General features: G+C 40.5%; 1 protein-coding gene across 4 annotated transcripts; it reads right to left on the minus strand.

The window, feature by feature from the left end:
• Positions 1 to 22,332: 22,332 nt before the first annotated feature.
• On the minus strand, positions 22,333 to 46,115 carry LOC148030396 (uncharacterized). Of its 4 annotated transcripts, none has more exons than XM_087686718.1 (3): positions 45,668 to 46,096; positions 44,173 to 45,580; positions 22,333 to 23,094 (listed from the first exon to the last, which is right to left on the minus strand). In XM_087686718.1, the coding sequence occupies exons 2-3, from the start codon at positions 45,063 to 45,065 to the stop codon at positions 22,878 to 22,880; spliced, it is 1,110 nt and encodes a 369-aa protein (XP_087542844.1). In that variant the 5' UTR covers positions 45,066 to 45,580; positions 45,668 to 46,096; the 3' UTR covers positions 22,333 to 22,877. The 4 variants fall into 4 exon arrangements, with proteins under 4 accessions (XP_087542844.1, XP_087542845.1, XP_087542847.1 ...); XM_087686719.1 differs by having other exon boundaries at positions 44,173 to 45,583; XM_087686720.1 differs by lacking the exon at positions 22,333 to 23,094 and adding exons at positions 23,635 to 23,656; positions 43,060 to 43,149 and having other exon boundaries at positions 44,173 to 46,115.
• Positions 46,116 to 72,089: the final 25,974 nt, after the last annotated feature.

Below are 72,089 nucleotides of genomic sequence, written 5' to 3' on the forward strand. Positions count from 1 at the left end.
CCTATTTTGATTACAGTATCCTTTGAAAAATGGGGTATTGATTTTGTGGGACCAATATAATTTTCATCAACTATGTGAAAGTGGTATATTATTGTAGCAACAAAGTACTTTATAAAGTGGTCTAAAGCTCAAGCCATGGTGAAGGATAATGCTAAGGAAACGATGAGTTACATTATGGAGCAAATTTTTTACCGTTTTAGTCCACCGAAGGAGATTGTGCCTGATTGAGGGACACACTTCTTGAACCAAGTTATAGTGGCTTTGACTAAAGCTTTGAAGATTAAGCATAACAAGACTACCCCATATAATCCTCAAGTGAACGGTCAGGTTGAGAGTACAAATAAACAGTCGAATGGTCACGGGAATCTTATCCAAGATAGTATCGAAAAGTGAGTGCAATTGGGATAAGAAATTATATATGACAATGTGGGCTTACAACATGACATTTAAGAGATCTACAGTCCACACCCCATTCAAGCTAGTGTATGGGGAGGAGTGTGTTTTGCCATTGGAAATAGAGCTTCCCACTATGTGTTTTGCTCTCAATCATTGGGAGAGTCAGAAGCCTTATAGGAACAATATAATTCTCTTGCACATCTCGATGAGATTCGATTGTAGGCTTTACTACATCAAGAAGTAGGGAAGTAGAGAATGAAATCCCTTCATGATCTCTGGGCTAAGAAGTACAAATTCGCAAAAGGTCAGTTGTGGTGGTGTATTATGATGCTCATCGTGAGCTATTTCCAGGTAAATTGGAACCTAAGTGGGTGTAATATCTCCCCTCGTAACTTCCCCATAAGAACCCCCTTAAAACTTTTTAATTTTAATTCAAATTTCTTTACCTCTCCCTCTCTCTCCCCGCCAACAGCATATTGGGCAGAGAGAGAGAGGGAGAGGGAGTTAAGAGAGTGAGAGGGGGGCATGCAGCCCCCTAGGTGGAGGGTGGCGGCCATTAACGGCCATCTCCCCCCCTTGTGAAGCCCTCCCTCCTCCCCCTCTTTAAAAGGGGAGCCCTCCCCTCCCTCCTAGACAGCAGCCCCCCTCCCTTGTTGCCTACATCACTCCCCCCTTCGTCTTCGATAGCAGCTCCCCACCCTGTGATCAAAAAACCCCCCCTCCTCATCATCATCACGAAAGAGAGAGAGAGAGAGAGGGAAGTTTCTGGAAGATTCTTCTTCCCTCCTCCTTAAAGAGAGGTCACACACCCCTCCATTATTTCCAAAAATACACCCCTCTCCTTCATTATCTTTTCTCCATTTAAGGAGAGGCGGCAAGAATTTTGCATAGGAGAGTGCGAGAATCCTATCTCTTGTACACGCGTCTTTGAGTATGGCCTCGAAGTGTAGTTCCACAAGGATGGCCGGAAACCCTACAAGTGTGGATGGAGGTTCGAATCAAGACGGCACTGCAACCGCGAACGGTTTACCAGGCATGAATACCATTGGAATCAAGACATCACTCCAAATCCAGGTTGCTCTATTGTTAAATCATAGGTTATAATTTTCATGGTGAAAATCATATTCACATGCATCACATTAATTGCGCGATTGATAATTGCCTAGGTATGAATTTAGTTGTGATGTTTGTAACAAACAAGATAAATTTTGTTGTAAGATGACATCATAATAAGTGAAATTGATTAGATAATTGCATCGTAAATTACCCCAAAAAAATCTTGCATAAAGTGCATTGTTCCTTGCACAAGATATGGGCACTTTGAGTTCCTAGTTATGTCATTCGGGCTTACGAATGAACCTGCCACCTTCAACAGGTTAATGCAGGATATTTTTAGGCCATATCTTGATGACTTCGTGCTCGTCTTCTTTGACAACACTTTAGTCTATTCTAAACAGGAAGAAGATCATGAACCCCAACTTCGGATTGTCCTTGAGACGATGAGGTCACATAAGATGTATGCTAAGATGAAGAAGTGTGCATTCTTCAAATATCAAATTGAATATCTGGGATTCATAGTATCAGCGGAAGGAATCTCAGCGGACCCAGCCAAGGTTAGAGATGTGCTAGAATGGCCAATACCAACATTTTCCAAAGAAATACGCAGCTTTCTTGGATTGACAGGATGGTATAGGGTCTTCATCAAAAACTATGCTTTGATTGCAGCACCTCTGACAGATTTACTGAAGAAGCAAACATCCATTGCACGGTCAACTGCCGAACAAACCAGCTTTGATAGATTGAAGCAAAGTTTGGTATCAGCACCTATCCTAAGACTTCCAGACCTCAATAAGGAGTTTGAGGTAGTAACTGATACTAGCACACTTGCCTTAGGATGTGTGCTCATGCACAAAAGCCATCCTGTAGCATACTCTTCAAGGAAACTGAAGAGTCATGAGAAGAAATATGCTATGCATGATCTGGAATTATTAGATGTCATCCATGCTCTAAAGCTTTGGAGACACTACCTATTGGGTAACAAGTTTACTCTAGTGATTGATCATAAGAGTCTTAAATGGACCTTTACCCAGAATGAGCTCAACATGAGGCAACATCGATGGATTGAAGTACTAGAGGAGTATGACTTTGAAATCAAGTACCGACCTGGAAAAGAGAATGTAGTTGCCGATGCACTCAGTCGCAAAGCATTCCTTAATTCTCTAATCTTGCAAAATCCATCAACAGCTAGATCTCTAGCCACAAAGGTATCCATGCCAAACAACCTAATACTTGAGTTAGCTAGAGAGGAAGCATGCCATGATCCAGCCTACCAAACGATGCTAAGGGAGATCTCTATCAAGGATCAGAACCAAAATCTACAGGCTAAGTATCATGAATTCTCTGTCAACAGTGGACTTGTCTACTATAGAACGAGAGTATGTATACCGGCGAGCCAGTCACTTAAGCAAAAGATATTGTGGGAAGCTCATGATTCCCCTTTCTCAGGACATCCTAGATATGCCAAGACTCTTAATGTAGTTAGGAAGAGCTACCATTGGAAAAGGCTTAAAGGTGACGTTCTCAAATATGTCACCGAGTGTTTGTATTGTCAACGTATCAAAGCCGAACATGTCATGATGCCAGGGAAGCTGCAACTGCTTGACATTTCCCAAATGAAATGGAAATTCATCAGTATGGACTTTGTTGTTGGCCTACCCCAAGTTCAGGGAGGATACAACTCCATCTTGGTCGTAGTTGACATGCTTACTAAGGTTGCACACCTTATTCCAGTAAAGACAAACTATAAAGCCTCAGAAATTGCAAGGTTGTTTATCAAGGAGATATTCAAGCTACATGGGCTACCCAGAAGAATCATTAGTGATCGTGATTCTCTCTTCACATCACACTTCTGGAGAGCTATCTTTGAAGCCATTGGGACTCAACTCTGTTTTAGCACAGCTTACCATCCCCAAACGGATGGCCAAACTCAGCAAGTCAATCAAGTCATCGAGGATATGCTTAGGCCATATTGCTGTCGTGAATCAAAAAGGTGGATTCAATACTTACCTTTGGTTGAATTTGCCTATAATGCTTCCTACCGACAAAGCATTCAGATGACCCCTTTCCAAGCATTGTATGGTCATGACTGTCGAAGTCCCCTAAACTTCTCAGATCCAACCTTGAGGGTTGAAGCTTCAAGGCAGATGTTGGAAGAGATGGATGACCAAATAAAGTCAATAAGACAGGACATCCAAGCCGCCAAGGATAAACAAAAGGCATACGCGGACTTGAAGCGTCAGGATAGAATCTTCGAGGAAGGAGATATGGTCTTCATTCGCGTACATCCAAAAAAGAGTTCTCTATCCCTAGGAGATTGCAAAAAGCTAAGTCCAAGGTATTGTGGGCCATACAAGATCTTCAAGTGCCTAGTACCTAATGCTTATAAACTCCAACTCCCAGAGAACCTAAAGGTTCATAATGTATTCCATACAGCCTATTGAAGAAGTATGTACCTAATCCTAACCATGTACTTGATGATCAACAAGTTGTAATGCCTAGTCAAGGAGTCCTTGAACTAAGGCCTGATAGGATCTTAGATGTTAGGGAGAGACAACTGAGATCCAGAACCTTGAGAGAATGCCTCGTCCAGTGGAAAGATTGTCCTGAGGAGGATGCCACTTGGATTAATGAAAGCACTCTCAACCATCAATATCCCCAGTTTATCTCGAGATGAGGACATCTCGAATCCTCCAAGAAGGAGATGATGTAATATTTCTACCAAAAATATATATTGAGGCCATGTGAATTCTCGGCATTGGATCCCAGACGATACGAACTTAGATGCGATGTAGCACTATCTCCTTTGGCAAAAAAAAAAAAACCGGGACTACGAAACTGCATATATCGCATGAATCTCCTCTTGGGAAGGGGTCATGGGGATAATAATATTTGATTTGGATAATTATTAGGATAATGGCAAATTTTTTTCCCTTCCTCCTCCAGCCCACTATCGTGCTGGAGGAGAAGGGTTTAGTAAGGATACTAAGCTTCTTGCTAGAGCTTGAAGGGGGGAGGCTCATGCACATTGACGCATAGCCAGGAGAAGGAGGCTGTCGTGTAGTAAGTGAAGATGCTATATAACTGCCGTGAGGAGGAAAGAGTAGGCTGACGGCGTTGCAAAATTCATCGAGAGGAGGAGAGGACCATTACCATGCCGCTCCGCTGGCCGAGAGGGAGGAAGAAAGTCGTCGTTGCGCCATCCTCTACTGCCAGCTCGCTGCCAAAAGACGCCTCCTTTTCCCTTCACGTGGGCTCCTCAGAACTCCCAGAGGCTTTGGAAGCTTCTTAGGAAGCTTCTATAGCTCCTAAGAAGCCCCCCTCATATGGACTATTAAAGCCCCTTTCCCCCCCATGCAAAAATCCCTTATTTAGCCCCTTTCATACCTTTGTCCCCCCCCCCCCCCCCCCACACAAAAAGAATAGACTCCTCTTTAAGCCCCCTCTTTCCCCCAACATTTGCCTTAAAGGGCCCTCATATGGACTCCTTAAAGCCCCTATCTTTTCCCCCATACAAAAATTCCCTCCTAAGGGCTCTTTAAGCCCCTTTTCCCCCACAAAAGGATTCCCTAGATCCTAAAGGGTCTTCTACACCCTTTTTCCCCCCTTTTCCTGTGGGCCTTCAAAAGGCCTTCCAAAGAGGTTTGATAAATCCCCCTCCCTGGGTTTTAAAACCCTTCTCGTGGGTTTTCCCCACCCCCACACTCCAAAGCCCTTAAATCCTTTCTTGTGGCTCTTTCCCAAAGCCCCTATCATCGTTCTTATACCCCCTGCCCTCCGGGATTTTTCTACCCAATTCCGTGCGAATTCCACCTAATACCCTTGCCAAGACGAACAAGATCATAACTCTACGCCCAAGGAGAGAAAGCTGAATTTGAAATGGCTCCTAAGAAAGCCCAAGGCACAACTGTAGGAGGATCGTCTCCTAGCATCCACATGGACATCTCACCACAAGTCCATGTTTTCCTTCCTAATTCTTATTTTACGTTGTTATAATTCAATCGTACGTGGATAATTTTTTTGAGATAGGATGCATTTTTTGTCTTAAATACTTTGGTTAATTTTGAAAGAATTAGCTCACAAGACAGAAGAGTTCGGCCATTAGCATTTTTAAAAAAAATAAAACGAACAAAATAAAGTGAGCAGAAGATTGATATGCGTTTCTAGAAAGTAGTTTTTGTGCATTTCAATGAATTGAACTTAGATTAATGTCCATATTTACAAAACGGAATTAAGATAGTACACTCCGTTTAGGCATGGGAGTATAAATTGCATGTCACATTATGAGGACATATCTTCTTCGCGATGAGTCATTAAGGAAAGTGCTAATAATCCATACGAAATAGCAAGTCGTGAAATGATTCTTAAGTTGCATAACTCTAGTCAATTATCATTTTTCAACTATATGATTATTAGTAAAAGGCTGCTTCTTTTAGCATGAATCTTGTTCGCTAGTTATAGAATGATTAATTGGAATTAGGCTATAACCTAACCTATGCTTGATCTTAAACCGAAAAGTTAGGGTTTGAAAATCAACTTACACGTAGACAATGAGTCATGTGGTTATGGAAATTATAACGTAATTATCTTCAACAATAGACTGGTTAAATTGGCATAAACCTAAATACCTAAAAACCGCAGAGTACTCGTTTAGAAAAGGGTTAATTCAATGCAACGTATCCTAAGGAACTAACTAGGGTTAGCATGGTAAAGACATTTACCTAGTCGCACGTATTGCTAAAATTGAAACTCCGATACCTTAAAGACTTGCCCACATTCACGTGATGTAGGGACAATAGGACTTAGTTGTGAGAAAAGATCTAGGGTTTTCCTAAGAATCTCTCGCTAAAAAGATGAAACTTGAAACCCTAGGACTGACAAGTCGGCCTAATGCCATCAAGAACATATTATTTCGTGACTCCATTCGATGGGTAAATAGTCCCATAATTGATGTGATACTTGTGCAACAAGTTGTATAGTCGCATGATTTTGTGATTTGATCACAAGGGAATGGCCAATTCCTCGGAATAAGATTGGCAGATTCTTACGCAAGTTATCTTGCAAGAGGATGAATAATCGTCCTAATATAGTATCTTTCTAGGGTAAAGATAATTGCTTGGAAGCAAAGGACAAGCCAATAAATTGGAATAACATATGAACTTAAGGTAGTGATCAAGTCGGGTTAATAGAGTACGCCCTAACCCAGGACATAGGGGATCTTGCCAAGTCGGAAGTAATCCCGGATCGAGTGCTGGATGCATTCGGACAGAAGGATTCGCTCCTTAGCAGTTGGCCAACAATAACGACCAATGGGAAATGATTGTGCTTGTTACAGATTTAAGAGCACTGTTTTGTTTTATTTGATCAAAGAATTAAAGGATAAATGGATATCTAATGCTTCAGGTTGAAGGCCTGAAGGGAGAGGCAGCTTCAGTTACCCCCGACTGCCTGCTTGACCCTAACCAAGGGGGTTGTTAACCTCGCCGCGAAGGTGGACCGAACCCACCGCGAGAGGTCTCTCCATTAAGCGCTACTTGGAGCAGGAGGATGCTTGGGTGCCAGGGGGGGGACTCTGGCTATAAATCCCTCACCTTCCAGGCCCTACACAAGAGGCTAACGTGACTCGGGATTGGATCTCGAGGCCCGCATACTAGTCTACGGGCGAAATCTTGGATTAATAATCCCTGTGGATTGTTGGATATCCTTCGGGCGGATTGTGAATAAGCCTATGGGATGGACTTTATGTATTTCAAAGATAAATATGATAACCTGTTAAAAAGAAACTTGTTTGACATTGCTTTTCTATGTCAAGTGATATGATTACGTGAAGGAACCAGTGCCTAACGGGCTAATTAAGGAAGCTGATTGATACATGTTCAACTAAATGTGTTAGGTAATTAAATAACTAAAACAACCTGAGGAAAGTGCGGTGCATGTGGCCATAGGTCTGTCCTACGGATGGGTGGTCACAGTTGGCCGGGAACTTTTCTCAATCAAGATGGACAGCAAAAAGATCGTTCAAGGAACATGAACAACAAGAGTGTTGACCTAGAGTTATAATTGATCCTGATTTACGCTGTTTTAGGGGACCGGAATGGGACTATGCCTTATGGCAAAGAGGTTGAGCTTCGCATCCCTCTCGTTTCCCATTCTCCTTGAACCAAGTGCAGCATGAATCTGCTTCGGACCTGGCGTTTCTGTGTAAAGTAGTTCACTCGGGTTTGACGCTAGTTGCTGTTAGAAAATGGCCAATAGGGAAAACCCTAATTCAGGTCGGTCCTAAGTGGGAACGGCCGGAATACTTCCGCTACGTGGCAGACGTGGAAAGTCCTAGATCGCATACCCCATAACATTCCATGGGAGTGCCGAGCAGAGCTTCTAGACATCCTTTCCGATGGACTGCTAAGAAATGTCCTGAAGATACAAGTGGACACGTTACATCAGAAAATCCCCCCCTCCTCATCATCATCACGAGAGAGAGAGAGAGAGAGAGAGAGAGAGAGAGAGAGAGAGAGAGAGAGAGAGAGGGAAGTTTTTGGAAGATTCTTCTTCCCTCCTCCTTAAAGAGAGGTCACACACCCCTCCATTATTTTCGGAAATACACCCCTCCCCTTCATTATATTTTCTCCACTCAAGGAGAGGCGGCAAGAATTTTGCATAGGAGAGTGCGAGAATCCTATCTCTCACACACGCGTCTTTGAGTATGGCCTCGAAGCGTAGTTCCTCAAGGATGGCCAAAAGCCCTGCAAGTGTGGATAGAGGTTCGAATCAAGACAGCACCACAACCGCGAACATTTTATCAGGCGTGAATACCGTTGGAATCAAGACATCACTCCAAACCCAAGTTGCTCTATTGTTAAATCATAGGTTATAATTTTCATGGTGAAAATCATATTCGCATGCATCACATTAATTGCATGATTGATAATTGCCTAGGTATGAATTTAGTTGTGATGTTTGTAACAAACAAGATAAATTTTGTTTTCAGATGACATCATAATAAGTGAAATTGATTAGGTAATTACATCGTAAATTACCCCAAAAAAATCTTACATAAATTCTTGCATAAACTGCATTGTTCCTTGCACAAGTTCTTGCAAAATACATTTCAGAGGACATCGAAAGAAGCAAAGTGCATCTCCATATTGCAAGATGGATTCTAAGGTACATGTAATAAACAGCAGAAAAGATTAAAGCACAGCCAGACTCATACAATAATCACATAAAGTTATAAAGATCAGATCATTCAAGAAGGTTATGGATCGTGTAAATAATTATATAGAGGATAATGTTAAGATTGCATGCATAGAAAATACCTTCGCATGTGTGGCATAAAATATTGTATGGTTTATATCAAAATTATAAGCATTGAAATGAAGGCATGACATTACGTTGCATGCATTAAAGTTGTTGGAAAAATTCAATCTTTTTTGTAATTTACCAAATGGGACTGCGATCCATGAGTCCCATGTCAAAGCCCTTGGTGACTTCAAGAGGGATGGGTAACGGTTTAGTGCATGTGAGCATCATTAAGAGGGCTTAAGAAGATTATACTTAAGACGGAGTAGAAACCGTTCTAAACATAACCATCTTGACCAACCATAATCATTAAGAGGGCTTAAGAAGATTATACTTAAGACGGAATAGGAACTGTTCTAAACATAACCATCTTGACCAACCATGGTCAAGGGGATAGACAATCTTGATCAATTAAGATCAAAGATAAAGGTACATAGGTACTTCAAGGGATATAGGAGATAACTAGCAAGTTGACCAACCGTGGATGACGGGGTTGTCCATGATCTATTTTACAAGGAGACCTAAGGTAAGGATAATTAGGGTCGGTAGGGTACAAACCCTAACCCAAAGAAAAAGGGGAAACAAGCAACCTAGCTTACCAAGCCCCTGGAATCTTGCCAAGTCACAAATGATCCAGGATTGAATGCTGGGAGCATTCGGGAAGAAGGAATCACACCTTAGCAGTTGGTCATACGAATGACCTCAGAAATGACCGTGATTGTGCACTTAGGTACATTGTTTGAACTTCTTTTCTCAAGGAACTAATTCAAGGCAAAACACTTAATGCTTCAGGTTAAAATCATGGAGGGAGAGACAGGTTCAGTTACCTCTGACTACCTGTCTGGCCCTATTCAAGGGGGTTGTTAGCCGCGTCGGGTATATGGACCGAACCCATCGCGAGAGGTCTCTTCATCGATGCTGCTTGGAGCAGGAGGACGCTTGGGTGCCAGGGGAGGCCCTGGTTGTAAAATCCTTGCCTCCGAATCCTGCATAAGAGGCCGACGTGACTCGAGATGGGATCTCAAGGCTTGTGTACTAGTCTACGAGTGAAACTTGGAGCAGCAATCCTGTTGATTTTGCTGGGATAGCCTTCGGGCATGATACTTGATGTATTCCAAGACTATGATAAATAAAGATCAGATATTTGAAAAAGGAATTGGCTTGATATTTTTTTTTGTGTCAGTGCCTAAGTTACATGAAGGAACCTGTGTCTAACTTGATTAATTAAGAAATCTGCCTTTGCATGTCAAACATAATGTGGTAGGTAATTAGATAACTAAACAACCCGAGAAAAGTGCGGTGGACACGACTTGGATCCATCCTACAGAAGGGTGGTCTCGATTAGCTGGGAAATTTTCTCAAAAGACGTGATAATGAAACTGTGAAGACCTAGCATCAGTAGAGTTAGAATCCCGATTTATGCTGTTTTAGGGGAGCGAAATGGGACTATGCCTTACGGGCAGAGAGGTTGAGCTTCGCATCCCTCTCATTTCCCATTCTCCATGAACCAAGTGCAGCATAAATCCACTTCGACTCTTATGTTCCGACTCAAAGTGGGTCATCTAGAGCTCGACGCTAGCTACTTCCTAGAGACTTTGCTGATAGGAAAGAAACCTTGACTTCAGGTCAGTCCTAAGTGGGAACGGCCGGATACTTCTGCTCGGGGCAGACTCGGGAAGATCTAGATTGCAAACCCTGTGACATTCCTTGCGAGTGCTAGGCGGTGCTTTCTAGACTCTCTTCCCGATGGGCTGCTAAGACATGTCCCACAAGTGAAGGAGCGGACATGTTACAGTGGGATGGACCAAACAAGATTGTATAGTTACGAAAGAATGGCTCTATAGTCCTTCTAGCAAATTTGCATGGGGTAGAGTTGAAAACTAAGGTTAATTTTAATAAGCTAAAGCCTTACTATGTGTCACGGGGGATTCACTAGTAGTAATAAGGAGACATCACTTATGTGCAAGAAATATATGAAAATACCCCTTATATACCCCCTATTTATGGGACCTTACCTTATAAAATATACCTTCCTTCCCTTAAATAACCCCCTCCCTTACACTTACGTGGTACCATATGGTAAACCCTAGTAGCCCCCCCAGGCTATGTGTAAGGGTTGACGTTGGGCTTGGTGCTTGAAATCTCAAGTGTATCTCTCCATCTCAACAACTGTTCCTCTAGCATAGAAGCTAGTAACACAATCATCATTGGAATATCCATTTTCACAACCTTTGGATCTCGACATTTTCCAATCCAAATGAAAGGATGATAACCTCAACGTATTGCAATGGTTATATTCATGTTATCAACCAAAAGAGAGAGATAGAGAGAGAGAGAAATAAAAATAAAAATAAAATAAAATAAAAAAATGCACCCACTATCACAACACAACATCTAGGGGTCCTCAAATTAGGTACATCCAGTGACCTTGGTCGAATGGCTCTGTCCCTAGTCCCCTAGCCCCTTACACATCCCCCACAATTGTTCAAGGCACATCAAGGGCAAGATATACCTAGGGAGCTTGTCTCGCCTATGGTTAGACCTGTCACCCCAAACTATTTGCACAATTCTTTTTTGCATTCCATCTCAGTAGTACCATTGCAATCAATAGTGGTAAGCAAGGCACGAAGGACCATGGAAAATACATTGTACTCTTTGAACAATGCAAGTAGCCACCAACTACCAAAAGCTAAGGTGTCAATGAGCTCAATTATGCTACATCGTGTTGTCCAAATCGCAAATGATGTCTCAAGAAGCCTTCCTGTGTACTTCTCCTCAACATTGACAACTTTTTCCACCATATTGAACCCTTGCTTCATCCACACATTGCTACGAGGAACCAAACCAACAGTCTTCGAACTATGCAATATCTAAGTATGCACGAGCACTCGCATACTATGTGAACCACAATCTATACAAAATTTAGGTCCTCAAGTGCAGGACATTACTCTCAGCTTTGCTTAGAGTTCGACCTATCTCCCAAACTAATCAAACTACATCTTGTGCACACAATAAGAAGACTAGCACTAACCCCTAGGGAGAGACCATATGAGAGGTTTTCAATTGCAGGCATTGACGACTCCAACAAAAGTACCGTCAGTTCTTCATCAACACTTAACTTTGAACTCTTGTATTTTCTCATCATGCAAGCCTACCAAAGAATCGTCATGTGTAGAATCCCCACAAACCAACACCTGTGCTAGCCATTAGTACAATTCCCAACAACGAACAGCCCTATCATACCAACTCTAACAACCCTACCACCAACCACCCTAACCACCAACGTGCCCCCAAAGGCCTTCATCCGCACTACTACCCAAACTCCTTCAAGGCAACCACAGATGTCCCTTCCACCCATGTCTTTAGTGCATGTCAAAGCCTACTATCTATGACGGTGAGTGCCATGGGACTCGCACTCATCTAGTGGGGGGATAATGTTAACCCTCAAACGAACAAGGTGGAAAATATAGATTTATCTAAAGAGGAAGATAGGGCCAAGGCAAAGTGAAACAGAAGACGAAGGCGCAACAAGAAGAATTTGGAAATACAAGAAGTGCAGAAAAGTCCTAAATCAAGGAGAAAGGTGCACAAGAAAAAGTCCATGTCAACACTTTTGTAAAAGAGTGCAAGGCACACCATGATTTATTTTAAGAGCGACGGGTTCTCACTCGTGCAATTTGTAAAGGTAAACGAGTGGTAGAAAGGAAGCTAGGAAGATAGGAGGACAATGGGAAAAAGATGTATATAAAGTTGAAAGTGAATGAGAAGTTCATTCTTGTGTGTGGCCAAAAGTGGCTCTCTTCTTCTTCTTCTTCTTCTTGCTTGCTTGAGCTTGTGCTTGAGAGAGGGAGTGTGAGGGAGTGAGTATGTGAGGGTGAGGGACTGTGGTGGAGAAGCTCTATATCTTCTCCTCTCTTCTTCTCTTCTCTTGTCTTTCTTGCGGCAATGGATCTTGGAGCGTGGAGCTTGAGGATGGAGCTTGCTTGAAGCTTGCACTTGGATCATGGAGCTACCGGAGTGCTCAGGAGAGGAGGCAACTTGATCAAGCATGGGGGTAGGCTCACTACGCTCGAAAATAGATAGCATATCGGCTATGTGAGAGGTGGCCATTAGTGCTCGGCTCGGAACGCTTGAAATAATAAGCAATTCGTGGGTCTTAGTGGTTGATGGCCTTTACAATATCGTTTTTAGCTTATCTTCCTCTGCTATAGCCATTTGGTTATATCCAACAAAGCAGTCCATAAATGAATAGATGTCCCTACCCGCTTAACTGATCTAGAACCTTATCAATGAATGGTAGTGGATAGTAATCTTTAACCGTCTGTTTATTGAGCTCCCTAAAATCTACGCAAAGAAGAATTTGATTATTCTTCTTTTTTTTTATAACCATTGGCAAACACCACTCCATGTGTTGTACAGGAAATATCAATCCAACCTTACACAATTTTTATAACTCCTCAAATAGTCTGTTCCTTAGCTCAAAAGGCATATGCCTCACTTTATGTCACACCTGACAGCTACCTTCCTTCAAAGGAATAGTATGCCCATAACCAAACTGGGAGAAATACCATCTCATCATAACCCCAAGCAAAGATATTGTGGAATTCTTGGATCAAGGACACATAGTCCCTCCTCTCTTCTAGACTAAGCATAGCCCCTAATTTAATGAGTCATGGATCATTCAACGTTCCAAGATCTAGCTCAATCACATCTGTGTCTCTTATTCTATCTTGAGCTTCAATTGGCTCATTTAGAGTCACCTGGTATATATTCCCTGCAGTGGACCCCTCTTTTGATTCATCGCTTGATGAAGTCTCACCACTAGATGGTTTCTCTAATGCCTCTAATTCTAACTAGGGTAAAGGAGCTCTCTCACTTTGAGGAGACTCATGATATGCATCTACTACCACACGACTGGCACCTCTGCCAAAAATCAAACAACCAGTAGGTATATCCACTTGACAGTCAGATCGCAAGATCCATGGCCTTCCTAAGAATACTTCATAGATTGGTCGTCCTACAAACTGAATAATCCTAAAGTCTACAATGCACCCCATACTCGCAACAGTCACATGGACTTTGGTAATGCAACCTTCAGGTTATCTTAAACTATCATCAGCCATTTGAAGAATTGTGGAGGCATCCTTTCATATTTCTAATCCCAGCCTTTCCATCAATTCTGAACTCATGATTTTGATAGAGGATCCCGTGTCTACAATAGCATGATCCACTAATACTCCATCAACATACACTGCTACCCTTGGGCAATGCTTTTCAACATGCTCAAACCAATCCTCTCCCACACGAGCTATTGCCAAAAGGACTCAAGGATATACCCAGTGCAAAGAATATTTTTAAATTATTTACGCACTCCTGGAGATAACTTGATCAATTGCACAAGATTCACATCAAGCTTTACGTCACAAAGAGAACTCGCTAAATTAAACTCATGATAATTAGCAATGGTTCTCTTCTCCCGCCAAACCACCCATTCTCTCCTTTGGCCTTTGAACTGGCTTTGGCGCCTCCTTCTTGGCTTTTACCTTCTTCTTTGGCAATTCATTTTGAGGATCATCTTTGCCAACAGCTTTTAGAGGACCGAATTTTACATTAGGGTTAAGAACTACGTCCCTTTATCATCCTGTTTAGGGTTTACCTCAGCAAGTTTTACATTATCCCAAGTGCCTTCTTTAGCATTTTGCCCTCTTGTAATGGCTTGCAAATTAGAAGCTGCAATGTTGTTGACACTCACAGCTTCAATAAGGCTGACATCACTACCACTAGGCAGCTCTTCTGCAATAGCTTTCCCTCTTTGCAATATTTTCTTTGGTCCATCATCCTGTTGGAGATTATTCTCTTGTACTTGATTATTGACTAGACTGGTTGCCTACTCCCTTGCTGGAGAGAACTAATCTTACTCCAACATGTACTAGCTTGATGGCCGGACTTCCCACATATGTCACATTTAACATTAGGGCAATTCCTAGGGAAATGTTGGCCACCACACCACTTATAACTAAATCTTGAGGGGGCACCCTCTTCAGGGCATTGACTCCCTATCAAATTCTGTTGTTTTTAAGAAAATTGACATCAACAGCTATTTGCCTATATTGTTCAATGATCATGTCGGTATAGTGCTTCATCATATCCTTAACTTTACTAAGGACATTTGATGTACTAGACTCATAGCCACGATCAAATACTCGTTGTTTCATCGGCCTAACCACCTGATTAGGGGTTGGTTGCTGCTTATTAATTGGAGCCACATTAGGGTTTATCATTTGACTTCTACTATTTAGTGGAACCATCTGACTAGCCATTAGCATGGTCACACTGGGAGGAGCTAGTAGCAAGGGCACATTTTGTCTTATGCTTTCTCTCCCATTCAGGTTAGTCATAGCTATCCCTTAACTTCCATTGGTCAATGCCAAATTATTTCCAGGAACTAGACCCACATTAAGATTGGCTCTAGAGGCGTAGGCTGCTTGTACTCGAGATTCTACTTCCTCTGCTTGTCTAATAGCAATGTCTATATTTGGCAAGGTGATACTACTCAACTGCACCTGAATATTGAAGTCCAAACCATGCAAAAAATATTGTAGTTGGGCAACTACTGGGATAGGGATAGAGGCATGCAATTTGCAAAAGACCTCTTTTAACTTCTTGGCATATGCTCGAATATCCTCATGTGGCTCTTGACGTTACACATAGCTAATATTGACCACCCTTTTAAGGTAAAATTCCCTTCAAAAGGCCGCGTAAAATAAATCAATAGTGGTTATGGTTCCGGCCTCTCAGTCGTAATACCATACTGCAGCTCTTCCCTTGAGAGTCATGTTAAAGAACACCGTTAAATGTCCTTCATCTTGAATACGACAATTGAACATCAAATTTTAAACTCCCTAATGTGAAGCTCCGCATCTTCCTCCACTAACCCATTAAAGATGGGTAGGGGGAAACCTAAGGCTGGAAAGTCCACCGTTCCAGCAAGAATTGTGATAGGTTGTGCCATAACAATGATTGGATTTGCAATAGGATTTGGGAAAGGTGGATTTACACCTGCACTTGATTTAGGCTGACTTAGTGGGGGAAGGGAAGCACTAGAGCTTTCTCCTCCCAATTGACAACTTGTGGCTCTAAGACCACTAGATCCATTCCCTCATAGGAATATTGGACTACTACGTTGAGGGGAATACCTCCTCAAGATCTCGGCATGTCTCCTAGCTCTTTTAGCTCTTTCTTGCTTTTGGATTTCAGCTAGACAATGTTTATCAGTAAACTATGGATCAATCTCAATGTCCTTTGGCATAAACTGGCTAAATGGCCCCTAGACAACTGAGATTCGAGGATAGCCACTTATAAGCAGCTCTTAGCAAACACACCACCTGTTGAAACCCAAAATGGGCCCGACACTGACTCTCTAGGCACTAGCCAAGCCTCTCTACACTTAAAGAACACGCCCTCTCGGCCTCACAGCCAGGAACGTCTAAGGGACACACTGCCCTAACTTCTATCGTAAATTTTGCATTTGTTTTGGATTGTTATCCAACAGTTAAGCCTTCCCCACACTCCTTAGAGGAAGTTCCTAAACATATCAGTGTAAAACAACTCATAAGCACAAATGGAGGAGGCACCCCTCGATTGAATGTCGCGGCCCCACTGTGGCTCTCCTACACCTCGAGGATTGGCCCCTTGATGCGCTGCTAACACAAATAGCATGTATGTCACAAACTCCACTCTTGTTTTCAAACGCTCCAAGAGATATAGATATTTTCCTCATAGAGATATAGATATTTTCCTCATTGAATAGTCCCCAAGGAAACCGATCATCTAAACCTCCAACTTAGGATATCTCACATACTCAACGTAGGTCATATGCATAAATACAATTGCAATGCATCCAGTAATGATACCATGAGTTGCATGCAATGAAATTGTGTATAAACTATAGTGTTCAATCATTTAATCATTTAGAAATCAGCATTATGAGGTGCAAGGACATTTCTTTCAATGATTTTAATCTACATGTAATGCTGCATTGCTGAGGGTCAACACTGAGCATTCTTGTGCTGCTAGACCCTCTTAAACTTAAACCATAAACATCCTATATGCCATGCATCAACAAAAGATCAGGATTTAGAATCTTAGTAGCAATTAGTCACCCTCAAAACCCCTCCTTCTCCCCACCACTTAGGTTATGCATGCGTTGATAGGTGTAGGAAGCATTTTTTATGTGTTTTTCTTTATAAAAGTGATAAATGCTCTACTTTAACATAAAGACAAGGCTCATCCCTCATGCTCCAACCATGTCACACATCCACACACATAAATCTTATTTTTTGAATATAATTTTTTTTTCCTATTTTTATTTATTTATGCATAAAATATGATATTTTTTATTTTTTAGTTTGGACTGATCATATATACTAATGAATAAAATATGACATTTTCTAATTTTCTAGTTTGGACTAATCACATATACTAAGAAGAAATTTTATATCTTTTTTATTCTGCACATACCTCATAAACACCACAAAAACCCCAAAATTGACCATTTTCCTTAAAACCGTGTAGTCGTGGGTTTTACAAGTTTATGTATATATTATTATGTAACTAAATTTTCTTATTTTTTTCAACATCTATGATAGATTAAAGCATTAACAACCAAAGACAACTATTTCCAAACAATTTCAACCAAAATCTATCATAAAACAAGTAGAGCAATCGCTTATGCATAAAAACACGCTTTTTGAGACTCGTATTTCAAGGTTGGGAGGTTGCTGACACTCTTTCTTGGCTACTGACGCTCTTCCACACAACCCGATCTATGATCCTTTGCGCTCTATCGCCATCACTCCATCAATATCTTTCATCAAACCCTACCCCCTTCTCTCATAGAATCAAGCATATGAATAGGCAGCAAGAGGAGAGAGGAGAGAGGAGAGAGAAAGACTAAGAAATAAGAATTGCATTTCCTTGATCATATTCCACATGCTTACAGTCAAAATCTTGCTCTTGGCATGTAGATCGAATTCCATCTATCTCTCTATTGATCGGGGTGTATTGAAGAGGCACAAATCCATCCAAAAATGGGACACAAAACAATAACCGCCCCCTCTCTGTCGAGCAAGAGATTGCATGTTTTTTCTTCATTTACATTTTATTTCATGTCATTTATTAAATGCCCACTTTGAAAAAATCACTTTCACATTGCTCCACAAGGGTTTTCAACTTGTTTGGAGGGGCAAACGAACTTGAAAATTGTGATCCGACGACTGGACAAATTACTCTGTGACATCAAAATCTATAAACCTTGACCCCATCGCGTACTTTCTAGCTCTCAAATCACATAGCTACTATAGAGCACTAACCTTACGAGGATTAAATGGGGGGTCAAACGACCTCTAATCGACGAATGGAGACTTTGGATTTCTGGTGTCAAAAACCACTCAGAAAAACTCTAGCTTGACCATTCGCCACCATTCAATTTTTCATGAAAATTTGGTCCTTGATGCCTCTCGACCACTTTTGTGCTCGAAGAATGGACTTGAACACTTCAAAACCAGGTCCCAAAATCCAACTCTCACCATGCGTGTAGTCCATGATGAACATTTTGAGGTCTTCTTCATTGGCCACGAGACCATAGAGTTGGCATTCGATGCAGTATGATTGTACCGAGTTCTTGGCGCTTATGAGTTCGCTTTCTGACCTAAATCTTGTTTGTTACAATAATGTGTTGAAGAAACCTTTAGTTTGGTGGCCTGGGTGAAAATTGATGAATCATACTAGTCTAGTATGCTGGTCCACGGTATTGCCATAAGTGTCACTCACGGAGAGTGGGTTTGAGATTAGATGCAATGATGGTTTTGGTAATGTTGTAGTTTTTGTAGTAGTAATAGAATGTTACATGCTTTAAGCTCAATGGCTAGGCACAGTAAAGGTCAATAGAATACATGATTATATTCCCCGTCCTTGTGAGCTTTCACTATCGTATTTGTGCGAGCTATCAATGTACTCGACAGACTCTCTTCGTGTGACTATTGGGATGTGCTGCAATTTAGTGCCACTTCGATATGTGACACTAGCTTGCACAATATTCCAGCAGAATTTGCTTTTTTCTTGTTTGAGTCAAAGTCTTGCAGTCCCAATCTCTTAGCATCTTCAATCTAAATATTTAACTTTTCTATTGACTCCACCTTCATTGCATACTTGAGCAGGTAGTAGGAGGTAGAAGAGTTTGTTACTCGTTGAATATTCATGTGCACTCCTCAAAGGAGCAATGGGGTTGAATGATATGGCACAACATTTTGGTGCTCATCTACAGGACAATAGTAGATGTATCGTTGAGTTTCAGGGTCTATTGTTGATTCCAGATCATCAGTGAGGCCAAATGGAAATCCATACTTGCATTTACTATGGACATTACTTTTGCTTATGTAGCAAGCATGACGACACATGAATTTTCTTTGCCATGATGAGGATGTAACCATAGGATCACATATGCATGTAAGGAGCCCCTATGTTGGATCTCATACCTAATGACATGGTGTTGGACATGCCCAACGCAAGCAACTCTGCCAAGGATGTATTGGTTGTTGAAGAAAAGGTGAAACCTAGTGTGGAAGAGGATGGTGCACTCAATGAGGTAGTCTTTCTATGAGAATTGAGGATTGAACTCCTTTCCAATGCATTCTAACTTGTTAATCTCAGCCCACCTTGTATTGATGACCTCGTCTATAGTGAATGTAAAGAAGAAATAAAGCATACCCCATACATCAACCATTGTGATAAGATCCTTCAAGTTACACTAGTGCCAAGATGGGGATCTCATATTGAAGCGTGAATACTATAGCGAAGGATGTGCATGACAAGCTTCTCATTAGAACTGTTCTTGTTCGCGCACCTATAGTTGTCGATGTCCCTTGGTAGGCAAGTTGTACTTGTGATATTCGTGATCAAGATAGCCCATTTTAGCTAGTATAGTTGTCAATGTCCCTTGGTAGGCAAGTTGGTAGGCAAGTTAGTAGGCAAGTTGTACTTGTGCTATTTGTGATCAAGATAGCCCATTTTAGCTGGTATAGAATCATGATGTAAGGCTTGTGTAAGGTGTACACAGAGAACACGGTTGATGCCCACACCTTGATGTATTCACTAAGATAGATGTTGACATCGTAGGTGCCATGGCCAAGTGGAAATAGGGACGAAAACACTACATTTTCAAAGGTGATATCTATGTAGGGCGAGCCTCTTGAAGACAAGCCATCTATCCTAAATATTGTTGTTTTTTCTATGAGACTATTATTATTCCATAATATAATATATACGAACTCGTGTTGATCGGCTCTTTGAAATGCATATCATCAGCTTGGCTTGACTATATTATCGAGCAAACTGTAACCTCTTTCATTCTCGTGTTTTGCTTGGAGCATTGGGTCGAATGGAGAGCTTTCATGATGGAGCTGTAGAATCCTTTCGAATGCAATGCCATGTTCTTAGATGTGGATTTTCTGTTGTAGCTATGTACTTCTAGATCAGTATATTATGCAGTATGTTGAAAGAGAACATTTCCACAATGTCACATGTAGTCAAGTCAATTCTAGTAAATGGTTGCAAAAGAGATGCATCATTCCAAGAGACTAGAGAGTTGTCGAGAATTAATTGATGCTCCAAGGTTCTGTTCGCAATCATTGTTGTCGTTTTGGAGACTAAGATGGATATATCAATGATGCTCAAGAGTTGAAGTTGTAATGGATTTGCATTGAGAATTCATTTTGTGTAGTCAAATAACAGGAAGATCATGTATTTGTTTCTGTCTTTATTCGCAAGACATGATCAACATTTCGTTATCATCATGTTAACTCTGTATTATTGGCATGCAAGGATGAGAATAGTGCTTGACAAAACCATTGTTACTTGTATTTTTTATGTAGATGAATTGTTCTTTTACAAAATGATAGCATGATGTTGCATTGTGACTATACCACAAGATGACATTGTTAGTGTTTCAATGATGCCTTTACATTCTGTTGTCCAAGGTAATTCGAGTTTGTCTATGCCGTACTATTTGCAACAAAGGGTCTTAATGACGTTTTTCTACAAGCCATAGTTTTCATTTTTCTAAAAGTCATGAAGAATACCCTATGACTTTGTTTTTATGTAGCATCAATTGATGCTAATGAGAACAATACATTTTTATCATTTAACTACAATACACTTGTTTATGAAAATAAGATGCTATACTTCGTAATAATTATTATTATTTAAATAAGAAGAGTAATTTATCTATTTTATATACGAAAATTGTGATTTTTTTCACTTAATAATAATTCAAATAAATAAATAAAATCAATAAACATTAAAATAAATAAACATTAACAATACTTCAAAAAATAAGTGAAATTAAAAAACATGTTTTATAGCATATCAAAGAGTTAGCACGGATCTCTTCGTAGTTAAATAATTATCGGAGAATGTGTCATTCTCCCATCCATTGAAAATATGTCGTTTGCTTTAAAAAAATACGATTTCATTTTTTTCAGTATGTTTAAAATATCATTACGCTTTCGTTTTTTCCATACATTCAAAAGATCATTTTCTTTTCCTTTCATTTCACTACTAATTAACTATTAACTACTACAAATACTATTGACACTACATAAGTCTAACCAATTAACTAATAATACTTCGACTACTAATATTGCTAATAAGTCTAGCTAACATAAGTGTAACTACTAATGCTACAACTGATAATTAACTATTAACTACTACTAATAAGTCTAACTAACATAAGTCTAACTATTAATACTATAGCTGATAATTAACTATTAACTACTACAAATACTACTAATGCTACATAAGTCTAACTAATTAACTAATAATATTACAACCATTAATACTACTAATAAGTCTAACTAACTAATACTGCTAATAAACTAATACTAATACTACTAATAATTCCAACTAATTAACTAATGCTACTCAAACATAAACTAATAAATTAATAAACATGTTACCTTTTAACTAATTGATTATCTAAAACGTAATAAATTAATAAACTTAAACTAGTAGATGCAATGATACTAATCATTGTGCCACAACAACACGATCGATGTGCCATGACAACAAAACTAATCTATGCCATGATTAATTAATCATTAATCGGGATGTATTAAGCAAAAGCACAAGAAGGATGACGTATTGAGCGTAAGCATGAGAAGGGAAAGTCACACGTACCTTTGTCTCTTCCTTGCATGTCAATGTCTCAATCGTCGGGTCTCTCTCTTGCATCTCTTGCTTGCACGTTTGATATTGAAAAAGCTAAAGCTTCGATCGATACTCGATACTGTAGATTTCTTAAAAAGCTGGTTTTTATTTCAACAAAAATTTGATCATTTGGAAGAAAAGTGAAAAAAGAAGAAAAAATACAAATCAAAACCCCTCATTAGCTGAACATGTAGAGACTGCACAGGGATGAGAATTATGGCTGGAGCTACACAGAACACTGGCATTGCTGTGGCTCATTTTAATCCCGGAAAAGAAACTACTTTATTTCTGGATATTACACACATTTTATCAATTCTATAAAGCTACAACATGCACAGATCTGGAAACACGTAAGTAGACAGCAACCAAAAAGACATTGGTAGGCCCAGTCATTTCTTTTAAGTATCTAAATTAAATGTCAGAACTGTAACTTCAGTTATAGATGAGATGGCCCAAATGATGAAAAGGTATCAACTGTTGCTTTGATTGTAGCAACTCTAGACACCAGAAAATGACTAAACTGTTCTCTCATAAGAATGAGACATTGATTTGATGATGCTGCCAGGTAACAATGAGCATTTGACAGAACTAACTGTACATCTAGCTAGAAAATGGCTTAACTTACAGCATTGATTTATCTGCACGCATGAGACATATACTATGGATATCATCTTTTTACAATCTGGCACCAAGTTCGAAAAGGAATATATAGTACATTCAGGAGGACTTCAATGCCCTGTCTCCCCAGAAAAGCCCATGCAGTTGTAGTAAACAATATAGAACAGCTAAACTCCAATATGCCTGTTGGGCCCCAATGGTCATGCACAATCAATATCCATGTTTTCACCTTCATGGTCTATAATTCATGTGAAGAAGGCAGTAACATGGAAAAGCCATGGCAAAACAAACGCAAAGACCATGCATGCTAATAGCACATTGAAAAGGCGATGGTTTTGCCAACATCGAATTTCATCTGTTGCTGGTGTAGCTCTAGCATTGCCATCATTCCAACTCTCCAAAAAATTTGGATCATCAATCCCATTTATATTGAGTACAGTTGATCCACATATTTCACAAGTCCTGTGTGACAAAAAAACAGAAGATTTGCAATAAGCAAGAGTTCCAAATCTGAAAACATTCTCTCTGTAAATATCACAAAGTTGGAACTGGTCAAACTGCCAACCAAACTTCATAGTAAAACTAGGAAAATATGTTCAACCAAAACCAAAAATCATACTCTTCTCCCACCCCACCTCCATTCCCCGACTTCTATAAAGCACAATGATCCTCATCAAACTGGCGCAACTTGATTATAATACCTTTCAGACTTCCATCAAAATTAATCTTATATATCAAACGTTAAGCTAAATTCCAATCCCAGCGTCCAAAAGTGCAATAACTTCTTGAATCAGATATTATTTATCCCTTGTAAAGAAATGCTCTGAAAATATGAAACTTTCAAGCAAGCTCTAAAAACCATTGGAAAGCAAAATGCAAGGCCATTAATCACTGTTTTAAGTGACTACTCACCCAGCCTGCAACTGTCCAGCTCACGCCTATTCACTGCACCTTGAGAAGCATGCACTCCTCAGCTACCTTTTGCTGGCTCTGATACTAGTTTGTTGTGCAAGCTATTCATGAGCTGAGAGTGAAAGTACAGAGAGTTGAGAGCAGTAGAGTGAGAGAGTGAGCACAACACTTGATGTTTGGTACAAAGACTTGTGTACCACATTTTAGGTTTTGAATATATATAAAGTACAAAAGTTAAAAGGGTGCATTCACACCCAAACACGGTAAAAGATATGGTGAGCCTTTATTCCCAACACAGTTGCATGTAAATCAGCCCTCTTGTAGACCTCTAGAATCTCATTCATTCTATTGTCCACTTACTGAATTTACATCAACCACCTTCCTCAACCACTACGACATCCATGCACACATTCCAATGCAGCCATGCAAACTCTAAATCTTGCTGGATTCAAACTTGGGATCAACGATTGCCACTCAGAAACACATGTTCAAATTTAAGGCTCAAATCTCCAATTTCCACTACCAGATTATACATACATCTTATCAAGATGAAAGAGAAGAAGCTTGATAGAGAAATCTTTGATTTTCAGCCCTAAGACAATGACTAATATCAGTCTCCAGCCTAAAATAGTGACCAATGTTATTAATCCTCAATTTGTCCCTTGATTCTAGATGCCTGGGGAGCCAAATTGAGTCTTTAACAATTGCATGCAGGTCACCTGTTAGAGATTTGGTCATTCCCAGGATGGGCACATGCTATGTCAAGACAATTTAGGGCAGATTTATCTAGTTTGGAGTAGGTCGGAAAGATTTTATGCAACCAATATTGGAAATGGATGTTGAGAGAGAGAGAGAGAGAGAGAGAGAGAGAGAGAGAGAGAGAGAGGGACTCAAACTTCTCACATGGTAAAGCCTTGGTGAAAACATCTGCAACAATTTCCTATGTGGGAACATACATCAAGCTAATATGAAAAGCATGAATGGCCCAAAAAGAAACAATATCCTAGTAGACTACCGAGTGTTTGAGTCGCTAGTCCAATTTGAATCACTCTAAGCCTATAGCAGCAAGTCTCACCCTAAGAGGAAAAAAATGCATATGTCTAAGTACCTTGTAAATAGCCGAAGATCCACTAGGCTATGCACTTGCTCACTTGAGATACTACAGACTATATGTTTTTATGACTTTTTTTCAATTCTGCAAAAAATGGGACATGTCTAGCTCTAATACCAACTATTGGTTTTTTTTAGAGAGAGAGAGAGTGTGTGTGCGCGCGCGCGCGAGAGCGCGCATGCGCGCAAGTGAGTGAGTAAACACAGGATAGTGAGCAAGAGTGGGCAGCAGTCTCACACTAGAAAGATGTAAGTACTAGAATAATAGAATGAAAGTACAATAGGTCTTAAGTAAGTTAAACCTATCCCTAACTCAATTGGAGTTAATTTTGGTGTCTGTTAGAATTTGCCAATTTTGGGCAGTTCTCAATGTGACTTGTGTGTTGTGGATACTTATTAAAGTATAAAAGTATAGCGTGTGTAGGACTTTAAAAGTAGTGATACTAGACTCCAAACTAGCATTTATTGTGCAGTTTTAGGCAAACTAAACATGGCACATAGTGTCACGGACATGCTATGATCAAGTGTATAGATTAATTTTTGCTCATGCCATATGAATCCACACCCCATGTGAACGCACCCTTAGCAAGACATCCGCGAGCCAACCATGCAAACCCATCCTTATCATGTCATATAGAACCTTCTAAAAGATATGCCATGTCATCGCCTACATCATCAATGATGTCATCATGAAACATTCTAGAAGATCTTGAGCCACCCTCCAATACCTATAAAAGGAGAGGCTTGCCATAGAGTTCCTCAATCTTGCCAATGCCAATCTTGGGAGCTCAAGGAGTCGAGACCTCCAAGTAAGTAACTTCCGAGTTCCAATTCTAGTTCTTGTCTAGTCATGGTATCTAGTCTTGTCTTGTCTTGTCTTCCATTATACGCCTATTGTCTTGTCGCCTTGTAATCTCGTAGTACAAGATCTTGTCTAGTACTCTCTTGTATCTTGTTCATCCCCGTCGAGAGAGATCTTGCAATTCTGATATCTTGTATCCATACCTACAGTCCCAAGTTGTGGGATCCTTCATATTCTATCGAGTCCTGGTGTCTATACCTACCATTCCGCAGTGTGGGATTTTTTGTATCTTGTTAAATTATCATTGTACCTTGTGCCCCTATGTAGGATTATCTTATAATCAAAATTTTTGTAACAAATATTGCATCTAGTCCAGTCTCTCAAGCACAATCTAGTACTAGTTTCTAGCCCTACTGAGCACCATGGATGCGACCCTTGAGAGAATCGTAGCCTCCCTTCAAAACATCCAACAACAAATTCAAGACTTGAATGAACGACAAGCCCAAGTTCAAATAGAACACCCTATGCATCTAGGTCCTACACTTCAAGAGATGCAGGACCAGATCTGAGACTTCCAAAACAACAGAGGAAGTGATCAGATGATTTCGTGTGTTTATCAACCCCCGACAAGAGAACCCAAGATCAACATGCCAAAGAAGTTCAATGGTGACCGTTCGAAGTTCAAGGGATTCCTACAACAAGTAAAGCTGTATATCCGCATGCAACCGGATAGATATCTAGATGATGCTTCCAAGGTGGGATTCATTGGGACTTTGCTTTGTGGTCAAGCTTTATCATGGTTTGCCCCAATCTTAGAAAATAATATACCAGTATTTTAAAACTATGAGGCATTTCTTTGCGAGCTCACTTCCACATTTAGAGATATAGAGTAGTAAAAACAAAGATGATGACTTCGAGATAACATCGAGGACCTCATGCTCACTATGCTTGAGGCAAAAACACTCAACGATTATATCATGCAAGCCATCCAATGTGATAATAGATTGTTCGAGAGGAAGCAAGAAAAGTGAGAAGAATTAAGGCCTCTCCAATAGAACCCAACCCCAATCAAAGACCAATCATAGAAGAAACAAAGCCTGAACCGATACAAATAGATAATAACAAATTCCAACCCTTGACCCCACAAGAAAAGCAAAGACGAAGAGAGAATCATCTATACCTATATTATGGAAACTGGATACATCGCCCTAAATTTCCCAAATAAGAGGGCAAGAATCCCAAGAGTTATTACAACCATCCTCGAGCAAGAAAACGAGAATGTCCGGTTGTAAATGAGACCGTACAATAGGACCTTGATATAAGAAAGGATCTCTTGATCCCAGCCACACCCATGGAAACTTTCCTTGTCACAGTCCAGATGATCCTATCGAGAAAGACCCTTTCCCTCAAAGCCCTAGTCGACTCCGGGGCCTCTGCATGTTTCATTGATGATGGCTTTATGAATAGATACCAGATTCCAATACTCCAAAAGACCAATCCTGCAACAGCTAAAGTCGTGAATGGAAGACCTCTAGTGTCTGAAGATATTACCAAGGAAACTCGACCACTCATGGTAACTCTTGGCGATTACAAATCTGGTGTATGCTTTAATGTCATATCCAATTCCACAAATCCTAGTCCACCCAGGTCCTACCAAGCCATTTTTCTTGGAGATTGATGCATCAAACTATATCTTAGGAGCCATCTTGTCCCAGTATGGAGATGATGATCATATACATCCAATGGCATTCCACTCAAGGAAGTTCTCCACTCCAAAGATAAACTATGAGATCCATGACAAAGAACTCCTTGTCATCATCTAGAGGGTGCAGTCCATAAAGTTATTTATCTATACAAATCACAAAAATCTAGAATACTTTATGACAACCTGCATCCTCAATTGAAGACAATTCCACTAGAGTAACTTCTTATCTAGATTTGACTTTGTCATCACCTATCACCCAAGATGCCAACATGGGCCTAAAGAGGAAGGACCAGCAGTGACCTCATCTCTTCTTCTCTTTTCTTCCACAAGAGCTTCTTGATTATGAACCTCAGTAGACAAATAAGCATAGTCTGAAAATGAATCCACTGGTGCACTCCATCCTGTTGTCTCTCATATAGATTCCCGTTCATGAGACATATCAGAAACAAATCTCGGTCTTTGTAGTTGATACATTCGGATGTATGGGGTCCTGCCCATAATGCATCTTTTGGTGATGCTAGGTATTATGTATCGTTCGTTGATAATTTCATCCAATACACATGGCTATACATTCTGAAGCACAAGGATAAGGTGCTCAATGTCTTTAAGGACTATAAGAAGCATGCTGAAAATGATTGGATGTTATATCTCATGTTTGAGATCTCATGGAGGTGGAGAATATGTATCCAAAGAGTTGACATGTACCTTGCTAAATATGGCATAAAAAGGTAGCTCACATGCAGTTACACACCTCAACAAAATGGTGTGGCAGAGAGAAAAAATCGGATGCTTATGAAAGTTGCCAAGGCAATGCTTAATAAAAAGAATTTTCCAAATGCTTATTGGGCTGAAGCTGTGGTTACTGCAATTTATGTTAATGGTCCACATACATGTGCATGTGTGCACGATTTTATCGTGTAGATGTATGCACATGTACATGTTTGCATGCATGTACAATGGTATATGTGCACATGTACATTTGCATAAGCTTATGGGCAAGGGTATTGTGCAATGTCCTAAGTGCTAGTACTTATGTGTGATGACATGTGTGCACATGTATAGTCCCTCCATCCTTCAAGGTTGGAATTGTGGATCAGGAGATGATGCTCTTATTGGAGGCGCACCAAGTGTAAACATGAGATGCTATAAGCAATCCACGTCACATTGGGATGTCCAATTTTGAAATTTTAACCTAACAATCAATTTGTACTCATGGATATATTCAAGAAAAGGGTATATATATTATGTTGACTTTTAGTTCTCTAAAAATAGAAGGGGTTTATAAATGTACTTAATGTAAATTCACAAAATGGGTCATTTTATTCCAAAATTCTTAGACGCACAATGGGGTGTAGGGGGGGAGGGGGCAATGGGGAGGGGGGTGTGCCCGGAATGTGCCTATTTGAGCACCTAAGAAGGGAGAAGAAGCTTTTAATCAACAATGAGCAATACTACTCAAGCTAAAGCAACTCCAACTAGCAGTCATCTCTCCAATTGTCACCAAGACGACCCTAACTTAATCCAGTTAATCCATGAAGCTCTGCTATAGAATGATTTGGCCAATAAAAATCAAGAGGGAAAAGAAAATGAAGTTTATGAGTTTCAGAAAACTAATGGATTGTTATACTATAAGGATCTACTTTACATCCCTCCATGAAAGCCAAGACTCCAGATACTCCAACAAACGCCATGACATCCCAATAGCACGACACTTTGGAGTTAATAAAACCTTAGAGCTTATTTCAAAAGATTTTTGGTGGCCCTAGATGTGGAAAGAAGTTAAGAAAATTGAAATATATAAAATCATGTGATACCTGCAACAGGGCCAAGGTACCTCGTCACAAACTGCATGGCCTCTTGCAACCCTTGCCCATTCCAGTGTGACCCTGGTCTTCTTTGTCCACGGATTTAATAACAAATCAAACAAATATGACTCTATTCTTGTTATGATAGATAGGTTCAAAAAAATGGCACATTTCATCTCTACCACCAAGACCATCAGCAGCTACCGCTAGACTCTTCCTCAGATACATTTTCAGATTACATAGACTCCCAGATGACATCATTAGTGATTGGGGTTCCCAATTCATATCTAGTTTTTGGAAAAGCCTTTTCAACCTCCTTGGAGTCCAAGTTAAGTTATCTACAGCCAATCATCTACAAACTAATGGTCAAATAGAACAGGTAAATCAAGTCTTGCAATAATATCTCCGCTACACCATCATCTACCATCAGAATGATTGGTTGGAGCTCTTGCCCTTTGCAAAGTTTGCTTATAATAATAGTATCCATGCATTTACCAAGCAAACTCCTTTCTTTGCAAACTATGGCCAGCATCCAAGGATCGATGTGCATCTCTTCAATCAAACAAAGAACCTTGCTGCCCAAGATAAAGCTCAACACCTAGTAGATATACACCACGAACTCAAGCAACAAATCCAAAAGGCTCAAAGTCAGTACAAGCACTATGCGGACCAGCATCGTCTCCAACATCCAGCATACAAAGTCGGTGATAAAGTATGGTTACTCAAGCATAACCTCTAGACAACGAGGCCCTCCACCAAGCTAGACCACTTGAGATTTGGGCCCATCACCATCGTAGCCCGGATCAACCCACTTGCTTATCGACTCCAACTCCCCAGCACCATGAAGATCCAAAGTTAAAGAATTTCACAAGAGAAATCCAATGAAACTTGGACCAAACCACCAAGCCGCTCCTCATGAAACTCGTCATAGAGGAGAGGGGTGATGCCATGGACATGACATGATCAAGTGTACAAATTAATTCTTGCTCATGCCATATGAATCCACACCCCATGTAGCCCCACCCTTAACAGACATCCTCGAGCCAACCATGAGAACCCACCCTTGCCATGTCATCATAGACCCTTCTAGAAGATATGCCATGTCGTCGTTTGCATCATTGATGATGTCATCGTGGAATATTCTAAAACATCTTGAGCCACCCTCCAACACCTATAAAAGGATAGGCTTCCCATAGAGCTCCTCAATCTTGCCAATGCCAATCTTGGGAGCTCAAGGAGTCAAGACTCCCAAGTAAGTAACTTCGAGTTCCAGTTCTAGTTCTTGTCTAGTCATGATATCTAGTCTTGTCTTGTCTTCCATTATACTCCTATTATCTTGTCGTCTTGGAATCTCATAGTACAAGATCTTGTCTAGTACTATCTTGTATCTTGTTCATCCCTGTCAAGGGGGATCTTGCAGTTGTGGGATCCTTCATATCCTATCAAGTCTTGTTGTCTATACCTACGGTCCCGAGTCGTGGGATTTTCTGTATCTTGTTATCATTGTACCTTGTGCCCCTATGTGAACAGTGAGATTATCTTATAATCAAAATTCTTGTAACAAATCTTACATCTAGTCTAGTCTCTCGAGCACAATCTAGTGCTCCCATAACACATAGGTGCCACATGGCAACTTGGCACTCGTCACTACCTTTTTCAATTTTCTATTACTATTTTATTTTATTCATTTTCTTGCAATCGGTCAGTTTTCAACCTAGCCAACCTACTGTATTTGGTTATTTTATTGTTGGCTATTTATAGCCAACCTACCCGAGGTCGCATACACATTCAAACTTTAGTTTCTTCTGCAGATGAGAGAGAGCTCCGACTAGTGATGCGTTGACAATCAATTGTACTTATCTTCCTTCAATATTTAGCATTCATACTTTGCAGTCTTCACTGTTCTACCGTCTCTTTCTCTCTCTCTCTTCTCTCCATGTTCACTACTGTGCATCGGCAAAAGGCTAAAGTGAACAAAGACACACAGAAAAGGAAGGGAGTTTGTTGTTTTTGTGCAGATCTTGCAGTCAAAGGAGAAAAGCCTACATTTTCAGCCTTTTACAATAGGTTTTGCTTTTTAATCACATCCAACAGTCAAAGCATTTGAACAAGGAGTGCAGGAAACCCTAGCAAGTTGCCTTTTCGGAGTCCAAGGGGAATACCCTTTGTTTTGTGCACGTTATTTAGGAGCTATGTTATTCAAAATTGATGTGGGGTTTCAAGAAATTGTAGATCAAAAGGTCTCTATCTTATTGGCTCTTCCACAGAATCAAAAGCTAGATGGGGAGAGAGAACTATCACATTTTGCGAGTGATGATGCTTGCATCCTGGAGTCTTATGATTTGACAAATGCCATTGCTTGTACATCAACCTAAGATATTTCCAAACTTTCTTCTTCAGACAAAGTGAAGTTGTTGAAGGTACATGCCCACTGGGACAAGTTGAATGCCTGTATTCATTCTTTCTTATTTCTTTCATGTACTCTAGCCATGATAGCCCATATTGAGGATCTTACCGATGCTCAAGAGATATGGCTCGAACTAGATCAGCTCTATAACAAAATGATTGTCATGAGGAGGGTCTCTTTGGAGATGCAAATGCGGACTTTGAATCCAAGCAAGTCTACTTCCATGTGGAAGCATGTGAACAAGCTTTGACAACTACAAATACAGGTTCAAAATGATGGCAAGATGATCTCCTTTGAGGATATGGTGATTACTTTGTTATCACAGTTGACCCCTCGATTCAATGCATTCTGCTCTACCTTGGAAAGAATGGAGACCCTTAAATGGGAGAAGTAGGTTCCTATGGTCTTGGACCAAGAGGAACAATTTAAGGGTACGGATTCCCAAAAATCTGAGGCTCTTACACATCGGACTTCCCAAAAGAAGGAAAAGCGAAAGCAGAAGAAGAAAGACAAGGATTCTACTTGCCACAACTATGGTAAGACAGATCATTGGAAAAAATAGTCTTGATAAGGATAAGAAGGACACCAAGGAAAAGAAGACTACAAAGGACTCAAAAGTAGTGGTTTCTTCTTCATCACAACGTTTCTACATTTGGAGGTTATTGAGTCTTCTTCATAGGATCCGTCTAATGCAACATCGATGATCTGTTAGACTCGAGTGGATTGTGGATAGTAGTGCTTCCCGCCACATGATTCCTTCTCTAGATGGCATTGCCCATATGCATCCGATGCATTGGCATATTCTAATTGGTGAAAGTTCTTGGGTTCCTACATAGGGTAAGGGTGATATGCAGCTGATTTTAAATGGGCAAGGTGGTGCCCACACCTCAAAGGTTCTTTATGTTCTAGGGTTGGGCTATTATCTCCTTTCGGTGAGCAACATTTGTGGACTTGGCCTCACGTTTGAGTTTGGCAAGGACTTCTTTCAAGTTCTAGATGGAAAGACGAGATAGGTGATTTGCCAGGGTACAAGGACAATGGTGTCTATAAGATGCAGAGTTCTTCAGCCCTTACTTCTCGTCTTCTTACTTCTCAATCTTAGTCTAAGCTATGGCATGTCTAGTACAACCACCTCAACTACAAACTACCTTAGGAAGGCAGCTCACGACCAACTTGTACGTGGATTGCCAGATGTTGGGGTGAGCCCTCTGCCATGTGTATCTTGCATCCGTGGTAACTAGTATATAGATGCAATTCCCAGCAATGCTTCAAAGCGGGCAAAGAAGCCCTTGGAGATTGTTTCTATAGATTTGTGTGGACTGATGAGGACAAAGTCGCTCAAGGGGAGTCTTAACTTTATGTTGATTGCGGATGATTACAGCAAGATAACATAGGCATATTTTCTAGCACTAAAATCCAAAGCTTTCTCACATTTTAAGGATTGACTCATCTTCAAGGAAAACCATTCAGGCATACAGGAAGCTTAAGGTAGTGAGATCTAAGAAAGGTGGAGGATTTATCTCCAATGAATTAGCTCAGTCTTGTGCAAATCAACGGATTCACCAAGAGTACACTAACACTAATACTCCTCAAGAGAATGGTATTTTGGAGCGCAAGAATAGAAGTGGGATTGAGATGGCTCGAACTATGACAGAGCATCAGCAAACACCTCAGTGTCTTTGGGCCGAAATAGTGGCCATCACATTTCATATTCTAAATTGGTCACGGACATCGGTTATTAAAAAGACTCCTTTTGAGATGTATTTTGGGTTCAAGTTGGATGTTTCCTATTTCAAGCTATTTGATGTAATGCCTATACTCACATTCCAAAGTAACAAGGGATAAGTTTGAGCTAGCTTCCAAGACATAGGTGTTTGTTGGCTACAACTTTGGACACATGTATACAAGATAGATCAAAGTGATAGTTGTGCACATAAGCCGATTCCGGTTGAGCTTATGCCTCTTGAGGCTCCCTCTACAAATGAAGATATTGCTTCTCCATCAACTTTCCCACTAATAGATGTTTCAAAGACTTCAGTAGAGGCTAAGTAACATGGGTGTATCAGCCTCCTTGTTGGACTCTTTAGACACTCCATGATGTAGAGATAGAGGGGCTTCCTCAGGAATGGTAAGCGTAGGAGGGCCCGCGGCAATCTCAAAGAAACCAAGCACATTCCACCAAGCTTATTTATACTATGGTTTGATAACCCATGCCATGCAAGATAGGGAGATGGCATCAGTGAAGAATGCATTACAATCTAATCATTGGCGAAAGGCATGGAGGAGAAGTTGGTGTCTATCGGACCGAATGGCACTTGGTATCTTGTGCTTGGGCCCGTTCATCACAAAGTGATTGAAGTCAAATGGGTCTTTAAGACCAAGTATCTTAGTGATAGCACACATGACAAGCGGAAGGCATGGTTGGTTGCCAAGGGTTTTGCACAACAACCACATTCGAATAGTATTAGCTCTTGCCAACCATAAAAGATGGCCAATTCACTAGTTGGATGTCAAGTCTATATTCTCCAGACTCGTCCTACTCTTCTGCAGTGCGACAATGAGAGTTGCATTGCCTTGGTGCAAAATCCTATATTCCATGCCCGGACGAAGCACGTTGAGATCCAGTATCACTTCATTCGGGAGAAGCTTCTGGATGGGACCATTGATGTGGAGTACTGCAAGCCGGAGGATAATCTTGCAGATTTGTTCACAAAGGCGCTTCCCCAGGCTTTACTTCATCAACATTCCTGATCCCTTAGTCTGATGCCTCGTCCAAGATCTGAGAGGGGGTGTTAGAGGGAGAGTCTGTTAGAATATCAAGCTCGTACATGTGTGTTTTACCGACATGAGCTGGACACAGCTAGTCTGGCTAGATCAGTTAGGTACATTGAATAAGTCGGTTCTACTTCTAGTGTGAATGGTCTTTATGACCTTAGGTTGTATATGCACTATGTGTGTGCTAAATGAATAATAAGAAGAATAGAGAGAGGAAGCATGTTGCTTCACTCTGTGTTGCTCTCCTTCCTGCATCCATGAAATAAACGTGGTATCAGAGCCATGAATGGGCTCACTAGTGGAATGCACTGAAGAAGAAGACTTGAAGTCTGACTTGAAGGGCTGAAAAAAGAAGAGGACTGACTGTCATTTTATGGCTGAGATTCAGTACATGGACTGCTCACCAAGGCTCCATTGAGCATCACCAAGCGTGTGGCTTGTCTGGAGACTCACCAAAGCTCCATTGAGCATCAACAAGTGGGCAAATCTGATCTGAATATACTCTGAACAGTCTATGTGGACTGTGCCTATGAACAGGCTGCTCTCATTGGCTGAGATTCAAGAAGTATAGCACTTGTCAGGTGGCATAGAGCTTGGATGCATACCAAGGAAGGTTCTTGAAGGGTGTACCTTGCTATTGCTCTTGTGGGAGCTGTAATAGAGGTGTATAGATCTGAATACACAGGGCTGAACTGTCATTGAAGTTACAGTGATATTATACACTTGGGATGTCTGCATTTTTGGATGCTCTTTGGCATGTACATTGAACTTGAATGTAGCACTTGATGCTTGGTAGAAGACATGTCATATTTCTTGGGTATTTTGACATAAACTTGGAGCTTGGAATGGCCTGATCTGAGAGCTTGTGACAGGCTGAAAACTGGAAAAAATTTGCAGACATAAAGCACTAATTGGTTATTTCTGAAGAACTAGTTGGTTTGGTTAGTCCCACAGGTACTTGAAGACTTGGTCTGTGACTATTGAATGCTTGAGCATTGGAAACGGAAGTGATGCAAATGGTTTATGGGTTTTTGGGACTGAAATTAATCCCTGTTGCCAGTGCATTGGCTGTTTGAAATCTGGGAATTTATTTATGACATTCATATATGCTGGTTATATACTGTTTTGTGGTTCTATGCCTATGCATGGCTTGACACATGTACTAGCAGCTATCTATGGAAGTTTGGGACATGTATGACATGTATACTACTCAGTTTTGGGCTTGAAATCACTGCTGGTCACTCACAGAATTACAGTTTTCAGACTGCATACATGTACTCTGGCATGAGGTTGCAGGAGTTCAAACCGAAGTGAATACATAGTATTTGCACTGACTGCTTAACTCACAGGTTAAGCCACTTGGTTGTGAGCTGTTTTGGACTGTTAGTGGGCTGAAATACCCTGTTTTTTTTCTGCAATTAATTGCAAAAAACTGTCATAAACAGTTCCGGGCTGAAGTCGAACTGTTAAGAAGATCTTGGTTTGCAGGTAGTCAGGCAAGGTTTACAATATGGCAAATGCTGATAGAACTGATAATGTAACCCAGATTGTGGGAGAAAAGCTTGAGAGCAACAATTATGCAATATGGAAGTTCCGCATGGAGAACTTTCTGATAGGCAAAGGATACTGGGACTTAGTGACAGGTGTTGAGGCTGAACCTGAAGTTCCAGATAGGAATCCTACAGCTGATCAAAGACGAGCGCATCGAGCTTGGACGGAAAGAGCTCGCAGGGTTTTACATTGGTTGTCATTATGTATCTCGGATGCTATGGTGATGCAGATCATGAACTGTAAATCCCCAGCAGATACATGGAATATATTGGTCAAATACTATGGCACAACTACAAGTGCAAGGAAGATACAACTGAAGCAGAAATTCAATAACATGGAGAGGAAGAACAGATCCATACAAGATTATGTCACAGAGGTTAAGACCATAGCAGATCAGCTGGCATCTGTTGGCTCACAGGTTGAAGATGAGGATATGGTTGCAGTGACCTTAAATGGCTTGGGTCCGGAGTACAAGTCTTTTGACACTTCAGTATCTGTGCGGGCTGAGATGCCTGACTTTAATGAGCTGGTTGCATTATTGATTCATGAAGAGGTGAAGCTTGGCTTAGCTACAGGGTCAAGCAGCTCAAAGAATAAGGATGCAGTTTTTTACTCGAATTAGCGTGGTCGTGGTAGCCGTGGTAGAGGCTATGGATCTGGCAGAGGAGGCCAGCAGAATGCATCCTATAGTAATAGCAATCAGTAGTCATCAAATGCAAGAGGTGGTGGAAATTTTCGAGGCAGGGGGAGATCTAACTCCCGTGGCAGAGGCTCATGGCAGCAGCAGCGTCAGTCAGACAATCCAAATAAAGATAAGGATTGTCACTACTACGGAAAGTATGGGCATATTGCAAAGGACTGCTGGAAGAAGCAAGGAAACCAGAAGGGCAAGCAGCATAGACATTATGCTACGTCCAGTCAGGCAGATGACTCTGGTAATAGACTGTTTGCCATACAGTATGTCAAAGATAAGGCTGCTGAAAAATCATCTGATAATGCAGTGTGGTACATTGACTCGGGGGCGTCGAATCACATGACCCCTCACGGTGATTGGTTCACGGATATGGTGGCTGAAAAGCATGGCTATGTATGCACAGGTGATGACACGCAGCATAGCATTGAGCATAAAGGCAAAGTGCCTCTTGTAGTCCATAATGGCAGGAAGAAAAATTTGCATGATGTATTGCATGTTCCTTCAATTACGAAGAACTTGTTATCTGTTGGTCAGATGACGGAGCAGAACTTGTAGGTTAGATTCAATAAGCATGGCTACTTTATTGAAGAGTTTGGCAATGGCTGCAAGTTGATAGCTCATGGTCACAGGAATGGCAGAATGTTTACTCTTGATGCTTCTTTGCCAGAGCTGAATTCAGCTATGTTTACCCATGGTTCTGGCACTGTTAGGGATTTGGAAATATGGCACAAGAGAGTGGGGCATGTCAATTTGCAAAGGCTGCAAATTATGCAAAAGAAACAGCTGGTTACAGGTTTACCAAAGTTCCAATATTCAGATATTGGTCATGTATGCGAGGCTTGTCAGTTCGGTAAGCAGTCACGATTGCCATTTGTCAGGCATGTACGACAGAGTACACGTCCATTGCAGTTAGTGCACTCTGATGTTTGGGGGCCAGCTCATAATGTATCTATGGGAGATTCCAGATATTATGTATCCTTCATTGACGACTACAGTCGCTATACCTGGCTTTACATATTGAAAACAAAAGATGAGATCTTTGCTGTTTTTCAGCAATTTAAAGCACAGGTTGAGGAGTGTGAATGCTACATCTCTTGCTTGAGATCTGATAGTGGTGGGGAGTATGTACCAAATGAATTTGATGATTTCTTGGCTGAAAATGGCATTCGTAGGCAGCTCACCTGCAGCTACACTCCGCAGCAAAACGGAGTAGCTGAAAGGAAGAATAGAATTCTGATGGAAGCTGCTAGGGCTATGATGAATGAAAAGCATATGCCACTTTACTATTGGGCAAAGACTGTTATGACAGCCGTATACATTTTGAACAGGACTCCCACTGCAGGTATTCATGAGATGACACCGTTTGAGAAGTTGTATGGCTATAAGCCGGATGTAAGTCACATGAAAGTCTTTGGCTGTCTTGCTTATGTGCATATTCCAGATGAGAAAAGAAAGAAGTTGGATCCCAAAGCACATAAGTATGTGTTCATTGGATATTCGCAGGAGAAGAAGGCATATAAATGTTATGATCCCTCTACCAAGAACTAAGTTCATACCTAGGAAATTATCAAGCACGCAATTAATGTAATGCATGTAAATATGATTTTTCATCGTGATAATTATAACCTATGATATAATAATAGAGCAACCTGGGTTTGGAGTGATGCCTTGATTCCACCGGTATTGATGCCTGATGAACCGTTCGCGGTTGTGGTGCCACCTTGTTTCAAACCTCCATCCACACTTGCAGGGTTTCCAGCCATCTTTGTGGAACTAGATTTGGTAAGCAGGGATATTATCTTTGATGAGATGGGTTCTTGGTATCTATCACCAGTTGCAGTGCCAGCGGATATGCCTTCCACTCATGCCTCTACAATTGATTTACAACAGAGTACTGTTATGACAGGACCTCGTAGTCAGACAGTATCCCCATGGACAGGGAGATTGAGGAGCTCGCCGTCCACTGACACCGGTATGTCAGTAAGGGGGAGACATGATGTCTTGGACAGCAAAGGAAAAGAGAAAGTTATTGAGGATGCATCTGGTATGATGACACCTGGCAGAATGACTTCTGGCTATGAGTCTAGTGATACTCTAGACAACGAACTTGGTATTCCAACTGTCTATACGCCTGGCACAAGGCAGAGCAGGTATATTCCGCCTCATGAGAGAGGGGAATTGAGTAGTGCACCACAGCTTAGACACTCGCAGAGGGTCAGATACCCTGTTGACAGGTTGACATGCAGTGGCTACTCTGCAAAGCATTATGCGTACATGACAAAAGTGATGGAGGTCAAAGAACCAAGTGCATATGGTGAAGCAGTGAAAGATGAGAATTGGTGTGTAGCCATGGATGAAGAAATGAATGCCTTGGCTGAAAATAAAACATGGGATTTAGTACCACTGCCTGAAGGGAAAAAGACCATTGGTTGCAAATGGGTCTATAAAATCAAATGCAAGTCAGATGGCAGTGTGGAGAGATACAAAGCCAGGCTGGTCGCAAAGGGGTATGCCCAACAGTATGGACTTGATTATGAGGAAACATTCAATCCTGTTGCCAAGATGGCAACTATACGCACTGTGATTGCCTTGGCTACTGCTAAAGGCTGGAAATTGCAGCAAATGGACGTTAAGAATGCATTTCTTAACGGTGACCTAGCAGAGGATGTCTATATGGTTCAGCCGGAAGGGTATGCAGGCTGAAAAAGGCATTGTACGGGCTGAAACATGCTCCGAGAGCTTGGCATGCTAGGATCAGTAACTACTTGCAGAGATTGGGTTTTGCTGTTGGCAGGGCTGATCATAGCCTATTTACAAAGAAGACTGACAGTGGTTTAGTAGTGCTGGTCATATACGTTGATGATTTGATAATCACTGGTGATGATGACTTGGGCATACAGCATGTAATGAAGATGCTGAAATCTGAATTTGACATGAAAGACCTAGGAGAACTGAAGTATTTCTTAGGCATTGAGGTAATTCCAGCTAACAATGGGTTATGGCTGATGCAGAAGCACTATGCCATAGAGATGTTGAAGAAGTATGGCATGGCTGAATGCAAACCGCTGGATACACCTCTTGATCAGAATGTCAAGCTAGACATGAACACTGGGGCTGAAGTAGAGGATGTGACTATGTACAGGCAGATGGTTGGCAGCTTGATTTACTTGACCATCACTAGGCCTGACTTGAGCTATGCTGTAGGGCTCATAAGCCAGTTTATGCAGAAGCCTAGAAAGCCGCACTTGAATGCAGTTAGACGCATTATGAGATATATTAAGTCCACTGTAGAGTATGGGCTGTTCTATGTCAGAGATAAGCCCTTAATATTGACCAGATACACGGATGCAGATTGGACAGGTTGCTCATATGATCGTAGATCTACGAGTGGATATGCATTTGGATTTGATAGCGGCATGATTAGCTGGAGCAGCAAGAAGCAGCCTACGGTTGCTTTGTCGAGTACTGAGACAGAGTACAGGGGTGCTGCATTGGCAACATGCGAGATTTCATGGCTGCTCAAGCTTATGGCTGATTTGGACATACAGGTAGATGCTCCAGTGAAGTTACTATGTGATAATCTAAGTAGTGTACTCCTGGCTATGAATCCAGTCTATCATGCCAGGACGAAACACATAGAGGTACACTACCATTTCATCACAAAGATGGTTCTTGCAGGACGAGTTGATCTTATGCATGTGAAGACTAATGAACAGGTAGCGAATATCTTTACCAAGTCCTTGGGTAAAGATAAGTTATGTGGTTTTAGACAGCTGCTTGGAGTACATATGATGTCTTGAGCTTGAGGGGGAGTGTTAGAATATCAAGCTCGTACATGTGTGTTTTACCGACATGAGCTGGACACAGCTAGTCTGGCTAGATTAGTTAGGTACATTAAATAAGTCGGTTCTACTTCTAGTGTGAATGGTCTTTATGACCTTAGGTTGTATATACACTATGTGTGTGCTAAATGAATAATAAGAAGAATAGAGAGAGGAAGCATGTTGCTTCACTCTGTGTTGCTCTCCTTCCTGCATCCATGAAATATAACAGAGTCATCCCTTGGACAGGCAGTCGGACACGTCAGCAGAGTAGGGCAATGCCACATCAGCACAGTACAACGCAAAGGACACGTCAGCAGAGTACGGACAGAGCAAGATGCCACGCCAGCATAGTACGGATGTCAGTAGCCTGCAGTCGAACAGTGCAAGCTACAGTCGGACAGTTTTTTATTGTTTTTGCTGCAATCGGCTGCACATTTAATGCAGCTGACCTAGTGCTAAGCATTCTTTATTTCTTGGCTATTTATAGTCAGATTGTGGCACACTCTTATATTCACATTCAAATTCTGATCTTGAGATCTGTTGGCTGAGACAGACTGTGCTCGGGCTGACGGAGATCGAGGTCATCAAGTCGGAGACACACGCAGATATTTCCTCTGTCCTTGTATATATTTCTGCACTCTTATACAGCATACTACACTACGGATTTTCTGCGTTTACACTATCTCCTTTTCTCTCTCTCTCTCTCTCTCTCTCTCTCTCTCTGTGTTCACTCTCTCTCAGTCTATGTCCTACGCTTCCACATCGCTGCACTCTGACATAAGTGCGGGAGATCTTAACCACTTTTGAGATGCAAAGGTATCGAACTATTTCTACTCCCATGGATTCAAATTGGAAGGCTGCGGCTCATACAGATTCACCGTTGACAGATGCTTCCCACTACACACAGTTGATTGGCTAGGGTCACTAATATGGCTTCTAAATACTACAATTGATTTATGCTTCCCAGTTCATTTGCTTGCTGGTTTTATGAGTGAACCTAAGAAGTTTCATTGCAAGCTGCATTGAGGATATTGCAGAGTGTTGTAGGAAGATCTACTTACCTATGCACCTAAAGGGGGCTCCCAACTTAGGCCTTCTATCCAACATGTACAAGAGATCCAACCTTGGTTCTTTGAGATTGGAAAAATTTAGACTAGGCTAGAGATGTTGACCATAGTGGGTCAACGACAATTTATTGATTCATTTAGGGTACAAGTGCTATCTCGTGGAGTAGCAAGAAGCAACCCACAGTTGCCCTATCATCTACAAAGGCTGAGTATCGAGCAGCTTGTATTAACACTTGTGAGACCATTAGGCTTCGGAGGTGGTTGGAGAAGCTTGGTTGTTCACAACTAGGAGTTACTAGACTTCTATGCAACAATGAGAATCACATAACCTTGGCACAGAATCCTGTTTTCCATGCTAGGACAAAGCACATAGAGATACAATATCACTCTCTCTCTCCGCCTGCATGTTCACTTCTTTCAGTCCACTCATACACTTCCACATTCGTTGCACTCACACATCCATGCTGTAGATGAGCAAAACTCTTCAAATCTATTGTTAATCTTAGCAGATTTGCAGCAAGAACTCTTATAATATGGCTAAGATTTGTTGGTCATGCATCCCAAGACAACTAGTAATACCTAATATCTGCTGAAATTGGATCTGCAACAATAGATTAGGGTTCAAAATTTTCAGACTTGTTGAGGTAAGAAGAGATGAGCAGCAGATTACAGAAAATTATTTAACTTTCCCCCAAGAGAAACACTCATACAGCAATCACTCTCTGTTTCTAGCCCAAAAACATGTAGTAGATCAGCTCACCCTATTGCTCCAGCCCTAGAAATGGAGCAAAGAAGTGGAGGATTGAGTCCTCTCTCTCTAGGATCGAATATGTTCATCAAATTTGGGGAAAACCTAGAAGAGTAGAACTAATGGATTGACATACCCACATTCCATCCATGGGAGTCATAGGCATTGAAGAAGACATGCGCACAATCTCTATAAAAGATTCGAAGTCCAGCTCCACTGGATCAAGAAGCCCTTCAAGATTCTTGAATAAGAGGTAGATCATTAGTCAAGCCCTCAAATCACTTCATCTTTGAGCAATCTTCTTTAATGAGATTGACTAATTTTCGAGCACTTTATAACAGTCTCTTTCTTAATTTCAATCATTCCTACCGAGATTGTAAACTAGAACTCCCTTGTCTCAAGAACCTTGTTTTTCCTTTCTCTGTTGTTAAAATGCCCATGTACTAAGCATTATATAGCCCAAAATATTGCTAGAATATTTCCTAACAGTTGATTCCTAGAATATATTAGAGAAAACACTGTAGAACATTCCTAGCATTCTAGAACAATTCTTGAGCAAACATTCTAGAACATTCCTGAAGAAGGTTCTAGGCCATTCCTAGAGGCAATAATCTAGATCACCTTAAGAGGAAATATTCTGAAGCGTTCTTAGAATATTCCTAGGATACTCTCTATCCTTATCTTTGGCACCTATAAAAGGTGATCCATTCACCAAATCAAAAATCATCCAACAAGCTTTATGCTCTTCACCTAGAATCTGTCTAGATTATCACCTATGCTTCATTTTGGAAGTGCACAGCGGCACAAAGCCATCATTGTATAACTTTATTTGCAAATAAAAACATCTTAGTTCTTCTCTAATTTGCTGTGTACTCTCATCCTTTCCTTAGTTTCTATACACTATGTCATGTAATTTGACGCCTTCAATTTCCAAACTCTACTTTTGATTTTTTAGATTGATTCAGCTTTTTCCCGTAAAATAAAAGCAATGCCCAAATCACCACAAATTTGAAAAACAATGAGTTACTTGGTCCAAGCCACTTCTGTCAGCCCAAAATGGGCATATTCTGAAAATATCCCCAATAAAACTTTTTTACTTCTGGACCTGCCAACTGACCTTTTTGAACAGATCAAATATAAATTAATTAGTGGATCACAATGAATCCCAAACTTGCATAAACAGAAAAAGTCCACACAATGTCCAAGCCTTACACCAACACAAAAAAGAAAAGACCAAGCACAACCATATGAGGTGTTATGTAAGGAAGGTCCAGAGATGTCACAGCTAAAGAAGAGAGAAAAGCATGAGAGAGAATTACAACACCACATGCACACACTTGCAAGAGTACTAAACACAAGGCAACTCATGCAATCGATCTCAGAGAGAGCAAACACCAAGCTCTGATACCAAATGAAACAGAGACAAAAATACAAGTGGAAAGCTGAACACATCAGCTGCTGATACAGGTGCCTCTAGAGAGAGACAAAAAATGCTCTACATATGGTCTCTCAGGACCAACTGTAGAACAACACTGCTAAACTACAAACACCGAGACTAAGATGCTACCCTTCTGTGACACCAAGTTCAGTAAATGATTAGTTGGATCAGCTGATTATCCTGGGCAAAACCATCGAGACTATTACACTGGCTGCTTTTGAGATCAGGAATTTCTACTGCTAACTGAAACAGGATCTGTCTGATTACAACACACTGCTGAGACAATCCACACATGCTGTCAGTTCCACCACTCATGTACTCGTCAAAAGCTCACAAGCTTGCAGATCCTACACTTAGCCTCGATTAGTCAAAATCTGTCCCAATTTTAACATCTTCAGTAAGTGATGTTTGTAATCTCACAGGGTTTGCTATATGTAAACCCTTACAATCACATGCATTCAAATAAGAACCCCTTATCTGTAAACCTATTACGAATATAAAACACATCCACTGAGGCTAAAGGAAACAATCATCTATCCTTTGAACGCCTCCTTAAAACCCAAAATATGTCACCACTTACATGTAGTTAATATCTGCCTCATTACCACAACTAGAACAATTCATATCTTACTCCCAAGGCTCTTGCTAAGATACATGGAAACAACCAGAAACTTGAGTGCAGGTATTAGCTCACATGATTACCTGTTTCCCTTGATCTTGAACCATGTTTCTGCACATTGACGATGCGCAAAAGCAAGATCATGTTTGCATTCACAACCAAGCTCAATTGGAGGCCCATTCTCACATTGAGCAGCAAGTCCCAAGTAGCATACTCTGCATACATGTTCTCCAGTACTTTCATTGCGATCCAGTTTACTCACCCTCCCCTGTTCTGTCCCATCATGGCTGGCCTGTTCACTTTGTTGGAGTAACTGAAAAAGGCCCTTCTCAAGGTCCAAATCCTCCCCTGCAGAGGTGGTTTGGAACAAGGTGCCATCTTTAGTAGTCATAGGTAACCCTGCAGAAGCTGGGTGCACCATTTGAGAACTATTTGTTCCTCTCCCTATATCTGAAGGTGAGATATGAGAGATGTTGGTAGCTACTGATGAAGGCTCTGCACATGTATCCATGCTTCCGGCAACAAGTATTGGATGTGATGATTCTGCTTGGCATGCTGAGTTATGAGGAATGATAGTGGCCACAGACAATGGTTTTGTACATATGACCATATTTCCAACAACAGATGTTGAATATGACAATTCTGTTTGGCATACTGAGGTACAAAACGCCGGCTGTGATGTTTCTGCTTGGCATGCTGAGGTACCGGAGACAATGGATGTGACCATAGATGAAGGTTCGGTACATGTGTCCATGTTGCCTGCTACCAGTGTCAGATGTGATGATTCTGCTTGGCATGCTGAAGGTTCCAACACCTGTGAGGATCGTGCGTCCTCTTCCGATGCACTTTTCTTTTCATAACTGTATTCCGAAACCTCCTTGCCTGTCAACTGAGAAAGCATCGCTGCAGGGACATTGTCTGACTCTGGTGGCTCATCCCCCTCCGTTTCAGATATTGCAGGTGAAAGAGGCCCCATCGAGCGATGTCAAATGATTGTGCAGAAATCGCCCTTGTGTTGCTGAGAGTCAAAGAGACTGAAGGTAGAAGGTGAGCAGATTCACGATATACTGTGCAAGAGCGTATCAGGCCCTACTCAGAAATTCCTCCTGCAGTGAGCGTCCCCTTTAAATGTGTGTTTCTGTTAAGATGGAGGCAAGACCTTGTGCCGCCATGCTCAGATATCTATTCTGCATTTGCGTTTCTCATTATCATCTTGTGCATTTCTATCTACATGGAAGCATGATCATAACACGCCTTACTCAGATATTTCTCCTGCAATTAAGCCTCCTGGTAGCTTAATGCATTTCTGCAATAACGGGGCATACAAATCCCTATTCAGAAATTTGTCCTGCAACTATGTCGTGGAAGAGCATGTCACCCCCTGTAACTCAAGAATTCCCCTAGAACTTCTGCTGCAATTGGAGGAGGACCATGAGAGCGGATGAGAGTAAGAAAATCCCCCCTGCTACTGAAGGTGCGATGGAGCTTGATCTGCTGCATCAGAAATGGGGGTGAAGTTGGGAACTGTGATGAAGACGACGATAAGGGAGGCCAAAAAAAAACAGGAAAAACAGCTACCTCGAGCGAATTGAAGGGCGGAGAAGGATGTTTGGGAAATCTGAATCTTGTTCTGCGGCAAGAGGGGATCGATGTGCGTCCACTGTATTAACAGCAATCAATCTCTCTCTCTCTCTCTCTCTCTCTCTCTCTCTCTCTCTCTCTCTCTCTGTGTGTCTGTGTCTGTGTGGTGGCGGTCGTGTGATCCCTTATTTTAAGCCTTTAGAATTTGAATGGAGGAGGTGGCAAGAGGGGCAGGCGCGCGCGCACAGAGAGAGAGAGAGAGAGAGAGAGAGAGTCAAAGGCCTGTCCGCCCGTCCATGCATGGAAGCTGGATTAAACGTGCAGCCAGCTTGACGTCAAACAGAATAAAGTCTCTCGCTTCTCCTCTCATCTTCATCCTCTCGGCTCTCGCTCGCTCGCTCGCTCTCCTCTCTCTCTCTCACAAATATCTAATGTCTCTTCTTATCATCATCAGCACGAATCATCGTCAGCGTCTGCGTATGATTGAAGCCTCCCCCCCCTCGCCCCCACCCCACGCAGCGGCGATGCTGTAGGCCAAGACTTTGAAGTGTACACAACAACACACAAACGCTCGTCGACCACAATTCTATCATATCTAACAATAACAAAACCGAACCTATTAACGTCATCCTATATTATCTACACACAACTCCCATATTATTACAATCGTTATTTTTAATTCTTATTATTATATTTCATAATACGTTTTTTCACCTCATGGCTATTTATTTTACTAGGATTTTGGCCGAACACCATCTCGAATGTTGGCATGTGCTTCTCAGACCATGCACACCAGCTCTAGCAGGAATTGATCTTGCAAACTCACACACCACTTTTACGAACTGGGCAATGGCTCATTGGCAATTCTTATTACTATCTACCAATAACACAATACCAACAATTCAAGTTATTACTAGGTCGCATAAAGCATAACGTTAGGCCAGTGCTTTGCACTAGGGTCCAAACAGCCAAGGGGTCAAGAAAGGAGTTTTCATTGGACTTGATGGATCTTGGATCAAGGATGCAACCAATGCAATTGGCCAAGAAAACTCCAAAACATTGATTTAACACTTATTTAATGACTTTGATATAGAGTGTAGATATACAAAAGCGCATGCTCAAGGTTGGGAGATATTAAGAGACAACAAAAAATTGCACTTGTAGAATGGACATGGTGATTATGTCCATTGTGCTAGCTGCTTAACTTGCAAAGATCATTATAACATGGCCAAGAGGGATCTTCTAATGTAATAAAAATAACATCAGACAGTGAAGTAGAAACAACTTACATGAGACATTAAAGCCTAAACAACATACATGACAAACTAATCATAAATTCTTCTTCTTCTTTGGATATTGTATGGTGATAAAAATTTTTGAAACAACTTCCAACAAAGGGATGCCAAGACTCTAAGAAGTCAAACTAGTACCAAATCCTAGCAAGGATGAGTAAGAGGTCAACATTGACACCAAGAGGGGAGCCCCCAAGCTTTTGGATTCCTCCTCCTCATCCTCCTCCTCCTTTTCTTCTCCATTACTCTCTCAAATACCTCATCAAATACCCCAAATGCCACCAGCTTCCCCATGGCTTCAAATGTTTTCACCACGACCATGGGACTTCTAAGAGGCCATCATGAATGGTAAGAAAAGAGATCTATTGTAGACAACGTATATATCGATGCTCCTTATGATTTGAGAGGGGTGATACTTGTTGGTGGAAGGAGATCTTGATGCCATAGCTAATCGAGAGGGAGCTGAAGGGAGTAGGCTAGTTGGATCATGGGGTTTAATGTGTCCAATCATAGGGAAGAAGGAGTTCTTATGTGGTGCAATTGGTGAGAAAGGAGGTTGGCAAGCAATGTCAATGCTTTAGAGGGGGGGAAAGGAAAGGAGGGATGAAGCATGCAAAGAAAGTGTAGGGTTGAGGTGGACAAGGTAAGGGGAAATCCCACTAGAGGAAAGACACTATGGAGGACAACTTATGAAGGGATGTCCAAGCCATGAATCATGGTTGCCCCTTACCCTCCAACCTTTCTTTGATGCAATTGGCAATGAAATCATGTGCTCTATCAAATTCTCTTCGTTCCAAAAACCCTGTTGTGTTTGCAAGGAGATTGAACGCTTGCCAAGAATTATTCATAGAAAGTAGGGAAGTTGTTAGAGAGAACATAAAAAGAGGGATCCGGGAGGTTCAGCCTATGAGAAAATCCAAATTGTGCAAGTGGTTGGTGGGGTTGTAAATACTCCTATGGTGGAAAGCTTGAACAAACAAGCTATCCCAATGCCTCAAGGTAAATCAGAAGAGATGGTCTCAAAGTTTGGTATTGATTTGACTTCTCTAGACCAAAGAATGGTCAAGATAACAAGAAATATGATCCCTCCCAAATCTTCTGATGTTAAGGCGGCTAATTCCCCTAGACATGTAACCTCTAAATGAGTTAGTAATAGTGGAGGTTCTCTTAAAAATCGGTGCAACGACACAAGACTTTGTCAATATGTATGCACCATTGGACAAGGTAGAAACTAATATGGAGCTTGCAAATGAGAAGTGTAAGTGTGTTGTCTTGGAATATCCATGTGATGGAAGTCCTTACTAAAGAAGCATGTTATTATGGAAATGATGAAGTTTAAGAAACTTGATGTGTTGGCATTATAGGAAATTAAATGTGTTGAAGATTTCCCAATGTATCTCAAGGATTTTTAGAAATGGCTTGATGCACTAGATAGAGATGTGGGAGGGAGAATATTGCTATGCATTCAATGAACCCCTCCTTGATCTTCCAAAGTGGTTATGGTAATGTTGTGGTAGTTCAAGTTTCTCTTGATGGTTACAAGGTTATGCTCATTTTTGTTTATGCACCCAATTGGTCTAATGTTAGGTCTTGATTGTGGGAGATGCTTTGTTAGTTAGATTTGGTCCATGTGCATTCTTCATGGTGATTTGAATATGGCTGCGTCTCCATTTGATAGATTACATAAATCTAAAACAAGGTTGTTTGAGGAAATACAAGTGTGGGAGAGGTTTCTACTCAAGCGTGACATTTATTGATTTAGTGGAAATGCATTGGAGTGTAGAGCTTAAAGCCTTGTCATGGAGAAATAAGCACACTACCTAGACTGGGTAGGCAACTAGGTTGGATAGGTTTTATGCCTAATGATGTGTGGTGGATTTTTTGGCTTTGGCATGATCAATGAGTCATTTGCTTTTTACTATTCCCTATTTGGTGTGCATTAGAATCTTGAAGCAATCATCCTACAAGGTTGGTTCCCCTCCTTTTAAGCTTAATGTTTCATACAAAAAAATGAAAACTCTAAAGAGGAGAGCTTTGCAATTTGGTAAAAAGACTATAGGTTGTTGAACCTAGTGAATAGATGGGATGTGAGAATTAAGGAATCCATTGAGGTAGCCAAGGTATTTGGCAAGGAGAATCAAGTTTTTGGATGTAGTGGCCATAATCATGAGGAATAGTATGCTATCTATTTATTGTCAATACCCTAATGATGAGATTGCTCGAGATGTGCTTGCTACAATTGAAAATTTCCTACCAGTTCTCAATTACAATGTGTTCGAATTGAATTTCATATTCATTTATTCCAAGTTCTTCGACCTCCTTCTTCTTCAAATCTTTGAAGCATAAGAAACTTCAAGAATAGATTGTGGAAATTACTGATAGCAATGGGGTAAAGCATATCCCCAAGAAAGGTATTGCAAAAGCTTTTTATAAATTCTGTTCTAGTGAAGGGGATGCAATGGTGGTGGAAGAGGAGAAGAGGAAGATGCGGGAGAGAAGAGCATACACAATGTAGGTGTTGTCCAACTGAACTGACAGCCTTATTGCACTATCATATTATATATGAATAAAGAATGGGCCGTCACAGTGTACACGGGCAAGCCCAGAGGCCTTTTACCCCAACAACCTCCCACTAAAAGGCCAATGTGGCTGGGAGTGAAAACAAAGAAAAGAAAAAAAAAAGACAAGGTGAGGAATCATGACATCTCACCCAACACCCAATCGGAATGTGAGCTGTGCAAGAGGTGTCGGGAACCTTTGCAGAAGTAGAGTCAAGCATCCCTAAGTCCATGACATCCAGGAGATAAGTGATCATGTAGCTCCATACAATGGAGCAATCCAAGAATGCTTCTTATAAAGCAAGCTCAACTCATAAGAGTGCACGGTTGTAAAGCATCGGAGTTGTGCATAGCATCAGCGTGGCGCATACAAGACAGTGGAGAGCAGTCAAACTCTCCAGAGTCAATCACTGAAAGAGGGCCAACATCTTGGACACTCGTCCAACGGGGTCTCAAGACTGCATGTGGCCTCAATGAAGCGAAATACTGACATATTGTTGGTTGTCTAGCCTGCAAAACTACAAGAAAACGGCTCTCGTGAGCCTGCAAGGGGTCTAGCAACTGACCACCAACATCCTGACCCTAACTGCTATGCATAGCGACGTCATCCAGGCCAATTAGTGCCTCATTTTCAACATAAACAACTTATTGTAATGGCACTATAGCTGCTGTAAAATCAGCCATAAAGTGTACTGAATGCTCATCAAGAGGCCTGAGAGGTGTCTGTGTCTCATAGAAGACAGGATGACAGTTTCGTATGACCTGATGGGCATCCAAATCCCATAATCTGTAGGTCTTAAAGTCACCATCTCCATAACCAAGGAGAATACATCTACGTGACATAGGCTCATGTGGCATACGTACAGATGCCTGGCAGCTAAACATCCTCAAGTAATCATAGGAGGGTCTCATGCCACTCCATGCCTCATGTGGTATAATACTATCCAAAGTCAGACACGATGTCCTATTAAGCAAGTAGACTGCCGTCATAAGGGCCTCAGTAGCCCAAAAGCCATAAGATAACCCAGCAGTGGTAAGCATAGAAGCAACCTTTTCTTGTAGAGATCAGGCACATGCCATGAGCAATCACGTAATACCGTGGGCATAGGAAATCAATGCCATACTGCCGACAAGAGGTCCGAAAGCTGGGAGAGAGAGCATGACACTCATAATCCATCTGCAAGCACCTAGGCTTGTTACCAGCAGAATCCATAAACCTATCAAGCATAATTGTAGCACCCTCAATCTGCACCAAGGGAAAAGTCCAAACACGGTGAGTAGCATGATCAACAAAGGTCACAAAGTATGACGCTCCACCAAGTGACTGGGAAGGCATAGGTCCATATACTACACAATGGACAAGATCTAGAGGAGCATGCCTTGTACGATCACCATAAGCCAAGGGGGCTCTGCAAGGACCAAGAGTACAATCAGGGAAAGCATCAAGATCTATAAGTGACATAGGAGGCAATAATGAGTCTGAGTGAGATAAGATCTCCATCTCTCTGTGGTGCATATGGCCTAGGCGATAATGCCATAACAATGCATGTGGTATCCGGATAACTGCAACCATAGAATCTCCCACATGAGAGACATGCATTGGGTAATGAGAACCAACTCTAGAACCTCTGGCCAAAACCAAGCAACCACGATAGATCTTCCATGACCTATCCTGAAGAGAAACAGAGTAACCTACATCATGCAACTGACTGACAGAAATCAAGCTCTTGCTGAGCATGGGAATATGTAAAACATCCCTAAGCATAAGAGAAGTCCTATTAGGCAAAGCTAGGTGTATGTCCCCTATACCAAGAATAGCATAAGTCTGTTGCTCAAGGCCCAAAGAAATGCATCCATCAAACTCCCTGTAAGTAGAGAACCATGCTCTATGTGGAGTAACATGACAAGATGCCATAGAATCCAATAGCCAATTTGAGGTGTAGGCCGTATCATTGAGCAAGAAAGTTGTAGGGAAACTAGATGACAGGAGTACATGCTCAACTACATCATCATGGGTAACAACATGTACCTCACCACTAGTAACATTGGTACCCTGCATCTCCTGTACCTTTGACTCTTTGCTCATGTCGAGTCTATCTCTGTCTCTACTGCTCTCTAATCCATCTGAAACATTTTCTTTTAACATGCCCAAGCTTCCTACAATGGAAGCATACATCTGTAGAAGAAGAAGAAGAAGACGAGGCATCTAAAGCCTCATCAATGGGGCTATCCAAGACATCTGAAGATCTCAAGGAGTGTAGGGCTATCCCAATAGAGGGAACCTGAGCATCAAGAACCGTATGCAAGTACATTAGTGGTAGAAGCATGCTGCTGCAAGGACTCATCCATCCGTAACGGAAAAGGGAACATAAAGGTATCAAGCAAAGATGAAGAATCTCCCACATGAATAAACCTCATAGGTAACTGCATGACATAGCCAACCACAATACGGTAAAGCATAAGAAAACTGTCATAAGAGCATACGATATTCAGCCATGAAATCAGCCCATAACCATACTCATAAGCATAGCTCTGAAGTACATAATGCCATTTGGGAAAAGCCAACTCAAGCCAAGACCAGCAAGAGGCAAAAAATCCTGCAAGAGTCAAGCTCTAGGAAAAGCCCAAGTATCTGTACAACAACATCCAAATAAGTGGCTCTGTAAAGTAAATGACAGTAGACAAAGTACATAGCCGGGTAAGCATCAAGAGCAACTACTCTCTGACTTGTATGGGAAAAAGCAACCCAACTAGCATAGAAGCTAGGCAACATAGAAGCAACAAAGCCATAACTACTAAACCCAAGCACTATTAAGAAGTCCACTGGTCAAGGAGTAACCCGCAAAGAACCAAGCATCAATGAGCATTGAAAGCTCAATAAACAACTGCCAAGGCAATGGAGCAAGCACTAATCAAACATATATCTACATCCAAGATCCATAATCGGGGCATTAACGCCCAAATAGCATCCAAGAAGCTGTATAAGTGATAAGTCGAACAAATACAAACTGCTCCACAAAATTCTCAAATGCAAGTTGATTCAAGCCCAAACATCTGCCATACTACACCCAAACTCAAAAGCACCCACTTAGACATCAGCCTCATAATGGGTAGCATGGGGCATAAACCTTGTCAAGTGAAATGCCAACTGCAAAGAAAATAACAGTGAACCAAGAATTGAGCTCTACTCTTTGCTCAAGAAGCATCTGGGAGCATAAACATCAAAGTGGCATCATCTAGATACATCAGCATATCATCTCGAGTAGTTGGGAGCACCCGTAGACCATAGGCATAACCAAACTAGAGGTAAAATAACCTGTCAACCAAGGTAGCATAAATCCCAACCAACAACGAAGTGTCCACCTCCAAATCAAGGCTCAATAGCTCTCAAATAGCATATCCGGGCATAAACCATGATGACCAAGCATCAATACATCCAACAAAACACTCGAATGTCAACAAAGATATGCATAAGCCATCCTTGATAAAACTCCTTGATAAAACCTTGCTACCCAAACAATGTACAACAGTAAATCCCTGCATAAATCAAGCTATGGAAGCTCAAACAAAGTCCCAAAGCATCCCAAAACTTTGGGAAAATATCCCCAAAGCATCTGGGCATCAAATACCAAGCCTTGGGAGCATCACATAAGCTAAGAGCATGACATTTTCTTGCTGTAAATCAACTCAGATCTTGCCTAAATCGGGTTTCCGATGCTCGAGATATGAGAAAGAATGGGATTTTGGAGCCAGATTTTGAAACATGCACAAAAAAACATGAGCTACTACTGTGGGGCCTGTTGGTTATGCTGAGGATAAGGGCGAAAATGGGGGCATATAAGGTGCCCAATGAAGCCAAGGAACACCTGCAAAGAGCCTATGAGGGCCGGGGAGAGGCGGGAGATGAAATCTTACCTCGGGGGGAAGAAGCCATGGCTGGCATTGAAGCTCCAAGCTCTAGGTCTTCAAATCCGGGCTGAAGTAATGCCGGGCCAAGCTCCACGATTAAGATCTGATCAAAAGCTCTGATACCAGTTGAAGGGGATGCAATGGCAATGGAAAAGGAGAAGAGGAAGATGCGGGAGAGAAGAGCACACACAATGTAAGTGCTATCCAACTGAACAGACAACCTTATTGCACTATAATATTATATATGAATAAAGGCCCAGAGGCCTTTTACCCCAACATCTAGCATTGTTGGGGATTGACCTACTGTACATGAAACTTATCATGCTAAAGTAGTAAATTTCTTGTCACTAATATTGCGTTGGCTGATAAAGCCTTGTTGTTGGATAGACCATTTTCTATGGAAAACCTTGAGGGGATGGTTTTCATGATGAAAAAGGAGAAAGCTCCAAGCAAGTTTGATTTGTGTCGTTTGTTGAATGAAGGTAGAAATGCGACAATGTTAAAAGCCAAAATGATTTTCTTGTGTATGCACCTATGAGATGGGAGAATAGTTGGGGCTTGAGATGCATTGGCAACTAAAATCATGAAGGAATTCAGTTGGAACCATTTTAGCATCCATAAGGTTCCAGTCTCCAAGGTAGATGTTGAAAAAGGATTGGGCCATCAAAACCCGTGGATGCTGATCTAAATTTGATTATACCTTGTCCTTGAGAAAGCCATGAAGTTTGGTGAGGGATTCATGGAAGGCAACATCTTTTAATAGATTTAAATTGATGCTATGGTAAGTGAAAACAACTTGATATGCATTATCCATTGTGTAAAGGTTTTTTATGAGGGCTGATAAATGTACTTGCAAGATCTAGAAGAGGACTAGGACTAGTTGTTCTTCTCTCTCTCTCTCTCTCTCTCTCTCTCTCTCTCTCTCTCTCTCTCTCTCTCTCTCTCTCTCTCTCTCTCTCTCTCTCTTTTCCTTCTCTCCTCTTTTGTCATTTTTTTCTTCTTCTCCCTTTAATTTTTTTCTTTTCTCTTTCTTTTAAATTTTATCTTTCCTTTCTCTATAATTCTCTCACTGTGTTCATATTCTCTCTCTTCTTCTTCTTCTTATTTTCTCTCTCTCCTTTTCTTCTCTATATCTCTCTCCCTCTCTCCTCTCTTTTCCTTTTTTCTTTTCCTCTCTCTCTCTCTCTTTTAAATTTTATATTTCCTCTCTCTATAATTCTTTCTCTTTGTTCCCTCCCTCCCTCTCTCTCTCCCTCCCTCCCTCTCTTCTTTCTTTTTTGCTCTTTATATATATTTCTCTCTCTCTCTCTCTCTCTCTCTCTCTCTCCCCCTCCTTATTTTAATAAAAAAGAAATTTTAAATTAAAAAGTTTAATCTAAGCGAGAGAGAGAGAGAGAGAACCTAGGCCCTACACGTGAGAGAGAGAGGGGGGAGGGGGGAGTCTTTAATGAAAAAGGAAGAGAAGATGAGAGATTACACGTGAGAAAGAGGGGGGTAATGTTGGAAAAATTAGATGGCATTGTTTCATGTGTCAAAAAATAGATGGTCATCTAAGAAAGGGAAATGTAAACCTCATCTAAACTTGGTACATGTGCTAACCTGCCGCCCCCACCTCAATGTTTTGGCGAGCTTGGTTTTTCCCACATGCAACATATGTTTTAAAAACCAAATGGCACATACTTTTGGAAAATAAGTTGTTGCTTTGATGGTGATGAATCCACCTTTCATGTTGGACTAGGAGTTGACTCTTAATAAAAGAGAACATGTGAAATTATAAGCCACCTAATACTATAGTAATACTACGTGATTGCTTGCACTCTTAATCAAGAAGGTTATTGTATATTTGCATTAGTGATGTTTAGATTGCTATTGCTTTTGTTTGTGCACTTTTTATTAAAGGAAGTGCCCATACGATTAATAAGTTCCTATTCAATGAGTGTTTTCTTGTAAATCACATATTGCTAGCTTGTTTGCCCAAAAAGATAGTTAACCTCCTAACAAGCATGTCTTTTCTTGGAGTATCAAGTTAAATTGGTTAGTCAAATGGTTTCAATGAGCCTTTACTCTAGCTTTTGATCCTTTTATCAAGCTAATGTTTTAGGTGTGAAACACATGCAAAAAAATGTGTAAAGTAGAAAATAAGAAAAACTTGCACTACTCACTTAAGCACGTTGATTGACAAGATAACATATGAAAGAGTAGAGTGATTAGAAAAACTCTAGCATGCGAACTGATAAGATAGCTAATGAAAAAGAGTAGAGAGATTGGAAAGCATGGAAGCAGGTTTCAATTAATGTGTGGAAAACTTGTTAGGTGAATTTGCAATTGTAACTATTTTCTACATGTGAAAATCACCTCTATTTTTTGGAATCCTAAAATTGGTTTACAACATAGCAATTTAATTATTTTTGATTCTTGGTCTCTTGAAATGGAAGATTTTATCCTATCATAATGTTAAATTGAATTTAATTGCATGTCAAAAGTGACATAATGTCATGAACATCCTTTGGTAAAGCATGCAACCGGGTCTAGATGAGCATTGATCTCATAAAGTTGTGCCATAAGTCCACAATATTCAATGTGATTTAAAAGAAAACATGATACACCTTCCCTTGTGCATCCCTACTCTAGTATAACCTTGATCTCTTTCTTGGTGCCCAAGCCTACAATCCATTTAAATAAAAAGTAAACACCTTCCTTATGTTTCCCTTCTCCAAGTTTAACCTACTCTCTCACATCGATTTTTGTCCATCGGGGGGGCCAAGTCCAAAAACTAAATGGTGTAAGCTAGGTCCTCTTTGACCTTTATACATGTGCAAAACTAAAATCTCAAGGCTGGCTTAAAGTTCAACAATCGTGAACAAATTATAGACTTGAAAAGCTTTAGAATTATTGTAACCATTTTTTCTATCCTTGTCAAGGTAATGATTTTTTTCAACGTGATTATGATGTTCGTTGAGTTTTCATTGTTGACTAAAAGCAGGAATGGTGTATAACTAATAATTTCCAAGTAGATATGGTTGACTCATAGTTCTTCAATTACTATTTAACAAATTGACTAGCTTGTTGGGACAATGATTATTCTCTTTATTATCATGCTTACTTGATTTTCTTTGTTAACTAAAAGTTAGAATGGTGTTGAATTAAGATTGATGTCTATCTACATATTTTAGTATCATTTTTAAACTAGATCGAAAAGGGCGGCCCATTCCAATAACAAACTTTAGAATATTTTAATGGTTGATTTTGGAAGCTTCTATCATGCAAGCCAATCATCTAGCTAAGCTAGAAACGATTACCTAGTTAAGACTTTCTTCACCGTACTTACTATCTACATGGATGCATTGTCATGATGGATTTCTATAATTAATTATTTTGTGATTATTTTAATTGGGAAAGATTCTATGCCTTAGGCTTTGCTTAGAAACCCTAATCATCTAGGTTATTATCGAGAGTAACATGGTTTAGGATTACTATCACTCGTTTTTGCAAAGGTCATAATAAGTGATCTTGGTGTATAAGTATAGTGCCAATTAGTGTAGCTCTTGCCACATGGAAATATAGTTGGGTGGTTTTGAATTTTACATGTGAAATGATTTATGCTTGATGTAATGTATCTATTTGTTGGTTGGTTTGGCTAGAGTGCAAATGACATGTGGTGATTGAGCACAAGATTTAAGATCCAAGTTTTGATATTTTATAAATGGTGACCACATTAAGTTGCAACACCACATATATTGTGTCACTAAATATCATTATAGAGGCCATTGTAGAAGATAATAGATGTTTTGTACACATTAGATTGATACCACATTTTGTATTGGGCTTTTATACACAAAAGTCTAAAGAATGTGGTTTACACATTGATTTTTGGCTCAGGTCTTCTAAAAGAGAAATGACCGAGGGTGGCTCAATTTTGCATAAACCAACTATTTTTAGGAATCTAATATTTGTATACAAAAGTGAGGGAATGTATGGTACTTGGGGCAAATGCTATGACATGCATTCTTTTGTCTATTCTTGGTTATTGTCTTTAATTTGGAGAGACAAAGAGGAAGAAAGACAAAGGCTACACCTAAATTTCTATTCTACACTTGCTACAATATTTCATTTCTTCAACGTGTATTTTTTGTGTCAATAGCTTGAGTGGGCTTCAATTTTCCACCTTATAGGTTTTAGTATATGAGAGATATCATGTAGCTTTCAAGAATGGTGAATCTCTGCTACTTCATAAGTATGGTCTAACTAAGAGGAAATGTGCATTGCATTTGTTATTACAGTGAATGTGCACATCTGCATGCATGCACATATATGCACATGGGATTCCTCTCATAGAATATATATGCAAGCAAATAGAGAAGAAAAGTGTTGCAATAAACTTATAATGATGGTTTGAGGGTTAGAGCATTGATGAAAAGATTATAATAATTTTATGTAAATATTAAGGATTTGGGTGTAAGAATAAATGTACGATATCTTGCATAACCCATGTTGATGGTTAGATATTGACCCTTTGGCTCATGTTCAAAAATTTTGATTACTTATGGTTGTCACAATAGAAAAACATTGCTTTCTAAGGGACCACTATGGATTGGATTAATATTATATGATTTTAGAATGCATTCGGATGTACAAAGGCAACTTGATACAAAAAAGTAGCTTATTAGATTACACAAAATAAAAATTATTCACTTAAGCTAATGAGCACGAATATTGAAAATTAATTTTATGTCTACTGACATTCTGTGAATAACTTAAAAGAAATTTGATTAGATTGCCAAATATTGATGCTTGGTGCTTGAAAAGAATGCATACTTTAGACATCAGCTAAACATAGTATGCATTTTTCATCTTTGTGAATTGCTATACCAACATGACATGTGGGCTTAACAAACATCCAATATTGTAGTTGTCTAGACTTTTGAATGGCCTTAAGGTGCATGTCAAGTCTCAAATATTTAAATTTAAAGAATATATAATTTTCCTTTGGAAGAGTCCCTATTCATGACAACTTTGTCAAACCACTTTTTAAAAATATTGATTGTTCAAAAAAGCATGAATGGTGTATATTTCAAATTCATAGGTGGTTAATCCATTATTTTAAGTGGCCCATTATATAGAAAGTTAGAAGTTCATGCCGAATAAAAATAGTTTAGTAAGGGAAGATTAGGGATTTTAAATCAACTAGGTTTAATATAATGTTAGAAGTTCATGCCGAATAAAAATAGTTTAGCAAGGGTAGATTAGGGATTTTAAATCAATTAGGTTTGCATTGAACCTTAGTCTTCTTTAGCATAGTAGAATTTTGGAGCCTAGTTAAAGATGCATGATTTGTTGAGAGAATGGCAAATGCACAAGGTTGAAACCTAGGGAGGTTAGTCACATAAATATATGTATGTATCGTGTGGGTTCAACATAAGGGATTTTTAAAATATAAAATTTACACATTTTTTACATATAGAAAGGTCCAATATAAAGGGGTCACTTATAGATTGAATAGAAAAGGGTTATGTTTTATCCATGGAAAACTCATAGATAAGGATATTTATAAACAGGCCTTGAACGCATATGATATAGAGGGCACACATACAGTGAATTACTGGGGGGTGAAATAAGGGCTTGTTTGTGTGAAAAGACTTGAGTTTAGGAGATACAAAGAGATCCCTTTTGGTTCCTTATATAGGCACCTTCAAGTTAGCATTAAGTGTTCAGAGAATGGCATGTGAACAAGGCTGTTGAGATAAGGATTTGTGAGAATTAAAAAAAATTATGAGATACCTAATGCTAGTTTGGAGGTGCCTATATAAATGACCAAAATGGAACCACCCCTTTGTACATGGGGGATGAGCACCCTAGTTGTATCCGTAAGTAACTTAATAAGAAATGGGTAATTCTTGTATATTTTACTATCTTGCATCTCATGTCTATCCACACTCGTTCTTGACGTCCATGGTGCATCCATGAGGGGGCTTTGAAAAACAATAGTAGTATAGGGATATTAAGTAAATTGGAGGCTTTAATTGAGATTTCTTCCTTAGCACACTAGTAAGGGAGAGACGGATCGAAGCTTGGACTCGAGAGCTATGGCCGAAGAGCAAGAGCAAGAAAGAGAGAGACAAGAAATGGGAACTCCAACAGTCACAATGTGTGACTGGGCCTTCCTTTATTCAAACTGTCACTAAAAGAATAAAGAATAAAGTGACAGTGACGGGCGCCCGCCACTTGCAGTGTGCAGTGGTGGTGACTGTCAGTGTAGTAATACACGGGCGGCTAGGCAGAGGCGCCTTTACCCCCAACAACCTCCCACTTAAAGGAGAATCTGCCCCAGTGAGGAGTGAAAAAAAAGAAGAAAAAAAGACAGTACAACATGTACACATGTACAACAGGATGAGGAAAGATGTCATCTCATCCCACACCTAGATCAACCTCTTGAGGAAGGCAAAGCCCTCTGTAGAGAGGCTTTTCGTGAGCAGATCTACAGGATTCTGGTCAGTCAAGATCTTAACAAGATCAACAGACTTGTCCTCAATGACCCCACGTATGAAGTGATACCTCACCCTCGCATGGAAGATCGGATTCTTGGCTAACTGAATAGCACTCATAGAATCTGAATGCAGTATAGGGATATCATCAATACCAAGGTCAGCAACTAAACGACCCAACCAAATGGCCTCCTTGCAAGCCTCAGTGGCTGCAATATACTCGGCCTCTGTAGTAGAGAGGGCCATGCATTTCTGCACCCTGGATATCCAAGAAACAACACCTCCAGCATAGGTGAATACATAGCCAGAAGTGGACTTCCTACTATCTGCATGTCCTGCATAATCAGAGTCAGTGTACCCCACGACTCCTATATCCTGGCTACCATAGCATATGCACATATCTGCAGTGCCCTTCAGGTACCTCATGATACCCTTCACGGCATCCCAATGCTTCTTGCTAGGTGTAGCCATATAGCGTGCCACAACACCAATTGCAAAGGCAATATCTGGACGAGTGGCTATCATGGCATACATAAGACTGCCCACTGCAGATGCATAGGGAATCTTGGCCATCTGCTCATCTGTCTACGGACAATCAGCCTGTGATACCTTCACATAAGCCAAGACATAATGCATCGAGGGCTGAAATCTATCAGGTGGATGCCTGTCTCTAGTAGACCGTCTCACAGCAGGCTCTGCTGCCTGCCCAGCTGCCTATCCAACACCCTGACCATGAGCATCTGTTGCAGCTATATGTTGTCCAACTGGCTGTGCGGGAGCTCTCGGCTCCTCCTGAAATATGACTCTGCGGATCTCAACAACTCTCTCAGGCTGCCTATGCATTTTGTGTTCATGGAAGACTACATCATGACTGCGGATGACTTTCCGCGCCTGCAGATTCCAGAGACGGTAACCCATCTCGCTGCATCCCCATAACCAAGGAAAATGGATTTGACACTCTTGGGATCCAGCTTACTTCTCTTGTCCCTGGGCACATGGCAAAATGCCCCACATCCAAAGACACGAAGATGCGCATAAGAGGGAGGTTTTCCAGTCCATACCTCCTCTGCAACCTGGAAATCCAAACCACTAGAGGGTGATCTGTTTATGACATGCACAGCTGTACTAACTGCCTTAGCCCAAAAGCTTTGTGGTAGGCCTACATGGCTAAGCATATTGCGTACATGCTCCTGGATGGTTCTATTCATCCACTCAGCCAAACCATTGTGGGGGGCGGGTGTAGGGGGCGGTCAACTGACGCTTAATACCCCTCTCATCACATAACTACTCAAAAGCATGTGAGAAATACTCACCCCCATTATCTGTCTTTAGGCATTTTAGCCTATACCCAGACTGGTTCTCAACCAATGCAAGCCATCTTTGAAACACAGCCAAGACATCGGATTTCAGCTTAATGGGATAAGCCCAAAATTTCTGTGAAAAATCATCTATGAACGTAACAAAATACTTTGCACCACCCATAGATTGACAAGGCATGGGCCCACAGACATCCGCATGTACCAATGCCAAGGTCTCACTCATGCGTGGCCTACCAGACTTCTTATGCATAGACCTAGTCTGCCTGCCATAAAGACAATGCTCACATGAATCAAAACATGCATAAACAAGGGGCGGTAAGTATTGCAAACCAGAAAGCATTTTCATTCCCTTCAAAGACATATGGCCCAAACGAGCATGCCAAAGACATACATGTGGGATAGAACCCACAAACAAAACATGATCAAGGGAAGAAGTTGATACAATCAGTTGGACAGCTTGATGATCCACGGCCACTACCACTGCCATGCTTTCCATATCCATCATTATTGCCTCTAACTGTCATAGCATGAGACACATGAGAGGCATCCAAATTCTTACGGTTAACCTCTTCCTGTAGAAGAGCACTCTCAACATCAGATAATTTCAAGGTAGCAGTAGAGGCACGTAATGCAGTGCGGAATACATCCCATGACTCATTAAGAGTACCAAGCAAGAAAAGAGGAGTGACATCCTTTGCAAAAGTGATGTCCTGTGAAGTCAAGTTCTTGAGTATAGCATGGAATTGGCTCAAGTGAGTAAACATAGTCACATTCTCCTTCATGCGCAGATCCATAAGCTGCTTCAGCCAATACATCTGACTCGCTGGACTTTTCTTGTTATAGAGATCTTTGATCTTTTCCCACAACTGCCATGCACTCTGTTCTTCATCAAAGACATTATAGTGAATCTGTTCTGTGAGAGACAATACAATAGTGGACTTGCATAACTCATCAAGCTCAAGCCATTCCTCATCTGGCATAGTTGCAGGCAGATGCCCGCTCAACCTCAAAGGTTTGATCTGCAATTTTTGTACTAACACCTACCAAATCTGGCTCTTCCAATAAGAGTAATTTGTACCATCAAGCTTAATGATGTTGAAAATAGCATAATCAGTGGACGAACTCGCCATAATGCAGGCTGGAAGACTGTAGACAGTTCAAAATTACTTGTTGCTTACTGTAGAAAATGATAAAAAAATCACCAAAATCGAAGGAAAATGACGAGAAAAGTGGAACCAAAGGTGCTGCCCAAAAATCCATGTCAGTCCATACATATATGCTTGCTGTAATAAATTACAGATTTCAGTAAAAGAGAGTTAACAGTGCCAAAATCGGATCCCAAGGCAATCACATACTATCAAGACCAAAGCTGGCATCATGCAGGCATAGCATAAGCATATGACGGTTGATAAGCATGAATCCAACACCCAAGTATGTCATACAAACATCTGCCAGTGAGTAGGCACACCCCCCAATCAACGAGGCAAAGTGTTCCTGCCACTACCAAAACTTGACACAAGCAGGTGTCAGTTCACAAAGATACGGATCCAAAACTGAGACTCAGCTCATAAGCATACAGTGAACCAAGACATATAATGTATCATCCCAAAGGGTAAGAAATCGCAAAGTCTCAAGTGTCTATAACTGCTCAATGCATAAAAGTACCGCCTGCTCAATGTCTGATAAGCATGCAAGAATGCTCCCATTGGCACAAAAGTCTTATGTACGAGCTCAAGAGCTCAAGCCAAGGCAAGACATAGTGCCAATGACATAAGTCCAAGACAATACATCAATAGTACATCCCAAACATGTAGGCGGTAGAGCATTCGTATGTAGCATCCATAAGCATGTAAGACATCAAATACATCCCAAGATACAACTTTGGCAAGCCAATAAATAGCTCAAGTAAGCTCCGGGAATCCAAGGTCAAGCCAAGAATGAGCTCCAGTAGCAATAGGCTGCAAACAATGTAACTAGCATGTAGTAATGGCATAGACTAAGCATGTCAAGACCGGTCAGACATAAGCAACATACATGCCATAAGTACATCCAAGACGGAGCATCCAAATGCTTTGCAAAGCGACCTCAAGCTCAACCAACGATCCCGAATCAAAACCAAGCTCTATGTCGAGCCCCAAGTGCCAATACATCACCATATATACCCGAAATATAGCCCGAAAAGCATAGGCATAAGCATACATGAGTAAAATGACTTCAGCCCAACTATGTACAGTAGTGATTTACTGTTCAAAACTGAGAATTTCAGCACCAAAATAAGCTCCAAATGGTTGCCAAACAATAGGTATACATTCCCCTAACATCTGGGCATCAAACGGGACCAATCGGGCATCAAATGACAATGCCAAACAAGCTGTAGCATCAAATGTCAGTGTAACACTATCATAAACTGCATGTGAACTGTTATAACAGTCCCAAAACAATGTTAAATCAGTCTAAATGCTATGCCAACACATCAACCATCAAAACCAAGCATCAAAGCATGTTCATATGCTCGAAATGGAGCCTTTCCAAGTGCCAATGGAGGGGGAGAGCTGCTGTTATGACTGTCAATGCTGAAGACACATATGGGAGGGCTGCGTGATTCCGCCAACTATAAATGCTGGTCTTGGGGCTGCAAAAAATGGTGGCCAAGCTTCAGAGGGGTCCGGTTAAAGCCAAGGAAGGCCTCAAACAAGCTCCAACAAGGGGAGAGCATCCCACATATGAAATGAGAGCTGGGAGTGTAATGTCTGCCTTGTTTCATGCCTTCAGGGTGCCGAAAGGGGCCGGGAAGGTGCTCGAGAAGTCGGGGAGTGATGGGAGCTCAAAGGAGTCGGATATGGCTGCCGAGAAGGAGATCCAATGCGAGTGGGGAGTCGATGGGAAGCTGAGAATGCTAGGAACCAACCTCAAGAGTCAGGAAGCCGAGCTCTGATACCAGTTGAAAGGGAGAGACGGATCGAAGCTTGGACTCGAGAGCTATGGCGGGAGAGCAAGAGCAAGAAAGAGAGAGACAAGAAATGGGAACTCCAACAGTCATAATGTGTGACCGGGCCTTCCTTTTTTCAAATTGTCACTAAAAGAATAAAGAATAAAGTGATGGTGACGGGCGCCCGCCACCTGTAGTGTGCAGTGGTGATGACTGTGAGTGTAGTAATACACAGGCGGCTAGGTAGAGGCGCCTTTACCCCCAACAATGAGCACGCTAGTTGTATCCATAAGTAACTTAATAAGAAATGGGTAATTCTTGTATATTTTACTATCTTCCATCTCTTTTATAAAAGCATGATTAAGATTTTTATTTTATGTATATCTATAGTGGAGAGGATGCATGGTCACGATCATTGGCTAGGTTGTAACATGACACATCTTAGGCCTTTTTCTCCAATGAGGTATTTTTAGGATGAAGCATACTTGAAGGACATTAGAACACTTGTGCTTCCAACTCCTATTGTTATTATGAGAAGATTGCTTAAAGACATCCAACCCCAACCAAGGTTTCTATTAGATCATGAATAAATTATAGATGGGGTTATTTCTCATTGAATTATGATGGATATATCATGAACACACATCCCACTCTAACCCTCAAATAAGGGCCATGCTAGAACAAGATTTGGACCCATTGTTCTTGGGATAGATAACATATTGATTGAGACTTATATGAACTTGTAGGGGATGCATATGGAGTTTGTTAAGAAAGGGGCTAGAGTCACACTTATCATGAACGATGTTTAGAAGGAGAATCCTTCTAATATTAAGGGGAATGTCTCCCACAACCTCTCCTTCATAACCTCAAGCCATTGCCATCTAGATGCAACTATTGCTTTCATAACGAGAACAATCTCAACCCATCTCAACAATTCAATTCCCCATAAGTATTAAAAAATTCACTTTCCATATAAGCAACTACTCCGGAGGAGTGAAACACATGGCAACCCTAACATCTTAAAACTTAAAAATATGTGAAAAATACACATGCTCATAAAACATAAAAGAAATTCCATATGTTAATAGATTAAAACAAGGTGATATAATCACAAGGACATGCCTGCATGAAGTTTTGTAAAATGAAGAATCTATGGTATGAATGCTCAATAAGAAATTAAATAATGTATTGAAGTACTTATACCCCATTTTAAGGATGATAAACATGTTAAGCTACAAAAACAATCTCAAGGTTTGGGACATATCTAACCAATGTATATTATAAGAACGTTTGAATTTGACACAAGGGCTTAATTAATTTTTGGGATATCACAAGTTATTCATCCAATTCGATGATGGTGAGTATAGAAACTTATCCTACACAAAAGGGCTCATTCATCTCATGGCTAGTTAACCACCATGATCACAACCATCTTGGAGCTTACCCCAAAATTGATAAAATGGTACTTGTCCAACAATTTGTGTGAATGTTCACTAAGTGACAAAATAATATATTGAAGTTTACTTGTACCCTATTTTAAGGATAATAAACCTATTAAGTGCTATGAATAATGATCTTAAGGTTAAAGATATATTGAACTATTGTATATTGTAGGGACCACAATGGTCATTACCATTTTGGAGTTGACACCAAATTGATGAAATGTTACTTGTCCAACAACCTATGGGCCTTAGGCATATACAAACTTCTTTCTCATTGTTGCTACCTCTTCCAAGAATCACTTTGGAGTTGCATCCACCTCTTTTGCAAGCTAATCAATTAGTTGAAGACAAGTGAAAAATATCAACAAGTGAAAAATGTGATTTGGGATGTTGGTAGCAAAAATAAAGTGAGAGACCTAAACCATTGGGACTCAAATAATATAATTTTATAGATGAGGGAAAAAAGAAACTTTACGCAAGAGAGAAATCAAGTTGTTTTCTCAATTACTTTGGTAAAGAGCCTTTGCTTTCAGACTTACAACTATGTGATTAAGATAATAACTCAACCAAATAACTTCTAAGGTGATAGTTCAAACCCAACACTTTAGTCCAAAAGCTTTTATGAATAAAATACATCAATCTCTACACAAAGAATGCAAGCAAGACCTCAAAATAGTCCTGATATAGCCCTATGTCACACTTGAACCAAAACATCCCAAAGAACAATATATTCCCTAAGCAAAAGCTTCAAAAGTTATCTATTTTCAATATAAAATCTTGCATTAGTTCACCTACAGTAGTAGGCAAAGAGAGTTCCAAATATGTCCACAAAATCCCTCTTTTTGGATACTCAACACGCAAGAGATAGCACTCAAATCAAGGTAAGATCCTCTACAAACTCTTAGTTCAGCACTAACCCTGCAAGTCTCTAACATAACATAGTCCCAAATCTCATCCAAATCTATCATAAACATGCATTTACTAGTTTACTCCTATATCTACCTTACTTTCACTTGTCTTTCTTGAGTTTGAGTTGCTACCAAAAAGCATGGTAGAGCTGGAGTTCTATTGCTTGATTTTTCCCTATCTATAGTGTCTGTATGTTGCCCAAAACTTGCACCAAAATTCAAAGGGCTGATCTCAAAGACAAATTACCACATTAAACTTCATTGAAACCTGGATCTTGGACACTAAGATGACTACTTAGGTGTTTGGCAAGGGGTATATGATCTCTTTGATCCTAACTGACATGTGAATGGACTTTAAAACTCTTGGCATACACTGGTAGATCCAGTGTAACTCTCATGAACACTATGAAACACACCCATAAACACACACATGAAATCCTAGTAGGAATAGAGATCTTGTAAGGTTTTAATCTTCACTGAAACTTGGGCCTTGGTGGACACTAAAATGACTACTTAGGTGCCCAACAAAGGGGTATATGACCTCTTTGATTCTAACAGACATGTGAATAGACTTTAAAACTCTTGGCGTACATTAATAGATCAAGTAGAACTCTCATGAAGACTATCAAACACATCCCATAGACATACACATGAAATCCTAGTACAACTCTCATGAACACTATCAAACACATCCCATATACATATACATGAAATCCTAGTAGGAATAGAGATCTTATAAGGTTTCAACTTGTAGACACAGAGTACCATAACATCCACCACTTCTATACCTGCACCTCCTTTGGCATGTGCCATCTTCTCTTTACTCGTCTATGTAGGCTCAAGGTCTTCCTCATCTTCCAAAAGATCATTATCCTCACTCTCTTCAATGTTGTCCTATGTAGACTTTTCTTTTAGCTCCTCCTCCTCATAGGTGTATGAATCTCTTCTCTTGAATAACTTGATCCTCTTCCTTACAAATAGATATCTTCAAATCTGTCCCATCCAATTCATATAAAACATATGTAGCATTACCAATATCCTCTTTCACTCTTAACATTTCCCTATGGATTATATGCTAATATCAATGCCAATTTAATTCCGAATCTAGAGAAGAAATATTTAGCTTCATCAGGATTAAGGTCTCCTCTATCTCTGCAATGACTTTCTCAACACATCCATACTTGCAAAATAGATACTCCAAAAGAAACCTACAAACTACATCAATAGCTTTTGTTCTCAAATCTTGACCTTCAACATAGTTAGTTAGGTCCTCTCATGCGAGCACTATGTATCTCAGTTCTGTACAAGCCTACAGGTATAGTCACAAGAGTCAACAACCCACTTATAATGCACATAAAGAAGATATGTAGGATGCAAACCATCTTTGTGACTCACTAAAGAGTATATATGGCACATCCTATAAGACTCCAGATGTTATAATATTTGAGATACACACTTGACTTTCTTATATACTTAATATTTATATGGTGAATATTATGCTGGCGCAGATAGAGAAAAGAAAGAAGTAGAGAGAGAGAGAGAGAGAGAGAGAGAGAGAGAGAGAGAGAGAGAGAGAGAGAGAGAGAGAGAGAGAGAGAGAGAGAGAGAGAGAGAGAGAGAGAGAGAGAGAGAGAGAGAGAGAGAGAGAGAGAGAGAGAGAGAGAGAGAGAGATTGACAATACACTAGGGATTGGAAGATGGCCAGTCCCCCCCTCTTGTGGAGTTATACTATTGACAAGGAGCAAGCTCCTCTGTTACACATAAACCAGCTCTTACTTGTAGATCTTGGAAACAAGATTACGGTTCCTTGCACGATATACAACCAACTAACACTTGCACAACTTGGAAGTTGGCACCTTTTAATCCTTCTTGAGTCTTCTTCTCTCCTACACATATTGTGTAGGGCTCTCCACTTGGAGCTTGATTTCAGCAGAGCTTTTGCAGCACTTGCACCTTCTCTTCTTCTCTTCTTGGAACTTGATTTCAGCAGAGCTTCTGTAGCACTTGCACCTTCTCTTCTCCTCTTGGATGCATGCAAAGTGATGCTTCCTTCACCTCTCTCACACCCAAGGAGAGCCTCCTATTTTATAGGCTTTCAAGAGCTTCTCTTCATGCAAGATGTGGCTATTCCAAGACCTACTCTCTGGAGCACCAATTTCGAGATATTTCTCTATGTGTTGCTCGGATGAAGAAACGTCCAACACGAAAGTTGTAGATCTTGTTGTTTCCGATAACTTTAGTAGGCCATTTTTAGAGATTGTATTTCTATCGTGAGATGTTTTAAAAATGGATTTACCATGTCTTTTAAAAAAAACAGCTTCTTAAACTGTACTCTTAACTTGTGGTCCATGCAACCACCTTAAGAAGAGTTCATTAAATTGCATTGGGCCTCAACCTTAAGATTGAATTCCACACAAAAGCTTGTGTCATTTTAGACCTTAGAAAGAGAAAAACACTTCTCTCCTCACTTCCAGAGGATCACATCTCTTGTATTTCTTAGTGAGAGAATTACCTCTCTCGTCTTTCTTAATGAAAGAAAAGACCTTAAATCTTGACTTATAAGGGAGAGGATGATCCCAAATGAATGTAATGCTCATTACATACAAGTAAATGTTTCCAGGCATTCCCGGGTGCATACATAAATACATATACATAATGCTAATGCACTTCCTCTTCTTAGAACTCAGTCCATCTTCATTTATGTGTACTTCCTTGGTTCTTGTGTACACTCTTACACTTGGCAGACACTTCTTTCCCCCTTCATAAATTGTACTGCCTGTACCAGATATCCTGTCACAGTGCTCCGATCACCCCATTAAGTGATGCACTAGGAATACTAGTCTCTAAATGGTCTCATGGCCATGCTAGATCATCATCAATACTTAAAGAAAAGTGAGTCATTAATTTATTGACATAATTTTTTAAAAATAGAGAATGTGTAATAAGCAATCAATTTAGTGACACTAGAAACTAAGATACATTCTTGCACATGGCTTTTCACCAATAAAGCTCCATTGATTTTCTCAAAAGTTTCCCTTTCACCCTTGTGTGAGCAGCTCATAAGCTTTTATGAAAGTCCTTCATAACCTAAAATTGTATAGCCCTATCACAAAGTACCCCACAGTGGGGAACCTCTCTTATTCTTTGGATGCTTTTGTAGAAAAAACTTTAGATTCATTGATTTAATCTATATAATCCATTTGAGCATAGCTATGTCTAGGAGTCATACAATTGGTAATCATCCCTAGTAGAGGCAAGCAATCTGTCTCCACTATCATTGGTAATCCAGATCTCTTGTACTCACCATCAATCTATTTGTGTTTGTGCACTCTCTCTTCACACTCAACAATTCCATTTTCATTGACATCTATGTGTGCATTCATCTTACCTTCACACACTGAGCTAGCAATTTTCCTTTGGCATCTTTGTGGATTTATGTGTGGCTCTCCAATTTACTTCCATAGATATCAAGACCCTTATTTCTAGTAACATTTTTGCATGTCTATTTGCACCTCTTTGATCTACCTCCATAGAATCAAGAACCCTAATACCGTTATCATCTTTTTGTGTCTATCTATGCCTCTTTGACCTACCTTCATAGAATCAAATACCCTAATACAATTAACATCTCTATGTATCTATCTGTGCTTTTTCTGTGTATCTCTATAGACATAAAACCCCCTAATTTTATTAATATCTTTATATGCCTATCTCTATTTGTCTATCCTACTTTCATTAACATCTTTGTGTGTCAATCTTTATGTGTCTATCTATGCCTTTTTAGCTTACCTCCATTAACATCTCTGTGTGCCTATCTATACCTTTATAGTTTATGTCCATAGACTCAACTTTCCTACATCCATTAACATCTATGTGTTGCATTTGTCCCTCTCCTGTTGTTGGAGCATTTGGGGTCGGAAGTCTACCACGTGGGTAACATACAATAGGGTGAAGGGAGATTCAGGGAGAGGAGTAGACGAAAGAGAAGGGGTTTAAAGAAATAGAAGATGTAGAAGAATACTCATAGAGGTGAAGCCTACCAATTTATTTCTGCATCTTGAGAAGATAAATCTCTTGTAGACAAAAAAACGTGCATAAAACAATAGCTTCCTCTCTGCTACTTAGACTGCCAATCTGATGCTTTTGTTGGCTTTGAAAGAGGGGTAAAATACCAAGACACGAGATCACATTTCTCCCAAATCACTCCTTCTTCTTCTCCCAATTCGGAGTATTGTTTGCTACCCCTAAACTATGATCGCGCATTGCGTGATTTTGCCAATTCTTCTTTTTGCATAAAATCCCCCAAAAGTGGTTGAAAGCCACTTGCTTTTTTTTTTTAACATGTCATCCTATTCTAGAAATTTTCTATAGATTTTGGATATTTACAAGAAATAATATAAAAAATATCAAAAATAGGCTAAGCTTGTCCAAAAAGCTAGTATTTTTGAACCATCCACACTACAAACACTGACACTAATGACTAATATGGCATTGACTCTCTAGATCAATAAGAAAGCCAAATGATGATGCACTCTAGAGTTTTTTACATTGTGTCCACCTAGCGGCATGACATCCACCCCCTCTTAATCTGCACATCCTCTGGCATGTGCCAAAGTCTTATGGATCTGCAGTGTGTTAGAAGAAGTATCTTTTGCCATGTCAATGTCTTCATCTTCTACCTCTTCTTCTTTCATATTCTCATTTTCATCCTTAGTATCCAACTCCTTCAACTCATATGCTGAACACTCCCTATGTTTAAAGAGCTTGATATGTTTTCTAGCCACTGGAATCCTTAGAGCTCTGTCCCATCCATCTCATTTAATGCATAGGTAGCATTGTCAAAAACAAACTTTACCACAAACCACCGCTTTTTCATCTTTCGATTAGCACTATGTTGATCTTCCAAGCTGCTATCATAAACCAACACCCAATCCCCTTCCTGTATAGCTCGTTGTTTATTGCAAAATGAAGAAAGCGAAAAACGAGGCATCAATAAGAAAGCGCAAGGCGAAAAAAAGAAAAAGGTGCCCTACAAGAGAGTGGGCCCGGAAGAAATCTAAAAGCATGGGAACAACCACCAGGAGTACAAGACACAATCATGGAAGACGCAAAGCAAGAAGACGCGCCTTTAAACATGAAGGCACATGCAAAACATCTGTAAAAGAGTGCCGGCCATGCGAATTGTAAAGGTAGATGGGCGGTAGAAAAGAAGCTAGGAAGATAGGAGTACAATGGAAAAAAGGGCCTAGGTTATGGCTGGACATGTAAAAAGGGGATGACCGCCCAAGGGAAAGAAGGTTTTGTATATAAGGTTCAAAAAGTGAATGAGAGCTCATTCTTTGGTGCGTGGCAAAGTGGACTCTTCTTCTTCTTCTTCTCTTCTTTTGCTTGCTTGTGAGAGCTTGAGGGAGGGAGTGTGAGTGAGTCAGGGATCTTGGAGATGAAGCTCTCTAACATATCCTCTCTTCTTCTTCTCTTCTCTTCTCTCATCTTGTGTGTGGTTATGGAGGATGGAGCTTGGAGGAAGAGGCTTGAGGATGCTTGAGCTTGCATCATGAATTGTGGAGCTATTAGAGTGCT

This window comes from Lygodium microphyllum, chromosome 10 (assembly GCF_053477565.2).
Source record: "Lygodium microphyllum isolate KBCC chromosome 10, Lygodium_microphyllum_v1.1.10, whole genome shotgun sequence".
NCBI lineage: Eukaryota > Viridiplantae > Streptophyta > Polypodiopsida > Schizaeales > Lygodiaceae > Lygodium > Lygodium microphyllum.

Bases quoted from the DNA above. Each gene is read 5' to 3' on its own strand.
- LOC148030396 (XM_087686718.1), bottom strand. From the start codon at position 45,065: ATGGGGCCTCTTTCACCTGCAATATCTGAAACGGAGGGGGATGAGCCA. The intron at 23,095-44,172 runs GTAATCATGTGA...TTTGTCACACAG, and splicing joins TTCAAGATCAAGGGAAACAG to GACTTGTGAAATATGTGGAT.